At 50.0% G+C, this 70,744-nt stretch overlaps 2 protein-coding genes and 2 pseudogenes across 2 annotated transcripts; 1 reads left to right on the top strand and 3 right to left on the bottom strand.

The window, feature by feature from the left end:
- The window catches only part of LOC141997104 (mast cell protease 3-like), a 5,390-nt pseudogene extending 185 nt beyond the window's left edge, over positions 1–5,205 (bottom strand).
- A 35,915-nt stretch (positions 5,206–41,120) lies between these two features.
- On the top strand, positions 41,121–46,089 carry LOC141997103 (olfactory receptor 10D3-like). The gene is made up of 2 exons (XM_074969412.1): positions 41,121–42,022; positions 46,041–46,089. Exons 1-2 carry the CDS (start codon positions 41,121–41,123, stop codon positions 46,087–46,089), a joined length of 951 nt encoding a protein of 316 aa, XP_074825513.1.
- A 1,461-nt stretch (positions 46,090–47,550) lies between these two features.
- Positions 47,551–49,346, bottom strand: LOC141997102 (olfactory receptor 10G6-like; annotated as a pseudogene).
- Positions 49,347–61,594: 12,248 nt separating this feature from the next.
- Positions 61,595–68,244, bottom strand: LOC141997101 (granzyme H-like). The gene is made up of 5 exons (XM_074969411.1): positions 68,178–68,244; positions 64,174–64,321; positions 63,180–63,315; positions 62,122–62,394; positions 61,595–61,807 (listed from the first exon to the last, which is right to left on the bottom strand). The coding sequence occupies exons 1-5, from the start codon at positions 68,242–68,244 to the stop codon at positions 61,595–61,597; spliced, it is 837 nt and encodes a 278-aa protein (XP_074825512.1).
- Positions 68,245–70,744: the final 2,500 nt, after the last annotated feature.

Below are 70,744 nucleotides of genomic sequence, written 5' to 3'. Positions count from 1 at the left end.
AGCCGCCTGAGAAGCAAACACCAGGTATGGGTTTACAGGTGTCCAAGCAAAGGGCGGGCTGCATTCTGAATTCATAGTCCTGAAATCCAGCTCTGTACCCCTCTTTCTGGGGTCTCATGGTCAAGTCACTCTTAGGACTTGCATGGAGTTCCCACCCCAAGGTCCAGGGATCCAGCTGGACCATGTCCCTGATTTCTAGAATCTGGCCAGTTCCCGTGTCTGATTTCTAGCATCCATCACAAATTTCTTTAACCTGCTCAATTCCCATCCCTGATTCCAAATCCTGATTTCCAGCATCTGGCTGACTCCTGCCCTTTATTTCTAGGATCTCCTGCTGATTTCTCAGATCCACCCTTGGGTTCTCGATTCAGCAATTCCCTTTTTATTTCCTAGGATCCAGCTGATTCCCAACCCTGATTTCTAGGATCTGTCCCTCACTATTTAGATCCATCCCTGATTTCCACGATGTGGCTGATTCTTGTCCCTGATTTCTAGAACCTGTTGAACATGCAGCTCATTTCCACCCCTCATTTCTATGATCTTGCCAGTTCCTGTCCCAAAATAATTAGGATCCATTCCACATTTAAAAGACCAGCCTAGTTCTTGTCCCTGATTCCTAGCCTCCATCCCTGATTCCTAGGAGCTGGCCAATTTTGGTCCCCAATTTCTGTCCTACAGCCTTTAGTGCTAGGATCTAGTCAGTTCCAGTTCCTGGTTTCTGGCTGGTTCGCCGTGGATCCTGGTTCTCCCAATTCTGCCCAGCCCTGCCAGTGTCCAGTTCTAGCAGCCTCTTGTTCCGGGCGCCGCATGTCCATGTCCCACACTCACCGGGAATGATGCCTTCCTCTTCTGGGGATCCCCCACGCACAGCATCCTGGACAGGGCATGGTGCGGATATGGTTGAGGAAGACACACGCCCTTGCCCATGATCTTCAGTTCCACCTCCTGCAGAGTTGGGGGAGGGCTAGGCATTTTCCTTGGTAGTAGTCAGGCCCCAGCCCGCCACGCTGCACACCCCCCTTGTAATGGGGTGCATGACCAGCCCCTCTTCCCAGGCCTGCTTGCCCTCCTAAATCAGGCTCGGAGAGACTTGGGGGTTGTGCCACACCCGTGTCTTTATTCACCTAGCCTTGTTCCACCACCAGTGCCAAACTATATAGTCTTTACAGGGTCTCCTCTGTTTACAGGCAGAATCAGTCTTCAGCCAGGAGGCTTCCAGCTCCCTCCCTGACTGACCTCTCCCTTGCTGCCTGCCTCCCTCCTGGCTCCTTCCCAGCCTTTATAGCCCTTGGCTTGTCAGGCCGGCAGGTGCTGCCAATCCTCAGGCCGGCATCAGGACTTTTCCATCAGCCCCAAATCTGCTTCCCTTGATTGGAGCTGATGGGGGAGGGGCTAATTAGATGCTCTTGCACCAGCACCCTGCTACACCCCTCCTACACCTGTCACCGGGGCAGGGGGATGGTGCCCACAGTGTGGGTCAGATTGGCCTCGTCCCTCAGCTGTGATGGGGGGGAGAGAGAGAAGGGAAATCAAACTCCTGTTGGAGGATGGGTCCTGTCCTGGGGCATGGGGCCAGATGGGATCAGGTGGGGCATCCCCATGAAACATGTACAACTTTGTGAGTCCATGTGCCCACTGGAATGAGGTGATGGGACAGCGGTGGTACCTGCAGCAATGTGAAGTCACTGGGGGTGGGGGGGATGGGATGGGGTGGTATCTGAAGCAGTGTGAGGTCACTGGGGGTGCAGTGACAGGATGGGGATGGTACCTGCAGCTATATGAGGTCACTGGGGGTGAGGTGATATGATGGAACCTACATCATTGGGACCAGGGTGATGCAAAGCGGGAAGTACCTGCAGCAGCATGAGGTCCTTTTCATCTGTCTCATCATTGAATTCTGGGTGAAGGATTCGGTGATGTACCCAGACCTCCTGCCTCCCCAGTTCATCTATTTCAACACTGTGGGCCCCCAGCAGCACAGTGATGGTGCTGTGAAATACAAGGAGGATGCAGGTGCTGCAGACCAGCCAATACAATGGATTCAATCATGGGTCATTAGAGCCACCCACTTTAACGAGGTTAACAGTCGTGTTGCACCCAGGATCAATGTACAGAAGCCATTAAAATTCAAAATGATCTGGACAAGCTGGAGAAATGTAAGTAAGAAAGAAGTAAATAGGATGAAATTCAGTCAGGACAAATCCAAAGTACTCCCTTTAGGAAGGAACAATCAGTTACACACATAGAAAATGGGCAATGACTGCCTAGGAAGGAGCACTGCGGAAAGGGATCTGGGGGTCATAGTGGACCGCAAGCTAAATATGAGTCAACAGTGTAACGCTGTTGCAAAAAAAAGGAAACATCGTTCTGGGCTGTATTAGCAGGAGTGTTGTCAGCAAGACACAAGAAGTAATTCTTCTGCTCTACTCTGCGCTGATTAGGCCTCAACTGGAGTACTGTATCCAGTCCTGGGCGCGACATTTCAGGAAGGATGTGGACAAATTGGAGAAAGTCCAGAGAAGAGCAACAAAAATGATTAAAGGTCTAGAAAACGTGACCTATGAGGGAAAATTGAAAAAACTGGGTTTGTTTAGTCTGGAGAAGAGAAGACTGAGAGAGGACATGATAACAGTTTTCAAGTACCGAAAAGGTTGTTATAAGGAGGAGGGAGAAAAAATATTCTCCTTAACCTCTGAGGATAGGACAAGAAGCAATGGGTTTAAATTGCAGCAAGGGAGGTTCAGGTTGGACATTAGGAAAAACTTCCTAACTGTCGGGGTGGTTAAGCACTGGAATAAATTGCCTAGGGAGGTTGTGGAATCTCCGTCATTGGAGATTTTTAAGAGCAGGTTGGACAAACACCTGTCAGGGATGGTCTAGATAATATTTAGTCCTGCCATCAGTGTAGGGGACAGGACTAGATGACCTCTCAAGGTCCCTTCCAGTTCTATGATGCTATGATTATAAGCTTGTTTAGGTAATGAGGAAGCTGAATCACTAGAACAGTGGTTCCCAAACTGGGATTCGTGAAACATTAGAGGGGGGTCTCAGGAAAAAATTCCCTAATGGCGGACAGACCATCCCTAGGGACTCCGGGCAGCATGGGGTCGGCAGCCTGGAGCTCTGGGGACTTCCAAGAGCTATGCAGGTCAAAGCAAGCACATCCATCACACTGAGGAGATTTAAACTTCAAGACTCCTTATAAGAAATGGAAAGAAAGGTGGATATTTTTTGCTGTTTTTAAAATTAAATAGACTGCAAGTGTTGTTTTTAAAATTATTATGAAGAACAAGTTTAAGCTTTGTTGTAACGTGCGTTGTTTGCCTGGACTGCTCACGGCTCAAATATTTGCATAGGAGGAACTCTTTATTTGAGTTGGCTTCTTAAATACCTTCATGCTGTTTCACATCTGATACTCTTTGATGAAACATAGGAGCCTTGTCTTATAACAGGCTTAATCAAAGTGATACAAGCTACGAAACTGAGATCTTGGAAGAGTGTTGCCATTTTCATAATGTAATAAAACTAACACTGTAATGATAAATAATAATTAATAATAAATAGTGTGTAATAAGCCTGTCATAAAAAACAATTTCCAGGATCACTGTTTTTTATAATTTATGCTCAGGTAAGGGAGAAAATCCCTGGAAATATTAATTTTTTCGGAGGGGGGTTCGCAAGACTTGACATTTTAGTGAAAGGAGTTCACGGGTTGTTAAAGTTTGGGAACCACTGCACTAGAATCACCACCCATTACACAGGCCTGGCCTACACTTACAACTTAGCTGTGTTGGCTACAGGTGGGAAAACCCCACATCCCTATCCAACGTAGCGGTGCTGACAACCCCCCAGTGTTGAGGTAGCTCTGTGGATGGAAGAGGGCCACTGTCGAAATAGCTAACATCGTTTGGGGAGGTGGTGTTCTTACACCAGCAGAAAAACCCTGTTGTCAGAGTACGCTGCATCTGCTCTAGGACGCTGGGCTGATACAGGCTGTGTCATGTAGACGTAGACATAGCCACAGGCACATCAGAGGAGTAGAAGCTGAGCCGTATCACCCAAGGGGTTTCCCTGGGGACCAATTTAGCAAACACAGGGGCTGGGGCACTGACTGATGGATCTGTGTGTGTCTGAGGTAAGCAGCAGAAAGAGCAGAGAAGCAGCCAGAGAAGGCACCAGCCACAGCCAAAGAAGCATGGGTAGTGTGATCCTGTGCTTAGCCGGGGGAGAGAGCTTTTGGACTGAGTGCTGGCTGAAGGAGGCTTGGGACTGTGAGTAAGTGAGTCACTTGTTGCGTAACTCCAACTGCATTCAGAAAAACAGGACTTTGGACATTCTTTGTAAAAATAAGGATTTCATGGAAGAGTAGATCTATTGCCACCAGCAATTTCTCCTCCTAATGGAAACATCCTGCAAGACCCCACTGACTGCTTAGGCCAAGGGAGGTAACAATACCGTTCCTGGAGCAGCAGATCAGGGTCTCTATTGATGACACCTTCCGTACCCAGCACAACAGTGCCTGAAGCCATTTGTGGCCCAAAATGACAAGAGGCCAGCCCCAGGACAGGGACTGGCTGGTTCGGGGATGGCAGATGGTGCATTTCTTACCCCAGGTTGCAGTTACAAAGAGCCACTGTCACCACCACGTCCTCCCACATGAGGAGCCCTCTGCAGCCTCCTTTTCTATCTCCTCCTGTCTCTATCTTCACGAAGGCCATGTAGGGTCTGGAGTGACGCCCAGCTTCCCATCCCCCGATGATTTCGCCTGGCAGAGAGATGGGAATGGGTAAAACTCATCTTTGAGACATCACGAGGCTGGAGAGTTTGATCAAGGACCCCTGTCCCATCTCTCCCCTCAACCTCAACTCAGCCCTCTGCTGCTCCGATTGACCCTTCAACCCAGCCAGCCCAGGTTCCCTGCCCCCTCCTCCTTGACCCAGCTAAGGAGGAGATCACTGACGATCCCCTCCCACCCCACTGAGTTCACTGGAGCATCCCACTGAGGTCGGTGGCTGTGGAGCTCTGTTGAAACCCTGCCCCTAGGGCGACCAGAAAGCAAGTGTAAAAAACCGGGACGGGGATGGGGGGTAATAGGAGACTATATAAGAAAAAGGCCCCAAAATCGGGACTGTCCCAATAAAATAGGGACATCTGGTCACCCTACCTACCCCACATGTCCCAGGTCAGATCTGCCCCTGTGGCCATGGGGGTTTTCATCTTTCCAGACCCACCCTTCCCTTGCAACACCCGCCCCGTTAATCAAGCGCAGTCCCTCTGGCAGAGCCTCCCCAGCAGCCTAGAACTGGCCGGGGCGGGGGACGGGGGCGGGACAGGACAGATCTATGCCAAGCCCTAGAGGTGCCTGTCTCTGCCCAGCTAACAGAACAGCCCCGAAGTTGCTGGGCCCTGCACAGACGGCCAGAGGTGTCAGCTGCGTTCCCAGCGCTCCTGTGCTAGCTAGTGGTGCAGGAAGAGTTGGGAATCTGGGTGGACTCACAAGGGTGCTGCTGCAATCGCCTCCCGGCTCTGTGGTTGACCCCAGCCCTGGAGCACAGTCCTTGAGCTAAAGGGGCGAGGCTGTTAGCTGGCAGCAGTAGGAGGTTGTTACCCTGCATGTGGCTTCCAGGGGATGCCACACGCCCACGATGGGTGGCTGATATTCATGGGTAGGAAGCTTCCCTAACACAGACAGGATCCCCACGGGTCTATGAAAACAGCTTCCCCTGCTCTGCTTCCCACTCCACCGGGCCGGTGGGGTCTGGGAAGACGGTGAGGAGAAGCTGCCTCCTTTCACAGCCCCCCAGCCCAGGATTGCCGGGGAAGCAGCCCCGGTGGTGCCTGGGACTGCCTGACTGAGCTGCTGTGAGTTGTGGGGAAGCAGTGTGGTCTAGTAGCCAGAGCAAAGGCCTGCACCTCAGGACGCCAGGGTTCTGTTCCCAGCTCTGCTGCTGGGTGACCTTCGGCATGTCCCGGCCCCCCCTGTGCCTCAGTTTACCCTGCTCCTCCCCCTCCCTCCAGGAGCATCCTGAACAGGTGTTTTGTTGGGGGTGGGAGGCCCTGGGAGGGAGGGGGAGTAATTGCTCAACGGAGCTGCTGGTGGGCGAGAGATGCTGGGGAGAGGGGGAAGAGGAGGAGCTGGGCTGCTGGAGGGTGCTGAGCACCCACTAACTTTGCCCCATGGGTACTCCAGCCCTGGAGCTCCCATGGAGTCAATGCCTATGAGCCAATGCACGGATAGGAAAAAGCAGTTTAACATTTTGTTGAACTGATTCCTAACTACGAAATATTCAGATTTGCATGGAACTGCCATGGAATGAAATATTTCATTTCAATTTTCCCCATGCAAAAATAGAAAATTGTCTGTAAAATCAAAATTTTCTGTGAAAAAATTCAGTTTTGTATAAACTGCCTTTTCCACGGTTACATCATTCTGCCCAGCTCTAGATTTCACTCTCTGCCCACCCGTTTCCAGGCCGGTTCTGTACGGCGGAAAGGGCATTGTCTCCAATGGGTATCTGGACATGCGCCGCCCCAGCATATACACGAGAATCACCAAATGTATCCTCTGGATCAACGAAACTCTGCAGAAGCCGAGTTAAAGGAGATGATCCCCTTTAAAGGGCCAATTTGGCCATAGTGGGCTCTGTGCCTGTGTGGAACTCCTGAGATGGTTTCCATTAGAATACTTTTTCTACCGTTAGAGAAATCCTTTTGTGGCTAGAAATGCCCCTTTTATGTTTGAAATGTTGTACTATTTTATTGTCACCCCAAGAGGCTAGTCAACATTTGGTTGGGAGGAGAAATTGACTTTAGAGTCTGGTATTGACTTTGATGCGATCTGGCTTATTTACAAGGAGTATCCAAAGTCCTGTTTCCCTGAACACAGTCGGAATCAAACAGCTGCAGACAGCTCCTCTGTTCACCTTCCCAAGCCTGCCTCTAGTACCAAGACTCTGTGCCCCCAAATTCCCCTCTCTTAGCTGTCTCTCAGGACCACATTCCTGTACTTACAGGTTGTTTCCTCCTGGCTTTTTACTCTGCATCTGCCTCGCTTCTGTCCCCGGTCTCTCTGTTTGTGTTAAGTATCAGAGGGGTAGGCGTGTCAGTCTGGATCTGTAAAAGCGACAAAGAGTCTCGTGGCACCTTATAGACTAACAATACGTCTGTTAGTCTATAAGGTGCCACGGGACTCTTTGCCGCTTGTTTGCGTTGTGACTTTTCTGATCCAAATGCCCCATTACCCCAGAACAATGTGCGGTGACAACCTTTTCTCCTGAGTCATTCGAATTCCCCCCTGTGTACAGGGTTTTAATCAACCTAGGGGATTCTTCAGCAAGGGTTGAATTTTCTGTGTTGAATTCTACAGGCCCCCTACAAATGCTGATCATTTTTATACCTAGTCCATTCTTCAAGGGTTTTCCACCATCCAAATTCTGAGCTGCAGTGTGCCCTTGGCTGGCTTAAATCTTTCTTTCACCCAACCAGAGAGCAGGAAAGGGGCCATGTGGCTTAGGTGGCCAGCCTATCACCACAAAGCATGTCTATTCAAATTAAACAGCCCATGACAATAGCACGTGGAAACAATTATGTGAAAAAAATTGAAATGTTTTTTGTTTTGTGCATTTTGAGCCAGACCCAACTTTTATTAGTTTTCAGTATTTTCTTTTCTTTTTCCTTCTCCCACCCCACAAGTATTATTGTGATGCTGCTGGCAGGTTGGAAAAACCCAAAGGAAGGGAACCCAGAAAGCATCGCTGAGATACACTGGGAGAAAAGAAAGAATTGTGTATTTCCAAATATTTGGAAAATAGCAAAAACAGACGCTTGTTTGAAAAACAAGTTGAAGGGGAAAAAAGCCATTTTTTTTGGAATTAAAAATGTTTTCTTTGAACTATTTGCGCTGCCTTTTCCATCACTGGCGTGTAGATAGGACATTGAGTGGGTGAATGACCCTGGGTTGGGGGAGATTAATGAGGCATTGGGCAGGATGCAGGGAAGCTGGGTTGAGCTCTGCTCCTCTCATGGTGCTGCTCAGCTACCTACCCCTGAAGGTCCACCGGCTGGGCCAGCTCATGCTCTATTGAGACGGTTGCAAGGCCACCAGCTCTCCTGTGTCACTGTGGAGCGTAGATGTGTTTTGATAACGTCAGCCTGGAGAAGCTGTGTTCTCCACTGGCAACTGTTACAGGAAGCGTTCGAAGTATGCGCAGAGCAACAAAAGTATTTGGAAAGAGGGAGGTCATCTTATTTGTGTACGTATATTCCAGAACAGCCTTTGGAGTTGATCCTGCTGAAATGTATCTTGCAAGGCCTTTCAGTTCATCACCGAAATCACTCGCATCAATATTGCGTATGTCATCATGTGTCAGAACTGTCTCTAGTGCCCCGCATTGCTGGTGTAGGTCTTCTTCAGGCAGAGTGAGGAGTTTGGGAATATCATACAACATCCCAAATATACTGCTGTGTTCCTTGAGCTGCATGAAACGTTCTTCAACTGACTCTATTGCACAATCTATCACCTGGTTAAAGAATTCAACTTTGAATTGTTGTTTGGGGTCTTGTATGGGATTATCCCGTGCCTCGTAATCAAAATGTCTTCTTCTTCGGTGACTCTTGTATTCTTGAATGGGTGGGAAAATAGCTTCAGTGTGAAGTTCCTCTGCCAACCTCTGTGCACTCGTCAGAACGTTTTGAAATCCCTCATCTGATCGGTACGACTGTAGGTCTGACTTTGCTTTGTCCAGTTGCTCCATTGCTCCAGATATATCAAGGTCAACACCTTGGAGTCACTTGCTTACAACATTTATTTCAAACGGTATGTCAGGCCACAACACTAAGCCACACAGAAATTTGAAGTTATGTATGTTTCTGGTGATTCCATTTCCCTCTGCCACTGTTCTCCCATGAACAGTTCCTGTCAGAGCATTATTCTCCATAATGGCAACTATGGCATCATCTATCTTCCCAGTCTGGTGTTTGATAGGCTTTATCGCCTCCACTCGACTTTCCCATTGTGTGGCACTCAGTGGTTTCAGTGTCAGAGAGGATGTTCCCAGGCGTCGCTTCAAAATTTGCCATTGATGAGTTGAGGCAGAGAAAAATACATAGATGCTTTGAATTACATTAAAAAATTCAGCAGCCTCACTAGAAGCTGATACTGCATCAGTGACCACCAAGTTCAATGAATGAGAACTGCATGGGACAAAAGAAGGGTTTAACTCTCAAGGGTTTAACTCTCGGATCCGTGTCTGCACTCCTCTGTTCTTTCCTCTCATGCTGGCACCATTATCGTAGCCCTGACCTCTCACGTCAGCTATCGCAATTCCCGGATCTTCCAGCTTTCTAAGAAGCACATTTGTCATACCAGCTCCTGTAGTATCATCAATGTCAATAAATTCTAGAAAATGCTCTCGGACAGTCACCACTGCAGGGACATTGTCACTAGGTTCTGTTGTTGTTACAAAACGCACCATTAAAGTCATTTGTTCCGTCTGGCTGATGTCAGGTGTGCAGTCCAGAATAACAGAGTAATATCTTGCTGACTTCAGATCTGCCACAATCTTCTGTTTGACTTTTGTCACCAGTAACTGTATGATCTCAGTTTGAATTGTTTGTCCAAGGTAGCGGTGTGTGTACATTTCTTGGGTGTGTGAAACAGCATGGCCAGAGCGCAGCAGGAGAGTGTTTTTTTTTTGAAGCAGAAAAGAATTTTATTTGTGTAACACTTACAAGAATCACCAAAAAGGATAAAGCAAAACTATGCAACAAAACAAAAGCAAACACAAGGTATAACACAGCAGCCTTCAGGAGGGAGAAGTGTTCAGGCTAGCCTGGGCCCAGAGCGGGGGTGCTTCCTCGACACTCATGGTCTTCCACCCCCTCGAGTTACCTAGTGCCACGCCCAGTGTCACCAATTATTCCTCTCCTGAGAGTGCCTGACAAGATGGGCACGGCTGCGGGGTGGGCGGTTTGGGGGTGGGGGGGACGTACACCCACGTGTGATAGGACCCCTCCTAGGTTACAGTGATGATGGTTTCCACAGCAGCAACGGGTGGGGCTGGGGTCTCTCTCTCTTCCCCTCATCAAAGGGTCAGACAGAGGGAACCGGACGGGGTCACCGAGCAGAGAACCTCGGACAGCACCCACCGCTCCTCGAAGGCGTCAAGGGAGTCGGTGGACGCTGCCCAGAGGAACTCCGCCCGGATACGTGAATGTACTGAGGATCGGAAAACGGCCCTACAATCGCAGGACGCTTCATTAGCCAACCTCCTCTCTCTGGTTTTATAAATGGCTGTTTTAGCTAGGGCTAGGAGGAGGTTAACCAGGAGATCTCGCGATTTTGTGGGGTCACGGATGGGGAGTGTGTAGATAAAAAGGTGAGGGGAAAAGTGTAGCCAAAAGCATAATAAAATATTTGTGAGGAGCCGGAAAAGGGGCTGTAGCCTGGCACACTCCAAATATACGTGCGCCAGGGTTTCCCTCACATTGCAAAAAGGGCAAGTATCCGGGATGGGGGTGAACCATTTCAAAAACACGCCCGTGCTCACAGCTCAGTGAAGGAGCCGCCAACTAATGTCCCCGAAGGGCCTCGGGACCAAGGTGGAATACAGGCTGGCCCACTGGGGTTGCTCACCCTCTAAAGGTGGCAGGAGGTCCCGCCACTTTGTATCGGGGCGGGACACCAGGGTGTGAGCGTGAAGAGTGTGAAGCGTGAGTGTGTATAGATATTTCCATGGCGCTATTTGGAAGCTGACCGGCTGCAGTTCATGCAGCCGGCTCGCAGTGAAAGGGTGAGGGGTTTGTTGGGATCTACAGAGTAGGGGCCCAATTGAAAGGTCCGGCGGGCCTGGGGTAGAGGGTGGGCGGGGTGCGCCCTCGCTCAGGGCTCGGTTGAGATAAGCCCGAGCAGCGGGCATCAAGGCGGCCTTCACCTCCTGAAGTACGCGCCGGGGGGTACGAGGTCTGGAGAGCCCCATGCGCCGAGCGAGCGTCAGGGGATCCAGCCAGTCTCCCCAGTCGTAGTCCAGGAGGTCTCGGACTCTCGTGACTTCCGCCAGGACCAAACTCTGGTGCACCGAGTGGGACTCCGCCGCCTGCACACGGAGCTGGGGGTTGTGTAGCAGGGGCTCCGCGAGGAGATCTGCTCCCACGATGGCCGCCATGGACCTGGCCGTTGAAAACAGTTTCCAGGTCCGGAGGAGGTCCTGGTAGAAGACCGGCAGCCCAGAGAGGTCTCGTGGAAAACCTCTCGGACAAAGATAAAAGAGCTGCCAGTCGTATCGGAGCCCTTGGAAATGGCGCAGGAAGGCGTGTGCCAATATGCTCCACGTCGAACTACCTGCACTATAAAGGAGCCTCTGCAGGGCCTGGAGGTGGAAGACATGGACCTGAGTGTGCAGACACTTCAGGCCCTGCCCTCCTTCCTTCGGGGTAGATGAAGAACCCCAACAGGGGCCCAGTGCATTCCTGACCAAAAGAACTCTAGAATCGATGTCCGGAGGTCGGTCAGGAAACCCAGGGCCGGGACCAGGGTGTTGAGCCGGTACCAGAGCGTGGACAGGACTAGTTGGTTAAGCACCAGTGCTCTCCCTCGGAGGGAGAGACATCGGAGTAGCCTCGTCCATTTCCGGAGCCACTCTATCACCCCGCCTTCTAAATTTTGCCAGTTCTCCGGCGGAGAAGGGTGCTTGGCAGAAAGGTAAACGCCTAGGTAAAGCAGTGGGCCCGCGCTCCACTGGATGGTCTGAAGCGCAGGTGGGAGGGAGCTCACCTGCCGCCAGTCCCCCAGCGCCAAGCCAGAGCTCTTGACCCAGTTGACTCGGGCGGAGGAGGCTGCCGAATAGATGGCCTGGCAAGCCCCCACCCGCGCCAAGTCCCCCGGGTCCTGGACCACGAGGAGCACGTCATCGGCATACGCCAACAGGACCAGCCGCAGCTCCGGCTCCCCCAGCACCAACCCCGTCAACCTCCTGCGGAGGAGACAGAGGAAAGGCTCGATCGCCAGAGCGTACAGCTGACCCGAGAGGGGGCACCCCTCCCGTACTCCTTGCCCGAAGCTGACCGGTTCGGTCAGGGTCCAGTTGAGCCTAACCAGACACTCCACGGAAGCGTACAGCACCCGGAGGAAACTCACAAACTGAGGTCCGAATCCAAACGCCTGCAGAGTGCCCAGGAAGTACCCATGGTCCACTCTATCGAACGTCTTCTCCTGATTGAGAGACAGGAGGGCGAACGACAGACCATCTCTCCGCCCGAGTTCCAAAAGGTCTCGGACTAGAAATAGGTTGTCAAAAAGGCTGCGACCCGGGACAGTATAGGTCTGGTCTGGGTGGATCACGTCCGCCATCACGGACCCTAGCCGCAGCGAGATTGCTTTCGCTACGATTTTGTAGTCCGTGCTAAGGAGTGAGACGGGACGCCAGTTTCGTAAATCGCGGAGGTCCCCCTTCTTCGGCAACAAGGCGAGCACAGCTCGCCTGCACGACAGAGGGAGGACCCCGCCCTGCAAAGACTCAGCCCAGACAGTGGCTAGGTCTGGGCTGAGGACGTCCCAGAACATGCGGTAGAACTCCACGGTCAGCCCGTTCATGCCCGGAGATTTATTGGTGGGCATGCGACGGAGGGCTTCCGAGAACTCGGCCAGGGTGAGAGGCAGCTCTAGTCAGTCTCGGTCGCTCGCGCTGACCATAGGGAGCTCCTCCCAGAGCACCCTGCAAGCACCAGGATCGGTCGGATCCGGGGAGAAAAGGCTTGTGTAGAAGTCACGGGCCCTCCCACACATCTCCACTGGATCCATGAGGGGGGCGCCGTCTTCCGCTAGAAGGCAGGTGACGTGTTTCTTGGCCCCCCTTGTTTTCTCTAGGGCGTAGAAGAAACGGGAGCCGTAATCCATCTCCTGAAGGAGGCGGATGCGGGATCGAACAAAGGCACCTCGGGACCGATGGTCCTCGAGGGCCTGGAGCTCCTCCCGCTTCTCCCGGCACGCTCCGCAGAGGAACGGGTCCTCGGGGTTGGCGGCCAGATGCCCCTCCATCTCTAAGACCTCCCGTTCCAGCTGCTCTATCGCTGCATTTCTCCGTCGGCTGGTGCCCCGGGTGTAGTCACGGCATAAGAGCTTGGCGCGCACCTTCCCTAGATCCCACCATCGCCGCGCTGAGGGAAAGGCACGCCGCTGCTCTCGCCAGGCCAGCCAAAACTCTCGGAAGGACGTCACAAAGCCCTCATCCTCCAGCAGGCTGTTGTTAAAGTGCCAATAGCCCGCCCCGGCCTCTCTGCATGGAGGGAGGCTGTTGTGGTGGCTAGATGATGGTCAGCGAGTGGGGCCGGCCAAATGTTGGAGGAGTGGGCTTGTGACAGATGGAAACGGGATAAGTAAATACGGTCCAACCGAGAGTGGTGTGACCGATGGGCCTCCACCCGGACAAAGGTGAACGTGGAAATGTCATCTGGGTGATGGTCACGCCAGACGTCCACTAGGGAATGATGTTCAACTATTCCTCGAAGAATGTTCACGGCGGCCGGGCTCAGCTCGGCCCCTCAGCGGTCCTGTTCCTCCAGGGTGGTGTTAAAGTCCCCTCCCAGGACTAGGCACTCGTGAGAATCTAGGGTGCCGAGGAAGTCGGACACCCGCTGATAAAATTGCGGCCGCTTCGGGCTCGTTGTCGGGGCATAGATATTAACAAAGTTGACCACGAGCCCCTCCATATGGACTCGGAGATGCAGCAGGTGGCCCGGCACAGCCTCAGTGACCCTAGCACCTCGGGCCGTAGGTTGGGGGAGAACAGGGTCGCCACTCCAGCTTGCCGAATCGTGAAGTGGCTAAAGTATACCCCGTCCCCCCACTCCAGCCGCCAGCTGTCCTCGGCGGTCGGATCCATATGGGTCTCCTGCAGGAAAACTACAGAGTACCCCCCTTCCCGAAGGTAGGAGAGCACCTGGGACCTGCGGAGAGCCATCCTACAGCCCCTGGTGTTCAAAGTTGCGATAATGAGAGGCGTCATGCAGAGGGCTGGGGGGTGGGGGTTCCTTACTGGCAGGGGTATTCGCAGACCCCGGCAGGTCGCGCAGCAATCCGTGACCCATCCCGTAAGTGAGTAAATCATTACGGAAGCCGCGGGCCCGCCCGTAGGCCGCAGCACCGTGCCTTCCTTGCCCTCTACCCTCCTTTATAAGGGCCCTTGTGGCCTGGAGGAGTTGATCAAAGTCGCCCCATAGCTGGAGAGCCAGCTGTACCCTGTTGCGGGAGCCACAGATGTTTTCTAAAAACTTCCGCAATGCATTTCGCAGCTCATGCGGGGGTGGGATTGCGATTTCCGGGTTATTCCCTGGTGGGGCTCTTGATGCAGCCTCGTGGTCCGCTGAGGCGGACAGGCAGGGTGCGGACCACCGACGGGGCGTCTGACAGGCTAAAGTTATTAGGTCCATCTCACGCCTTGGGGTAGAAGGGGATGGCGGAGGGAAAATTGCAGCTCCTAATGGGTCGTGGCAGGAAAATGCAAAGGCTGCTCCCTGGGGGGAATCCGCAAAAAACGGGAAAGAAATAACCCCAGGGGTGGCAATAGCATTGCAGGAGGAGGTGGATTGGGCAGGGACAGGGGTGGGGGCAGGGGCAGAGGCAAGGCTCTGGGCTTCGGGAGGCAAGCAGCTGAGAGGTGGTGCCTCCTGAGCAGATTTGAGGGTTGAGGGGTGAGGGAGTGGGTTCCCAGTGATGCGAGGCGCAGGCTCTGTGGTGGATTTGGCAGCCATGGCATCAGGTGGTGGACCACCTTCTGTACGGTGCCCGCCCAGGAAGGCGGTTAGGGGGAGGGAGCATGGGGAAAGGGGGGCTGGGGTGAGGTTGCCCAGATCGAGGCCAGCTGGCAGTAGGTCATCCTCTCCCTGGGTGACCGGGGTCAAACCTAGGGCCTCGATCTCTTCATACATGGAGGAGAGGTCGTCTTCTGCCACCCCGGGGGGCCCTCCTCTGGCACCCACCTCAACGGATGCTTCGGGGAGCTCGAGCCTTCCGTTTGCCTCGCTTCCCCTGGACTAGATTCCAGCCCTCCATAGCATCGTCTGGGGGCTGGTTGGCAGGGGTTGTGTCGGGGGGCAGAGGCGATGGTTCAAGGGTTCGGGGGGGTAACCGTGAGGCAGCATGAGGGGCGGGGGGTTCTCCTTGGGGCAGGCCCTCTCCTATACCTGGTAATATCTTTGCTGCACCCTCCTCCATAGGCTCTGCCGGATTGTTAATAGCAAGGGTGGGACTCCCTTGCTCGTCTGAGCATTGTAGGGAAGGTGTCTCTTGGGCCCGGACAGGAGCAGCGGTGGATCGAGCAGGAGGAGAGGTGGTTTCCGGTGCTGGGCGGCCGGGGGCGTCGGCAGCGACGGAGCCGATGTCCTGCCGGGTCTCGGGGGTCTTGGATGACCCTCCCCGCTGGGCCAAAGGGCAGTATCTTCGGACATGCCCCGCTGAGCGGCAGAGGTAGCACCAGGCCTCTCCTGTGGAGTAAAAGACCCGATAGCGGGCTCTCTGGTAGGGGACTAGGAAGGACCCCTCGAGCGCCTCTCTGTCACGCGCCGGCGGCGGCGGTAGAAGCTGCACTTGCCGGCGGAACGAAAGGACGTGACGGAGGGTGGGGTCCTTGCAGCCCAACGGGAGAGGGCTAATGACAGAAACGAGTTTCCCCAGGGTGGAGAGAGCGGGTAACAGGGAGGCATTGGGTAGAAAGGGAGGGACGGAGGTGAGGACTAGGCGAACGCCCAGGTCCTCTAGCGGCTCCAGGGGGACAAACACCCCCTCCACCGCCAGGCCCTTCTCCACCGCCTCCTGGGCAGCAGCCTCCAATGCTAAGAAAAAGACAACCTTCCCGTACATTTTGGAGGCCGCCACAATAGCCGTGGGTCCTACCGCCCTCGCCAACGCCTGCACGTATATCTCCACATGAGGCGAGGCGGGCACCAGGAGGCAACGGACACCGTGTTTCCTGGTCATGGTGGGAAAGGGGCCCCGGCTGCTATTGATGGTAGGGGAGGCGGTGGGTGGGCGAGATGACGAGGCGGCAGGCGTGCGGGGGGCTGCCACCGCCCGGGCATATGTCCTGGGGGCTGGGGGATGGGCGCTCGCAGAGCTGGTGGAGGGAACAGCAGGGAGGGACGCAATGAATCATAGAATCATAGAATATCAGGGTTGGAAGGGACCTCAGGAGGTCATCTAGTCCAACCCCCTGCTCAAAGCAGGACCAATCCCCAATTAAATCATCCCAGCCAGGGCTTTGTCAAGCCTGACCTTAAAAACCTCTAAGGAAGGAGATTCTACCACCTCCCTAGGTAACACATTCCAGTGTTTCACCACCCTCCTAGTGAAAAAGTTTTTCCTAATATCCAACCTAAACCTCCCCCACTGCAACTTGAGACCATTACTCCTTGTCCTGTCCTCTTCTACCACTGAGAATAGTCTAGAACCATCCTCTTTGGAACCACCTCTCAGGTAGTTGAAAGCAGCTATCAAATCCCCCCTCATTCTTCTCTTCTGCAGACTAAATAATCCCAGTTCCCTCAGCCTCTCCTCATAAGTCATGTGTTCCAGACCCCTAATCATTTTTGTTGCCCTTCGCTGGACTCTCTCCAATTTATCCACATCCTTCTTGTAGTGTGGGGCCCAAAACTGGACACAGTACTCCAAATGAGGCCTCACCAATGTCGAATAGAGGGGAACGATCACGTCCCTCGATCTGCTCGCTATGCCCCTACTTATACATCCCAAAATGCCATTGGCCTTCTTGGCAACAAGGGCACACTACTGACTCATATCCAGCTTCTCGTCCACTGTAACCCCTAGGTCCTTTTCCGCAGAACTGCTGCCTAGCCATTCGGTCCCTAGTCTGTAGCTGTGCATTGGGTTCTTCCGTCCTAAGTGCAGGACCCTGCACTTATCCTTATTGAACCTCATCAGGTTTCTTTTGGCCCAATCCTCCAATTTGTCTAGGTCCCTCTGTATCCTATCTCTGCCCTCCAACGTATCTACCACTCCTCCCAGTTTAGTATCATCCGCAAATTTGCTGAGAGTGCAATCCACACCATCCTCCAGATCATTTATGAAGATATTGAACAAAACCGGCCCGAGGACCGACCCCTGGGGCACTCCACTTGACACTGGCTGCCAACTAGACATGGAGCCATTGATCACTACCCGTTGAGCCCGACAATCTAGCCAACTTTCTACCCACCTTATAGTACATTCATCCAGCCCATACTTCTTTAACTTGCTGACAAGAATACTGTGGGAGACCGTGTCAAAAGCTTTGCTAAAGTCAAGAAACAATACATCCACTGCTTTCCCTTCATCCACAGAATCAGTAATCTCATCATAGAAGGCGATTAGATTAGTCAGGCATGACCTTCCCTTGGTGAATCCATGCTGACTGTTCCTGATCACTTTACTCTCGTGTAAGTGCTTCAGGATTGATTCCTTGAGGACCTGCTCCATGATTTTTCCGGGGACTGAGGTGAGGCTGACTGGCCTGTAGTTCCCAGGATCCTCCTTCTTCCCTTTTTCAAAGATTGGCACTACATTAGCCTTTTTCCAGTCATCTGGGACTTCCCCCGTTCGCCACGAGTTTTCAAAGATAATGGCCAACGGCTCTGCAATCACATCCGCCAATTCCTTTAGCACTCTCGGATGCAACTCGTCCAGCCCCATGGACTTGTGCACGTCCAGCTTTTCTAAATAGTCCCTAACCACCTCTTTCTCCACAGAGGGCTGGCCTTCTACTCCCCATGTTGTGATGCCCAGTGCAGCAGTCTGGGAGCTGTCCTTGTTCGTGAAGACAGAGGCAAAAAAAGCATTGAGCACATTAGCTTTTTCCACATCCTCTGTCACTAGGTTGCCTCCCTCATTCAGTAAGGGGCCCACACTTTCCTTGGCTTTCTTCTTGTTGCCAACATACCTGAAGAAACCCTTCTTGTTACTCTTGACATGTCTTGCTAGCTGCAGCTCCAGGTGCGATTTGGCCCTCCTGATTTCATTCCTACATGCCCGAGCAATATTTTTATACTCTTCCCTGGTCATATGTCCAACCTTCCACTTCTTGTAAGCTTCTCTTTTATGTTTAAGATCCGCTAGGATTTCACCATTAAGCCAAGTTGGTCGCCTGCCATATTTACTATTCTTTCGACTCATTGGGATGGTTTGTCCCTGTAACCTCAACAGGGATTCCTTGAAATACAGCCAGCTCTCCTGGACTCCTTTCCCCTTCATGTTAGTCCCCCAGGGGATCCTACCCATCCGCTCCCTGAGGGAGTCGAAGTCTGCTTTCCTGAAGTCCAGGGTCCGTATCCTGCTGCTTACCTTTCTTCCCTGTGTCAGGATCCTGAACTCGACCATCTCATGGTCACTGCCACCCAGATTCCCATCCACTTTTGCTTCCCCCACTAATTCTTCCCTGTTTGTGAGCAGTAGGTCAAGAAAAGCTCCCCCCCTAGTTGGCTCGTCTAGCACTTGCGCCAGGAAATTGTCCCCTACGCTTTCCAAAAACTTCCTGGATTGTCTATGCACCGCTGTATTGCTCTCCCAGCAAATATCAGGAAAATTAAAGTCACCCATGAGAACCAGGGCGTGCGATCTAGTAGCTTCTGCGAGTTGCCGGAAGAAAGCCTCATCCACCTCATCCCCCTGATCCGGTGGTCTATAGCAGACTCCCACCACTACATCACTCTTATTACTCACACTTCTAAACTTAATCCAGAGACACTCAGGTTTTTCTGCATAGAATCATAGAATCATAGAATCATAGAATATCAGGGTTGGAAGGGACCCCAGAAGGTCATCTAGTCCAACCCCCTGCTCGAAGCAGGACCAATTCCCAGTTAAATCATCCCAGCCAGGGCTTTGTCAAGCCTGACCTTAAAAGCCTCTAAGGAAGGAGATTCTACCACCTCCCTAGGTAACGCATTCCAGTGTTTCACCACCCTCTTAGTGAAAAAGAGGAGTTTCGTACAGGAGCTCTGAGCAGTCATGCTGCTCCCTTACATACAGTGCTACTCCCCCACCTTTTCTGCCCTGCCTGTCCTTCCTGAACAGTTTATAACCATCCACGACAGTACTCCAGCAATGGTCGATGACGAGGCCACAGTGGTGGGGGCAGCCCTTGCCATGGAGGGCCTGGTGGTTTTAGTGGGGCCCTTTTCTTTCTTCAGACCCTGGCCTTTCCGGCCAACTGGGGGGGGGGTTCCTAGAATCTGGGGGGGCGGTGGGCGTAGCAGCGGCAGTAGTCGCCCCGGTGCCTCCTGCTGCCGATGCCCCAGCGGGGGCGGTGGCAGGTCTTTTGGCAGCAGTGGTGGGGGGGCTTGGGGTTGGGCAGGGGGGTAGGTGGGGAGGGGCAACTGAGGTTGTTAGAGGGGCCTCACCTCTCTCATTCCCCGCCATTGTGAGCAGGGAGAGATGGGGAGACACCAGAAGGAGGAGAGGGGAGGGGGAAGCATATTAACCACTCCTCCCTGCTGGGCTGCAGGCGGGGTGAGGGGGTGCCAAATGGGTCGGACTGGACGGGGGAGGAAACAGGAGTTGAGGTCCGGTAATAGGGGCAAACTGTGGGGTAAACAGTCCGGGGTGGGGGGGGGGACGTGGACCCACGCGCGTTTGTCCAAAGAGTCTCGTTTGGTCGGCTGTTGTGTCTGGTTCGGACGGCAAAATTCAAAGCAAACAGCTGAATCCAAAGGCAGATGGCAAGTTGCCAGCAGGGACGGACAGTGGGGGGGCCGTGACAGATGTAGTAGTGTTGGGGGAGGCACCAATGGATCGGGGGGCAGCTCCGTGCCACACCCCCTGTGCCCCTACAAATGCAATTAAGACACAGTCAAACTCCCCCCACACGAGAGTACAGTTCAAAAATTACTCAGTCTTACGGCCCCCTCCACAATGATTTGTGGCTTCCCTGAGTGGTTTCTTCTGTCGGCTGCCTTCTCCTCTGGCTTTGTAATGAGGCTTTCAGCAGGCCAAGAATGTCGGAGAGATAAGAAGATTCCTCTCACCATAAACATACAGCAAAATGGCTGGGTCTGGGGGCTTCCACTCCCCTCCTCCGGAGAGCGGGTCTGCAGTCCTCCCCCCCTCCTCCGGGGGTTTCAGCTAAAGCAAATAGCAGCATCCGAGAGCGGGCATGGGGGGCGGGGGCTGGCAGCCGACCAGCACTCGAACGGCAGCAAAAAAAAAAAAAACAGCAAAAAAAACCCCAAAATGAATAAAAAGTGTCTGGCTCGGTCGCGGGTGGGGGGGGAACTAAAGCAGGGGCAAAAAGCAAGGAAAGCCCAGGCCAGAGGGCAGCAGGAGAGTGTAGAAGGGAGCCTTATTCCCTGTAGAGGGAAGAAAGTTTGCTATAAATTAATTAAAGCACCTGAAGCCAATTAGAGCACCTGAAGCCAGTCACATGATAAAACCCCCCTGCTTCAATCAGACAAGAGGAGGAGTTGAAGCAGAGTGGATTGGCGTTGGAGCAGAGAGCAGTTCGGAGGGAAGCAGAGGAGAGTTTGGAGAAGTGCTGTGGTGGGCTAAGAAGACCAAGACCCTAGGTAAAGGGACACCTGGTTTGTGCCGAGGGAGGGTAGAAAGCCTCACAAGCTGAATGGCAGGAGAGGGAAGTAGCCCAGGGGAAGGAACTGCTAGTTCTAGTGGTTTACCGCTATCCCTAGGGCCCCTGGGCTGGGATCCGGAGTAGAGGGCGGGCCCGGGTCCCTCCCTCTCCATTCCCCTCCTCTAGGACACTAGTGGGGCAGTTAATACCCCAACTCAGGGGCAAGAAATGGTGCCCTGACCCCCCGCCCAGAAGAGAAAGAGCGAGACCCATCATAGTAGTGCCGGCAATTTGCCACAGGTGGTGACTCTTCTTAGATGCTCCTGGAGCACAGCATCAAACTCAGCCATCAGCGCCACAATTTTAAGGAAGTTTCCATTGTTTGGCACATACAGCTGATCTGAAGTGCCATGCTGTGCTAGGTGTTGGGTAGCAAGCATTCTCACAATGGCAATGAGCCTTTTCAGAACATTTCCAGTAAAGAGACTCTGATGCAATCTTCTCTTGATGCTGATCATCTCTGGTGGCCTTTAAGCTGAGTCTCATCTCAAGCTCTTTCCACCTATGGAATGCTCTCTGGTGATTTGCTGCCTTCTCATGGCATGCCAGACTTCTAGCCTGATTTCTCCAGTCCTTTGTTCCTGTAGAACCCAATATGGCTGGAACATTAGACTGGAAGAGTTTGCAACAAAAACAGTATGCAGCATTCAGGGTTTCTGAGTACGTAAGCCACGGCATCTCCACTTTGTCACCATTGGGGATTTCATGCCAGTAATGTGTTGGATGGAAACTTCTATTTTCATTGTCTTTGGGGAACATGAAGTTTTTCACTTGCTGTGGCCCATGCAGTACAAGGAAGTCCCTCGGGCTACTGCTCAAGTGGGTCCACAGTCCTGGATCATCTCGACTTAAGGAACTAAACTCAGCAGCAGCTGTTTCTTGGGCCTCCACCACACTCTTCTCTGATCTACAATTTTCTTCAGGAATGTGCATGGTTACATCCATTTGAGATGGAGCTATGGATGCTGCAGTAGCTGCCAGGTCACCTGCCCTCTGACTAACTGGAAGATGAGGCATCTCCTCACCACTCACATCCTCACTGGGGCCGGAAGGCTCACCGTGAACGTTTGTGTCTATGTATCTCCGGAGAGCTCCTTCCTGCTAAGATAGAAATGCTTCCTTTGCTTGCTTGCTTTTTCTGAATGCTGCCCCAGAGGGGCGTTTTCTTCTTTCACTCGTGACTGCTGTCCTGTGTCAGCTAACACTCAGTTGAAGGGGACAAATAAGCAGGCTGGTAGCAGGGCCTGAGTGAGGGAAGAGATCGGCGTCTTAAGGGCCTAACTGGCTCCTACTACTTCAGTTGACTGCCTGTTCTCCTCAGGTGGATTCAGGGAAGCAGCAGGAAACAGAAAGCTCCCTGAAAAGCTGGGGTTAATCAGTAAAGGCTCCTGTGGGTGCTAGAGAGGTACATAAGAGGCTCTTCGTCCTCTCTCTCCCTGCAGCTCCTGCTGCTTTCTGTTATTCCCTCTCATCTTTTCTCCTGCCTGCCTGTTATGTCTCTTGTGCTACCTCCTTCGTCCAGCACAGCACTCCCCCATCTCTGTGCGTCTAGAGCAGAGAGAATACAGATGCACCAGCAGTAGACACAATTTTCTACACTCTGGGTCCTAGTGGTGCCCCCCTACCCGCCCCCCCCCAGTCTGGCACGTGAGGCTGCCGCCTCAGTTCACCTCATGGTAAGGCCAGCCCTGGCTTGTGGTAAATGGGGGGTAGCACCCTTTTATGGACACCCACCAGTCAGTTAGCTATAAACATCCTTCTCAGTAGCTGTTCTCTACTTGCCTTACCTGTAAAGGGTTAAGAAGTCTCACTGAAATGCTTAGGTAAGAGGAAGTGAGTTGGCACCTGGCCAAAAGAGCCAATGGGAAGACTAGAAACTTTTAAAATTGGAAAAAACCTTCCCCTCTGGGGGCTGTTTATTGTTGTTCTCTCAGCTGGAGAGACCGAGAGAAGCAGGTATGCTGTAAGAAGCCTGGGCCAGGTATGAAGATCATCAGCACCCATACCGAGACTTACTCATTTGGGACTACAGATGTACTTACAAATGTAAGTAGAACAGGAAATGTTTAGTTAGATGCGATCAGGTTTATCTCTTTATTTTGGGCTTGTGGGTTCCTCTATGTTAAACACAGGTGCTTTTGTTTTCTTTTGTAACCTTTAAGCTGGGCCCCAAGAAAGCCATTCCTGGTGTTTAATCCTTTCAGTTGCTCTTTTAATATGTAGCAACAGCCTGATTTTGCAGATGTGTTCTCTTTCTCTGTTTTTAATACAAATTACTCTTTTTAAGAATGTGATTGGATTTCTGTGTCTTAAGGGGTCTGTGCACATGTTTTTCCGTTAGCTACTAAGAGGAACAAGGGGTTCCAGGTTCCTCTGGTAGAAACAGCTAATTTCTTTTCCTTTTCCATTTCTCTGCTCTTCCCCGGAGGAGAGGTGAAAGAGCTTGAGTGTACCCAACAGGAAGAAATTCCCAAGTGCGCCTTCCTGGGCTCTCAAAGATGTTCTGCACTTGGGTGGTGGCAGCCTACCCAAGGCCAGGGGGATCTGTAACCTTGGGAGCTGAATACAAGCCTGGAGTGGCCAGTGTGCTTTTTAAGGTCTTTGCAGGCCTCCACCTTCTGCACTCAAAGTACCAGGGTGGGGAATCAGCCTTGACAGACCTCAAAAGGCAAAAGGTTAATGATATAAAAATCACTGTTGGACAGCTATTCATGCTGACTGTTTTATTCTCCCTGGTAAGGATTGAGGGATGAGATGCCACCTCTCCATATCCTTGGAAACGTTTTTTAATATTGTTGTGGAAAACGAGTCACACCATCTGTTTGGTTCAAACAGTCTGAGGTCCTTTTATTTTTGAATACAAGCATGCAGGGAGAAGGAGACAGAGATGGTCACAAACAGGTGCCACCCTGGTCCTATAATCCCAGTCCTATACCGTTTTTACATTTCAGTCAAATGATACATTTCCTTAATTTTTTTTTATCACTCAAGCATTGTTAATAAAGCCTTATAAGGAGCCAAGGTAAACAGCTTTATAATTACAGGTTTCAGAGTAACAGCCGTGTTAGTCTGTATTCGCAAAAAGAAAAGGAGGACTTGTGGCACCTTAGAGACTAACCAATTTATTTGAGCATAAGCTTTCGTGAGCTACAGCTCACTTCATCGGAGTGATATCTGACTCATTAAACATGCCACTTCTGTTTAATTCCCATAATTAATAATAATGCTTTTACCACTGCTCCCACGAAGTGAGGTCCTTGATCACTATCCATGACCAAAGGGATACCCCAACTGCTCAGTATTTGGGTCCATATAACTTTAGCTGTAGTTTGAGCCGTGTTGTTTGTTGTGGGGATTGCTTCCACCCATCCTGAAAGATAATCTATGATCACCAAGCAAAAGGGTTTTCCTGTAGAAGTTTTTCTTACAGGTTCAATGTAATCCATTTGTAATCTTTGCCATGGGCCCTGAGTGTCAGGTTGGTGTCTCAGTATTTTCGTCTTTCTACTTGTAGGGTTAATTTGGGCACACACCAAGCATTGTTGACAAAATCTTTTAAACTGCACGTCCATTCCTGGCCACCACACTGCCTTGTTAACTTGTGCTAATGTTCTTTTAACCCCAAAATGTCCTTGTTCATGTACAAACCGGATTATTCATTCTCTATATTGTTCTGGACGTACCCATCTTTCTTGATCTCCCTGCTTTGCTATAATTACATTTGTTAGGATGTAGATATTCAGGCCTGTCTGTAAAGGCCTAGACTCTAAGAATGTAGGTGTATTCTTATCACTTAGCTAGTTATAGAAGTACAAAACAAGAATCAAAATCAGTCTGCCTGTTTATAGGCCTTCTCTCACTATGATAGTCTGAGGCCCTGTTCTTAAGCAAAGGCATATGGCTAAACAGCAGGGGAGCCATAAGCTGGGAAGCGAATGGTCACATCCTCACCAGTCACACTGAAATAAGGCAGTTGTGGGCTGTTAAAAAGGTGATCCAACCTATCACCTCCAGAGAAAGAGAAGAGCCTAGAAGATTTAAAGTTGATAGCATCCTGTCTGGCAAGAACTCACTTATCAATAGTTGTGATTGTGAAACCCTTGCTTCTTGTTATTTTGTCTTTATGGTCCCCACTTCTCTATTGCTTATCTGTAAGGTCTCTGTCTGGTTCTGTGATTGTTACTGTCAGCTGTATAGTTAATTCTGTTGGCTGTAAACCAATTAAGGTGATCGGATATAATTGTTTAAATAATCATGTTACAATATGTTAGGATTGGTTAGTGAAATTTCAGTAAAATGATTGGTTAAGGTACAGCTAAGCAGAACTCAAGTTTTACTATATAGACTGAGATCAATCAGGAAGTAAAGGGGGGGATTGGAATCATGTTTTGCTAAGGTAGGCAGATGAGAACAGGGACACAGGCAAGGCTCTGTGGCATCAGAGCTGGGAAGGGGGATGTGGGGTAAATGCTCTGCAGCGTCAGAGCTGGGAAGGGAACGCTGAGGAAGGAAACTAAAATCATTGTTTACTGAAAGTTAGCCCCAAGAGCTATCAAATTGTATGCACGTGCAGACTTCGGGAAGGACCAGGGAATTGGGAGGGTGAAGGAATAAGCCCTCTAACAACATCCTGTTCTTTTGTTATTTCCCATTTTCCTTCTACTCCTGTTATCCTTTGTCCCACTAGTTTCCATTCCTGTTCTTCATACTGTGTGAATGCTTTGTGTTGCTCCAGAAGGTTTTGATCAGTGGTATCAGTGTTTGTTTCCAGTTTTTCTGGGTTACTTCTTTTTCCTTCCGAGTTCGAGTTACCACTTTGACGTTACTGTGGACAGAAGGTGACGCAGCTGCTGCTTCTTTAGCCTTCTTATCCACTTTAGCAGTATCGTATCCTTCTAAAGCATTTTGTCTAGCATGAGCCTTGGCATGCTTGATTCCTGGAGAGCCAGTCCTTCTCTGGACAATATCAATAATGGTTTTCCAGTAATCCCAGTATGCAACTTCTTTGCCCTCTTGTTGTTCCCATATGGGTGCCCATATCTTCACTCCTTGCTCCGTCCATTAGAATCAGAACATATGGCCATGTCATAGTCGGGGGGAGGGAGGGTGTTGCTTCAGATGCCAGCTTGACTGCTGCCACTTTGCATCTTTGGGCTGACACCCTTTTACATGGGATCACTCGTTCCTGTTCTGGAAACAAACAAACAGCTGCTGCTCCACAAACAAGTTCACCCTCCTTGTACTAACTTGACCCATCTGTAAACCATGCCCCCTCGTGATCCAATAGTGCCTGTAGCAAATCCCCGGTTTCCTGCACAGGCCACTTGTGCTGTGTCTGTACGGGTATGGGACATTCATGGTGTTGCCCTTCTATTATTAGAGCAGATGGAAGTAGTGGGGGTTCCTTTACTTTATTCACCACAAGGCTGCGGTTCTGTCGAACTAGGGCCCACTTAGCTGAACGATGATCACTTACTCTAATATCAGAACTCTTTCTTTGCAGGCTCAGCTTCACAGGAATATGAGCTGTGATTACAATAACAGGAGCTTGTCCTGTCATGTATTCCGATTTCTGTAAAGCCCGTATAATAGCCAAGCATTCTCGTTCACATGGAGAAAATCTGGACTCATGGGGTGTTAATTTGCGGCTTCCGTAAGCAACAGAGTGTTACTTTCCATGTTTCCTGCAACAGTCCTGCACCCAGCGCTCCCAAGCTGTGTGATACCATTAAGTAAAAAGATTTAGTTGAATCTGGATATGCTAATGCTGGTGCAGTCATAACTGCTTCCTTTAACTTTTTGAAAACTTCATCGTGTTCTGGGCCCCAGTCCCATTGTCGTTTTTTCTTTATTAGGGATCACAGGGGTCTGCAAATGTCAACAAAATTTGGGATAAAATCCTGGACAAATCCCATAGCTCCGAACAATACCCTAACTGAATGTACATCCAGTGGCTTAGGGAGGGTGCTTAAAATTTCCACTCTTTGTTTCCTGGTAGTACAACCCTCCTGTCCCAAAACAGTGCCTAAATAGTCAACTTCTTGCTGTACCAGCTGTGACTTGCCCCATGATCATTTAAAATCTGCTTTCTCCATTATTCCCAAAACCAGCTTAGTTTGATGTTTACACTCCTCCTGGGAAACCACATAAGAAGTAACCCCCGGCTTATCCAAATCAGGGAGTTGGTCTCCCACCCTTGTCACGTGTACATGTGCTTTAGCCAGAGCACCGTGGTAGCCTTAGGGTGACCAGATAGCATATGTGAAAAATCGGGACAGGGCGAGGGGGTAATAGGCGCCGATATAAGAAAAATCCTTGAATATCAGGAGTGTCCCTATACAATCGGGACATCTGGTCACCCTTGAATATCAGGAGTGTCCCTATACAATCGGGACATCTGGTCACCCTAAGACACGTTGAAATGTGAGCTGAATGTTCTGGAATGTAAAACCAAACCGAGACTGACTCTCAGGGGTTAACGGAATAGCAAAGTAACAGTTATCAGTATCCAACACAGAGAACCATTGAGTGGCTGCAGATATGCCAGCTAGTACAGCTGGGAGATTAGCTACTATTGGTGCCATCAGGACTGTAGCCACATTGACTTTTCTGTAATCAATCGTGAGACGCCACCTTCCGTCCGGTTTTCGCACAGGTCAGATGGGAGAATTGTATGGACTTTGGCATTCCACCACCACTTGGTGGGATAACTCACATGACTGAAGTACTGTCATGGATGGATATAAACTGTTCAGGAAGGACAGGCAGGGCAGAAAAGGTGGGGGAATTGCACTGTATGTAAGAGAGCAGTATGACTGCTCAGAGCTCAAGTATGAAACTGCAGAAAAACCTGAGTGTCTCTGGATTAAGTTTAGAAGTGTGAGCAACAAGGGCGATGTCATGGTGGGAGTCTGCTATAGACCACAGACCAGGGGGATGAGGTGGACGAGGCTTTCTTCCGGCAACTCACAGAAGTTACTAGATTGCAGGCCCTGGTTCTCATGGGAGACTTCAATCACCCTGATATCTTCTGGGAGAGCAATACAGCAGTGCACAGACAATCCAGGAAGTTTTTGGAAAGTGTAGGGGACAATTTCCAGTGCAAGTGCTGGAGGAACCAACTAGGGGCAGAGCTCTTACTAGGGGCAGAGCTCAACTAGGGGGGAATGTCCGGGTTCCAGCAACGCGGACACAGGTAACTAACCGCTTTCATGTTCTCTCCACAGGTACCATTGCGGAGAGTGGACCAGATGATACGTCTGAGGGAAGGGAGCAGAAGGAGACTCCCCTGGCTGGAAGGCATGAGATGCACTGTCCTGAGGTTGGGGGTTCCACGACCACCACTCCCAAGAGAAGGAGGCGGGTGGTGGTGGTCGGGGACTCTCTCCTCCGGGGGACTGAGTCATCTATCTGCCGCCCTGACCGGGAAAACCGAGAAGTCTGCTGCTTGCCAAGGGCTAAGATTCGCGATGTGATGGAGAGACTGCCGAGACTCATCAAGCCCTCGGATCGCTACCCCTTCCTGCTTCTCCACGTGGGCACCAATGATACTGCCAAGAATGACCTTGAGCAGATCACTGCGGACTACGTGGCTCTGGGAAGAAGGATAAAGGAGTTTGAGGCGCAAGTGGTGTTCTCGTCCATCCTCCCCATGGAAGGAAAAGGCCAGGGTAGGGACCGTCGAATCGTGGAAGTCAACGAATGGCTACGCAGGTGGTGTCGGAGAGAAGGCTTTGGATTCTTTGACCATGGGATGGTGTTCCATGAAGGAGGAGTGCTGGGCAGAGACGGGCTCCACCTTACGAAGAGAGGGAAGAGCATCTTTGAGAGCAGACTGGCTAACCTAGTGAGGAGGGCTTTAAACTAGGTTCACCGGGGGAAGGAGACCAAAGCCCTGAGGTAAGTGGGAAAGCGGGATACCGGGAGGAAGCACAGGCAGGAACGTCTGTGAGGGGAGGGCTCCTGCCTCATACTGAGAATGAGGGGCGATCAGCAGGTTATCTCAAGTTCTTATATACAAATGCACAAAGCCTTGGAAACAAGCAGGGAGAACTGGAGGTCCTGGTGATGTCAAGGAATTATGACGTGATTGGAATAACAGAGACTTGGTGGGATAACTCACATGACTGGAGAACTGTCATGGATGGTTATAAACTGTTCAGGAAGGACAGGCAGGGCAGAAAAGGTGGGGGAGTAGCACTGTATGTAAGGGAGCAGTATGACTGCTCAGAGCTCCGGTACGAAACTGCAGAAAAACCTGAGTGTCTCCGGATTAAGTTTAGAAGTGTGAGCAACAACGGTGATGTCGTTGTGGGAGTCTGCTACAGATCACCGGACCAGGGGGAAGAGGTGGATGAGGCTTTCTTCCGGCAACTCACAGAAGCTACTAGATCGCACGCCCTGGTTCTCATGGGTGACTTTAATTTTCCTGACATCTGCTGGGAGAGCAATACAGCGGTGCACAGACAATCCAGGAAGTTTTTGGAAAGCGTAGGGGACAATTTCCTGGTGCAAGTGCTAGAGGAGCCAACTAGGGGGGGAGCTTTTCTTGACCTGCTGCTCACAAACCGGGAAGAATTAGTGGGGGAAGCAAAAGTGGATGGGACTCTGGGAGGCAGTGACCATGAGTTGGTTGAGTTCAGGATCCTGACACAGGGAAGAAAGGTAAGCAGCAGGATACGGACCCTGGACTTCAGGAAAGCAGACTTCGACTCCCTCAGGGAACGGATGGGTAGGATCCCCTGGGGGACTAACATGAAGGGGAAAGGAGTCCAGGAGAGCTGGCTGTATTTCAAGGAATCCCTGTTGAGATTACAGGGACAAAGCATCCCGATGTGTCGAAAGAATAGTAAATATGTCAGGCGACCAGCTTGGCTTAACGGTGAAATCCTAGCGGATCTTAAACATAAAAAAGAAGCTTACAAGAAGTGGAAGGTTGGACATATGACCAGGGAAGAGTATAAAAATATTGCTCGGGCATGTAGGAATGAAATCAGGAGGGCCAAATCGCACCTGGAGCTGCAGCTAGCAAGAGATGTCAAGAGTAACAAGAAGAGTTTCTTCAGGTATGTTGGCAACAAGAAGAAAGCCAAGGAAAGTGTGGGCCCCTTACTGAATGAGGGAGGCAACCTAGTGACAGAGGATGTGGAAAAAGCTAATGTACTCAATGCTTTTTTTGCCTCTGTCTTCACGAACAAGGTCAGCTCCCAGACTGCTGCGCTGGGCATCCCAGCATGGGGAGTAGATGGCCAGCCCTCTGTGGAGAAAGAGGTGGTTAGGGACTATTTAGAAAAGCTGGACGTGCACAAGTCCATGGGGCCGGACGAGTTGCATCCGAGAGTGCTAAAGGAATTGGCGGCTGTGATTACAGAGCCATTGGCCATTATCTTTGAAAACTCATGGTGATCGGGGGAAGTCCCGGACAACTGGGAAAAGGCGAATGTAGTGCCCATCTTTAAAAAAGGGAAGAAGGAGGATCCTGGGAACTACAGGCCAGTCAGCCTCACCTCAGTCCCTGGAAAAATCATGGAGCAGGTCCTCAAGGAATCAATTCTGAAGCATTTAGAGGAGAGGAAAGTGATCAGGAACAGTCAGCATGGATTCACCAAGGGCAAGTCATGCCTGACTAATCTAATTGCCTTCTATGATGAGATAACTGGCTCTGTGGATGAGGGGAAAGCGGTGAACATGTTGTTCCTTGACTTTAGCAAAGCTTTTGACACTGTCTCCCACAGTATTCTTGCCAGCAAGTTAAAGAAGTATGGGCTGGATGAATGCACTATAAGGTGGATAGAAAGTTGGCTAGATTGTCGGGCTCAACGGGTAGTGATCAATGGCTCCATGTCTAGCCAGCAGCCAGTATCAAGTGGAGTGCCCCAAGGGTCGGTCCTCGGGCCGGTTTTGTTCAATATCTTCATAAATGATCTGGAGGATGGCGTGGATTGCACCCTCAGCAAGTTTGCAGATGACACTAAACTGGGAGGAGAGGTAGATACGCTGGAGGGTAGGGCTAGGATACGGAGGGCCCTAGCCAAATTAGAGGATTGGGCCAAAAGAAATCTGACGAGGTTCAACAAGGACAAGTGCAGAGTCCTGCACTTAGGGCGGAAGAATCCAATGCACCGCTACAGACCAGGGACCGAATGGCTAGGCAGCAGTTCTGCAGAAAAGGACCTAGGGGTTACAGTGGACGAGAAGCTGAATATGAGTCAACAGTGTGCCCTTGTTGCCAAGAAGGCCAATGGCATTTTGGGATGTATATGTAGAGGCATTGCCAGCAGATCGAGGGACGTGATCATTCCCCTCTATTCGACATTGGTGAGGCCTCATCTGGAGTACTGTGTCCAGTTTTGGGCCCCACACTACAGGAAGGATGTGGAAAAATTGGAAAGAGTCCAGCGGAGGGCAACAAAAATGATGAGGGGACTGGAACACATGACTTATGAGGAGAGGCTGAGGGAACTGGGATTGTTTAGTCTACGGAAGAGAAGAATGAGGGGGGATTTGATAGCTGCTTTCGACTACCTGAAGGAGGGTTCCAAAGAGGATGGATCGAGACTGTTCTCAGTGGTAGCAGATGACAGAACAAGGAGTAATGGTCTCAAGTTGCAGTGGGGGAGGTTTAGGTTGGATATTAGGAAAAACTTTTTCACTACGAGGGTGGTGAAACACTGGAAAGCGTTACTTAGGAAGGTGGTGGAATCTCCTTCCTTAGAGGTTTCTAAGGTCAGGCTTGACAAAGCCCTGGCTGGGATGATTTAGTGGCGGATTGGTCCTGCTTTGAACAGGAGGTTGGACTAGATGACCTCCTGAGGTCCCTTCCAACCCTGATATTCTATGATTTTATGATTCTATGATTCACTCCTTGTTCTTTTAAATCCTGTAGCAATTCCTCTATGGGTGGGAGAGCTTCTGCAGGATAAGAATATTGAGGAACTGGTTTTACAAATGTTCCTGCTAGGGAGAGTCCATTCTGGCTTATTGTGCTAGAATGTTGTTGGCAGGTTCTCTAGCTGATATGGAGGAAAGGCAGGTAACAGATTTGTTATATGATGGTTTAAGGGAACCTATTAAGATGTTTATAGGTTCTCGAGAGGAGCTGGATCAGGCCAAACTGATTAAAATGGCCCAAAAGGCAGTAAAGGTGGAAAGCAGAAGTGGTTCCACCTAGAAGGCAGTCAGCGAAGTCTCTTACAGTAATCAAACAGGTTACAGTGGTCCCAATCACACCGGTATGAGTGAAAGAACCCAACAGAGAACATGGAGGATCAAGCAGAGGATCAGGGTGAGCACACATGGGTTTTACTCCAGGAGAAGGGAGTGGATATGGCTCACTTGGAAGAACAACCTTTAGAGGTTTTATTGAATGCTGTGAGTGATTTGGCAGGGAGCAAGTCCTTGCCTGTGCCACAACCTAGGTCTAAGGCTGTTGAGATTGTGGAAACAGGTGTGGGCCCTTATGGCGTGTTGTCTCAGGAGTTGGCTCAGATGGACGTGGCAGGCTTCTCATCAGGGTAGCCCCACATCTCAGTAGGGGTGCCCCATCCTTAGCAACCCCTGCCCCCAAGATTGGATGTTAGTGTCTAAATTGCAGCCCCACATAACTGGAAGACCCTACGTGGAGTTGGGGTTACGGGGGGGGGGCAGGAGGAAACACAGAATGGCTGCTGGCATTAATTGATACAGGGGCAGAGGCAACTTTGATTAAGTCGGTGCTGGAGGACGTACAGAAAGGACAGACTATTCCTTTATTTGGATCTAAGGGTGAAGGAGTGAAAGGGATTTTATTAAAGAGTTTGTCGTGGGTGATAGGACACCGTAAGTTTTGGACAGATACCGTGGTCTGTGATAGCATGACTGAAAATCCTATCTCAGGTGCAGATGTGGTACAGCAGGAGAAACGGGCAATTGATCTGGTAGGAGGTTGGCTGTGGAAGAGGGAGACAGAGATTGTGAGCGAGCAGGTGATTTCAGGAGGATTAAGCAAAGGAGCTTGCAAAGCGATATCACGTGTGGTGTTACCAGATAATGAATGGACACAAGAATTCCCTAAGGTATGGGCCAACAAGAAAATTTGTAAAACCCTGTCAAATGCTTTCTCTGCATCGAGAGATAAAGCGACGGAGGGCACATCTGACATCTCAGGATTGCTGGATCAAATGAGCGATTTTTCTAATATTCGCAAAAAGAAAAGGAGTACTGTAGCTGTGAGCTGTAGCTCACGAAAGCTTATGCTCAAATAAATTGGTTAGTCTCTAAGGTGCCACAAGTCCTCCTTTTCTTTTTGTGAATACAGACTAACACGGCTGCTACTCTGAAACTTTTCTAATATTATCAGCAGCCAATTTTCCGTTAATGAAACCAACCTAATCTGTGTGTACAATTGATGGGATGATGGTGTTCAGTCATGTCGCTAAAATGTTTGCAATTATTTTACAATGTGTGTCAAATAGAGATGGGGGGGCGGAAGTCGCCACAGTTGCAACCACCTTTGTTCATCTTCTATATTAAAGTAAATAAAGCAGATCTCATATCATGAGACATCATTCTTTTTTGCAATCTTTCAGTGAAGACCTTTCAATGAGTAAGTAGTAATCTCAAAGTGGGGGGCACAAAAATAGAAATGTTAAGACGTGAAGTCTTCAGGTGGCTCTTTGTGAGCAGAAAATCACTTTGATAGGGGTACAAGAAAATACTGTCAGCTCAAAACAATTATACTTTGTGTGAAAATGAATATGGCTAATATGATTTTATGGCACATAAAGGGTAAGGAAAGAAGACACATGGGTATGGAAAGAAGACACATTCCCATGAAATATGTAGAGTTTATCGCAAATGGACAAAACAACTGTCAATAAGACAGGCTGTTTAATTAAAAACACATACAGGTTCCAACAAGAAGCCACAAAAGCTTGTGTTTACTTCTCAGGTGGCTGCCTGCTTCAGAAGTAAAAATCAACCCAGCACCAAGACAGATCGGTGAATATAAGACATGGAGCTTCACCACTAACACTCTCATCCAAAAGTTCTGTTTGGTGGTGATGTCAAGTAAACGTTATTAGGAAACAAAAGCCCAGACGGTAGTGATTTGTAAATGGAAAAAGAGTAATTGTATTGAAACTAAGCAATTGTATCAAAGATTGAAATGCCCTAGATTAAAGAACAAATCCAACAAATATTTTATGGTTACATTTATTGAAACTATTTTTTAAAATATTTAGTTTATAAATAGTCCAAGTATTAAATTTCACCAGTTTGCTGTCTATTTAGAATGTTTACAAACCATTGAAAGATGCTAGGGCCAAAAAATGGAAACTTTTGAAATGCACGAGCCTGCCAAGGTGGGGCAGCAGTGACCCTGAAGGCAAGTGGTGGAATCAGCACGGGATCAGCGATGTCTGGGACTGGTGGGTTGTTCTGACAGCAGCTGACAGAGAGACGCTGTGGGAACATGACCAAACATTTCAACAGAAGCTAGCAGCAGAAGTACTTGATCCTTTACATGAGCAAGGTTTTCAGCCAAAATTAGCATCAACGTATCATATTAGGAAAAGCAACTAAGAAAAAATTATTTAAAATGAGCTTTTAACTATTATATGGAGGACCCCCTATCCACCCGGTAACCTCCTTGAGCACCAATTCCCTTCTGGGTTTTGATGCACAGGTCTGGGTTCTTCTGGATCCTGCCTCCCACTCAGCAGGATGTAAATTCTTTATTTTCTTCCCATATGAATTTATTGGCAGTGCCTCCACCCCCTCACTCCTTCCTGGCAGGATCATCAGGGTAGCTTGGGAGAAAAATTCTAAGCACAAGGAAACCTCCACTTACATGCCAGATAGTTGGACACTCCCAAGAAATAGCACAAACACACACAATATATTCAACATTGTTATATTTATCTCCTGTTTTATATAATAACATAACAGGGTAAAACACTTTGGATGGATGTCAGTGGAGTTTTCCCAGGGCGAGGGAGGAGGGCACTGGTGTTATCCTAGGGTTAGCATTCGGGAAAAGGTCAAAGGAATTCTGCTCAGATTGAGGCAGGGCAGTTAAGTGATGCTAGGGTTCAGGTGATGCGTGCAATCAATAAAGTTACCCAGGTCTGGGGTGAGGCAGGAAGTGAATACATTCATGCCAGGGTTTATGAGGGCGAGGCAGAAAGTTAGGTGAATGACGTCATCTCCTTGGGGTTCAGTTCCTCACCTGAAACACTGTGGTAAAAAGTTTCAGAGGGGTAGCCGTGTTAGTCTGTATCAGCAAAAAACAATGAGGAATCCTGTGGCACCTTAAAGGCTAACACATTTATTTGGGCTATAACTCACTTTGTCAGATGCATGGAGTGGAGATTACAGTAGGCAGGTATAAATATACTAACACATGAAAAGATGGGAGTTACCTTACCAAGTGGAGGACCAGTGCTAAGGAGGCCAATTCAATCAGGAAGGAAAGGTAACTCCCATCTTTTCATGTGTTAGTATGTTTATAGTTCTCTGAAAACATCAACTCAGTGTGCAGGGGCAGTCAAAAAAGCGAACAGAATGCTGGGAATAACTAAGAAAGGGATAGATAATAGGACAGAAAATATCATGTTGCCTCTCTATAAATCCATGGGACGCCCACATCTTGAATCCTGTGTGCAGATGTGGTCGCCCCATCTCAAAAAGGATATATTGGAATTGGAAAAGGTTCAGAAAAGAGCAAGAAAAATGATTAGGGGTATGCAAGGGCTTCTGTATGAGGAGAGATTAATAAAACTGGGACTTTTCGTCTTGGAAAAGAGACAGCTAAGGGGAGATATGATTGAGGTCTTTAAAATCATGACTGGTGTAGAGAAAGTAGATAAGGAACTGTTGTTTACTACTTCTCATAACAAAAGAACTAGGGGGTCACCAAATGAAATTAATAGGCAGCAGGTTTAAAACCAATAAAAGGAAGTATATCTTCACACAACGCACAGTCAACCTGTGGAACTCCTTGCCACAGGATGTTGTGAAGGCCAAGACCATAACAAGGTTCAAAAAGAACTAGATGCATTCATGGAGGATAGGTCCATCAACAGCTATTAGCCAGGATGGGCAGGGATGGTGTCCCTAGCCTCTGTTTGCCAGAAGCTGGGAATGGGCAATAAGGGATGGATCACTTGATGATTACCTATTCTTTTCATTCCCTCTGGGGCACCTGGCACTGGCCACTATCGGAAGACAGGATACTGGGCTAGATGGACCCTTGGTCTGACCCAGAAGGGCCATTGTTATGTTCTTATACCTGCCTACTGTAATTTCCACTCGATGCATCTGAGGAAGTGGATTATAGCTCACGAATATGTCCAAATAAATGTCCAAATAAATTTGTTGGTCTTTAAGGATTCCTTGTTGTTTTTACTGTGGTAAAAATTATTCCTTTCTCCCATCCATTTCTCTTGTAAGTTCTTTGGGGCAGGGGCTGTCTCTGGCCATGTGTGGGTGCAGCCCCTACTGCAACTCGGCTTCCACACAACAGAAACAATAGTGCATTGTTCAGAATTATCCCTGACACATATGATATGGGTTTTAACCTTGTCCCTTGAAATGAAGAAATAATACAACAAAAGAAGTGAAAGGAACCTGGGGGAGATGCTGTGAGCCTGGCCCCTGGCCCTTCTCCCTTTAGAGCAGCACATGCGAGCCCAACACCACGGCCCCAGAAACAGCCCTGACTCGAAGCAAAGAGCGCCCCCTACTGAGTTTCCTGCACTACCCCCTGCGCTGCAGCGCCCCCATTGCACTGTCGGGGTTTGTCCTGAATTTTCTCTGTTGTTTCTTTGTCTTTCTCCAGGGAACCAATTTCCACAGAGCCACAAATCCAGACTATGCTTCCTGAGAAATGAAAACCTGGAATGGAAGTTCAGTGCAGAAATTGTGCCCATTGATTTCAAAAACCACAGTAGCTTCTGATGGACAGTAGGAAAGCTCTCTTTACCTCCAAGCCATGGGCCCTGGGTGGCCGTAGAGGGAGAAGCAGGGCGAGCAGATGGCTATAGTATTTTGTAACTGAGAACTGTATCAACTCAACCAGGGTGATCAGACAGCAAGGTGAAAAATCAGTTCAGGGGGTGGGTTGTGAAGTAGGAAGAGAGCCTGAGGCATACGCCGTTGTATCAGAGGCCTGGTCTGAGGCCTGGGCTAAAGTAGTATTGATATAAAGTACAGACTAGCCGTGAGGAAGAGGCAGGACCGGCTCCTAGAATCAGGCAAGAAGAGGGCTGATATCGCAGTAATACAGGTTCCTAAGAAGTGCTAGGCACAGAGCACTCACGCAAACCCATCCTGATATCACGAGGTGCCAGAGCATCCCGTTATCAAGGATGGTACAAAAGCATTCCCCAAGGATAACAGGAACACACTGACCCCTCTTAAAAGATAAGGTCTGGATGACAGTACATAATAGAGACATTTTGATCGTACCAATATATACCAGGTGAGGGTGATAACTAGCCAAATCAAGGAGGCGGGGGCAGTAGCTAACTATGTCATAGGGGCAGTATGGAATTTGTTTGTTTCTGGGTATAAAGATGTATCTCAGAGGGAGTGTCTTTGTCAGTCCTTAGGGAGGAACGGAAAGTCCCACCGTTCACTGAGTTGGTACATTGTTACGGGCATACATGTATTAGGGGTCTGATAGGGTCTGCGGGATACTGGTACCGTGCTTCGTCGAAAATAAACCTGGCTGAGTGCCCTCGTCCCTTAACAGATCTTGTGGACATTGGGTGGTTCGCTCGAGATCTGCTGTGCCAAGTGTCTACACGGGGCTGGGGTGGCACACACAGGGAACACACACATGCAGCCAGACATCTCACTGCATGGAGTAATAGGTGCGTGTATAAGAAAAAGCTCCATATATTGTGACTATCCCTATAAAAGCAGGACATCCGGTCACCCTAACTCAACACACCTACATTTAAAGAGCCCGTGGGAATTATTTGCAAAGCATTATCTTGTGGGTAAGACAAAGGCCTGGGACACAGGAGATCTGGGTTCCAGTACAGTCTCTGTAGAAGTGTCCCTGTTTGCCCTTCAGTAACTCACTAAATCGCTTTGTGCCTCAGTTTCCCCATCTCTTCTACATGGCTAGTTAAATCCTTTGTCACTCTCAGCTATTAAATGTCTATCACATTCAGACGGGGGCTGTCTCTTACTCTGTGTCTCTGCGGGGTATGGCAAGAAGCGGCCTACATCTCAGTTCCAGACTGTAGGTCCTACCATTATACCGATGATAAAAATAGTGATAATACAAACTAAAATACCCAAAGGCAGTTCCCGCTCTGGTGGTTGTGGCAACGACACACTGAACTCAGCTCATGCAAGCCAAGAGTAACGTCTGAGCCTGGTCTCCAGAGCAGTGAGAAGGCTCAGCCTGGGCGCTCGTTAGAAATATCAACATTTTAATTAATCTCAGTGGCCATTGCACCTCATGGGATGTTATGCCTGGGCTGGGGTAACACCTCTACAGAGATTAATTATCATGTCTGCTTCTGCACATGCGTTCTGGCTCCCAAGTACAGTGCCCCCCAGAGGAAGAGCGGGAAATGAGAGAGATTAGAGGAATCACAAGGGACCTTATTATAACTGCGGTGCTAGGACACCAGCAAATGGATGGATGAGATCATTGCTGGAAACCCCCTTAATCTAGCCCTGTCTCTCTCACATCCCTCTCTGAGCAGGGGTCTGTGGATATGTCCACATTAAAGTACTTCACACCTTATTAGGTAACCACTCCTGACCCCTTAGCGCAGATGCACAGTAGGGGTCCGAGACGAGGCGTGGGTCTATTATTCCACTTTCTTGGCTAGTAAAGAAGCAGCTTTGGTTCAGTTAAATCAGCCCCAATACTCTAAAGGCCCCGATTCCTGAACCCTGCTTGCACAAAGAGGAGGGTAAGAGAACAGGCCTGAAGCTGAAGCTTAAAGAGATGCAGAGTGAGGTTCATCCCAATGGAAGGAGAAGGGTGTTATGGCCAGTGCTCAGGCTGGAATCCAGAAAATCTGGACCAGATTCCTGGCTCTTCCACAACCTCCCTTTGCCACCTTGGACAATTCAATCTGACTGAGAGTTTCAGCAGCCAGTAGGAATTGGGTGTCCAATGCCCAGTGAACTAGAATGAGTTGTGGGAGCCTGGCTCCTTTGAAAATCCCACCCTGAAATTCACTGTGCCTCGGTTTCCCCTTGTAACATGTGGCTGATAACTCTCACTGTGTTTGGTTTAGTTAGCTAGTGAGCTCTGACAGGCAGGATCTGTCTTGCCCTGTGTCTGAGCGGCATCCAGAACAACAGTGCCAGGATCTAGCTGGAGTTGCTGGGAACTACTGTACTGCCCAAAATGACTCAGTGCTCTTCTTGGAGTCTCTAGTATCTTGTAAAAAGCAATGTGAAGTCGTGCGCAGGCTGTCCTCCATCTGCACAGGGGTGAATTTCACCCTCACACATAACCACACCACTGCATGAATACATCCCTGTGCATACAGAGACACAGAGATGAGGGCAGGGGAACAGGACATACAAACCCAGGAGAAAGCTGTGCTGGATACAGAACCCTCCAGCTGAACCTCTGGCCCAGTTTACTCCTATTTCACGCCACGGGGCGGGGAGGGGGAGGAATTCCCTGGCTTGTGTCACAGAGCCAGAGAGCCTAGATGAGCATGAATGTCCCATCCCCCCTTCAATGGCTGGGCCAGATTCTCAGCTGGTAGAAATCTACACAGCTCCCTTGATTCCAGTCGTGTAACTCCTGATTTACACCAGGTGCGTGGCTAGGTGCTAGGGGAAAGACCCCCAGACAATCCAGTGGAATTGCTCAGGAGTCAGGTCAGGGGGAGCAAGACTTGAATCCGGACCCTGGTGGAGGTGGGGATCTGGCCGATTCAGTTCCAGGGCGCTACACTGACTGATGCTGCCTGAGGGCCTGGTCCCAGAGCTCCATGAGCATTAGCTGAAATGATGCCAAGTCTCCATTCATTGGAGACTCTTCCAAGATCTCAGACCAGGAGCCTCTTAGGAATTGAGGGCCCTGGTCCTGAAGGGCCTGAAGGAGATTTAAAGACCAGGGAGAGCCGTAAGGAGGCTGGAAGCTGTGAGAAAGCAGTGGGGTCTGCAACAGCGTGGGGTGATATGCTGCAGATTAGGTCTCCGGTTTGGATACCAAGCACCCAGGCTGTGCACCTCTCCTGGGCGATGGGCCGTTTGGGATAAGAAAGCTGGATGGTGCTAGACAAGATTCACGGCCTGGGGACAGAAAGGGAGAATTCCCATCAGCTGGAGCGGCCTCTCCCAATGCAGCGAATGTAAGGCTCCTGCTTTGGTAAAGTTCTTCTCTCTTTGTCCCTCAGTTTGTGTCTGTCTCTGAACCTGTCAGTCTCTGCCTTGCGCCGAGAAAGGTGTCAGACAAATATTTTCTTTAGAGAGAAGTTGATCCAGTCACCCATCCATCCTTCCCTGTGCAGTACCTGCCTGCCTGTCTCTGTATCGTTAACTTCCTCTCTCCATCTGTCAGAACCTGAACCCACCAGTATCTCCACTTCCTGTGCCTCTCCTGCCTGGGAAACTCCCTGGCAAAATGCAAACAGACACTTCGCCATTGTCCTTCAAATCTCACCTTAAAAAGCCCCCTGTCACATCCACAGAGTTCAGCCTGCTGTTCACAGCAGAGCGATGACAAGCTGTGTCTAGGGGCCCTGGAACAATGGGGAGTGAGGATGCTGAGTGCCGTTCAACCAAACTGTGAACCCTGGATATGATGGAAACTATGTCAAGCCCCCAGTTCCACCACCTCTGGCTGTGGCTCTTCCCCTTCTCCTTCTTTCCTTTTCCTTCTCTCTCTAACCCCCATAAATACCCCCAAACAACTCACAGCACGAACAAAGCTGAGGTCATTCATCACCACATTCATTGGTTTGTATGTTCCATCCGCCCCCTCTTTCTTAACACAAACCCGTCGCAGCTCATGCATTTATAACAACAAAACCCGACCAAAACACAGCGCTGCACTGCACACACGGCCATTCCTCTGCAGAGAGGGTGAGAGAGAAAGAGAGAGAGAGAGAGAACAAACCACTAGTGAGAAATGTGAGCCACAAATGGAAGGCTCTGAGGTACTCTGGTGAGAATGGGGGGTAAGGGCCTAGATAGAACAGAACTGAAGAAATTGGAGTAGGTAAGGAGAGAAGAGAAGAAGAACATAGAATAGAATAGAATAGAATAGAATAGAATAGAATAGAATAGACGTCCCCCTTGTCTGTTCTTCTCTGGACAGTAAGATCTTCAAGGCAGATATTTTCTCTCTCTGTGATCAGCGCCAGCCCAGTGAGGACATGATCCCAACTGGCAACCCAGTGACAGAAATATACACCACTCTGAATGACAGTGAGTAACGGGGGCAGTGGAAGGAAGGGTGACCATTGCAGCTATAGGACGATAGGTCTTTTTGTTTCAGTAACTCACTGGCATTATTTCTCTCCCCTATCCAGGAATAAATCTCACATGGGGCTGGTCAACCACACTGTGGTGACTCATTTCATCCTCTTAGGGATCCCCAATGCCGATGGCCTCCAGACCATCCTCTTCATCACATTCTTAGCCTTCTACCTCTGCACTCTACTGGGCAACCTGACCATCTTCTCAGCCATCCTCGCTGACCCCCGCTTGCACACCCCCATGTATTTCTTCCTCTGCAATCTCTCCTTGCTAGACATTGGAATCTCTTCCAACAGCATCCCTAAATATCTGACCATCCTCTGGGGTCAGAGCAGAGTCATCTCGCTGGGCGGGTGCATGTCCCAGGTCTTCTTTGGGCACTTCCTGGGCAGCACCGAGTGCCTGCTCTACACTGTCATGGCCTATGACAGGTATGTGGCCATCTGCCACCCGCTGCGGTACCTGCTCATCATGAACCGGAGGGTGTGCGCCCTCCTGGCCGCTGGCACCTGGATCACTAGCTCCTTCCACGCCACCATCCTTACCAGCCTGACGTTCACGCTGCCCTACTGTGGGTCCAATGTGGTGGACTATTTCTTCTGTGACATCTTCCCGGTGATCAAGCTGGCCTGTGCAGACACGTACATCATCGAGACCGTGACCTTGACAAACATTGGTCTGGTGCCCATGACTTGCTTCCTCCTCATCCTCGCATCCTACATAAGGATCATCTACTCCGTCTTGAATATGAACTCGGCCGAAGGGTGGCGCAAAGCGGCCTCCACTTGCGCCTCGCATCTGGTAGTGGTGACGCTCTTCTTTAGTCCCTGTGCCCTGATCTACACTCAGCCCCAGCAGAGCAAAGTGCTGATGACTGCTGTGCAGATCTTCGACAACGTGGTCACGCCCATGCTGAACCCAGCCATTTACACGCTGAGGAACAAAGAGGTGAAAGCGGCTCTGAAAAAACTGAGAGGGGGGTCTAATGCCTGAACATTGATGTGCAGCAGCTGCAGGAATTGCACGTGAGTCTGCATGGAAATACATCTACAAATACATCTGCATGCTTGCATTGTGGCTTCTGTGAGCCTCGGTGTGTCTCCCCATCCCCACACAGCCCCTTCTATCTATCTGGAGTTCTACAAATCGCAGAAACGCTCCTGAAAATCCCTTCCTCTCGTTTAACATACTGTAAGGCTGACATTTTCAAAGCTGCCTAAGGGACCATCATACTCAGTCTGCATCAAAATTAAAAGTAATTGAGTGCCAAATTTTGTAGAAGACTCTGAAAATCTCATCTTATTACACAGATCTGCAGAAGCAAGTGCAGCATCTTCTGCAAACCAAAGGGGAAGGAAAAAAAAATCCCTTCATCTTCTGGCATGAACCACAGCTCACCAAGCACCTGCCCTAGGTAGCGGCCTAAAATTCCTGGGAGAACCATTGGATTTTTCACCATGCCCTAAAGATCTACGTATTTGTGGTACAATTTGCAAAAACCACCTAAGTGATTTAGGAACCTACCTCCCACTTTCAAAATTGATGGAGGCATTTAGGAGTCTTATTCTCCCTGAAAGGCTGTGGGAAGTACATGTCTGAGGACCAGATTTTCAAAAGCATTTTTTAGATACCGAATAAGGTTTCTAAGAGCACCTTGAGTGAGTCCGGCACCAGACTCCCAGTTATTTTCCATAGGAGTTAAACACTTAGCCTATTTAGAAGCTCTTTGTGCCTAGTGGAATTTATTTAACCCCTTTATAAAGCTAGACCTTATGGCAGATTTTTAAAGATAATTAGGCACCTAGTGGGATTTTCAAAAGATTTTCTCATAGAAATCAATGAGAGTTAGATGTCCAGTGCCAGATTTTTAAAGGTGTGACAGATACGGGAATTTCCTGAATAAACCTTATTGAATTAAGTATAATCCCTTTGGGGGTCTGTTGTATTACAAATACAATTGTGCACATGTTATTGTGGACTGAATGTAACTTTTCTAGGAGACTGATGAAAGGAATCTTGGGGAAATGTGAGGAACTTCAAAGAACTGTTTGGGACAGTACATGTAAAGGGGGCCACGGGGTACTTTGGAGATCTTTCAAAGCTATGCCGCGTGTAGAAAAAAACCCATTCTCTATGGATTATCTGCCCCTGGAAACTCCAGATCAAAGACCCCCTTCCTGCATAAAGAATGAACTAAACTTGTCATGCTGGAGCTAGTTCTGAGCTGAGGCTGTTATGAGCTGGTGACCATGGAAGAGACCTGGTTGTGCGGTTTGAAGGACTAATCCCCTGACAGAGCCCATGTTGGAGTTGAGGTGATCTCTGCTAAGCTTATTACTCTTCATGCAGGTTCTTTTATGTGTTTTAGTGTTTTCTCTGTATGGTTTTTACCTTAATAATAAAATATGCTTGCTTAGGAAGCACTGTGTGGTAATTTATAATTGAGACCATTACGCTGTGCACCACCCAAAGGAAAGAAGCAAAGCAGGGCTGCTTATGCAGGCTGGCTTTGACGGAATAATGCAGTGAAGGGAACTCTTTATCCTGGAAAAGCCCCAGTCAGGAGGGAGAGAGACATGGGTCTCCACCCAAGGAAGCCTACAGGTAGGGAGCTGGAAGCCTGAGAGAGATGCCTCTGATGGACCACTATGGAGAAATACCAGTGCAGTTGCTTTTAAATTGTGACAATAATCTGGGCCTAAACACCAAGGCTCATTTGAAAATCCCACTATGTGCCTTTCTGCACCTGTAGGTGGCGATATACCTATGAAAATCTGGCCAATGTCCCCATGGAATTTCAGTGAGAACTGGGCACCTGAATGGCTTTTGAAAATGGGACCTACTTTCCTAAGTCAATTAGGTGTTTTTTTTTAAACATTCATCCCTACTTAGATAGAGCTAGAAAGATAAATAAGTAAAAAAAAAGGAATAAAAATGCTAATAGAAGATTTAACTAATGTGAGGACTCTACACTCATCACACACAATGTGTTTTGGGTTTGTGCTGCTTATGTATTGTGTCTTCTGCATGCGGTTGTGCTTGAAGTTTGAGTAATATGCGGTGGGAATAAACCTAACCCGGGAATAAAACTTTTTTTCCCCTGCCCTCAGCTGTTGTTTGATTGGAACTTGTCTCTAAGTTTTCTGTGCTTTTTCTAGGTGTTCCAATGAAAAATAAATCTGGAAACCAGTGTCTGGAGAGGTTTAGGTTGGACATTAGGAAAGGCTTTTTCACTAGGAGGGTGGCAAAGCACAGGAATAGGTTAAAGTGGTGGAATCTCCTTCCTTAGAGGTTTTTAAGGTCAGGTTTGACAAAGCCTTGGCTGGGATGATTTAGTTGGGGTTTGGTCCTGCTTTGAGCAGGGGGTTGGACTAGATACCTCCTGATATTCTATGAGTCTATGATTCTATGCCTGGGCCCATTTATAAGACTGGCAGAGAACAAGTGAAATTTAAGAGAACAGTAAAAATATGAAATGAAAAATAGTTGGATTTTAAGGCTGGAATTTCCAAAGGAAGACAAAAGTCTATGGCAGTTAGACACTTAGATCCTGGGAGGTCCCTTTGAAATTCCCAACCTAAAGTAAAAGTGTGATAGGAAGTTCACCAGAGTGCGCAGATGGTCTGCTCACTGGTTACATACCACTTAAGCCCTAAACCGTTTTTTATACTTACACGCTTAGCCTGACAAACTCATGGCCACAAGATATTGAGGCCAAGAGCTTTTTAGATTTCAAAAAAGGGTCAGACAGGTGTACAGATGATGAGAACATCTTGAGTTATATAAAAGTCAGTCACTGTCATCTTTATTAAGGACTAGTAATAAATGATCCTTTGAAGCTTTTCTTTGGTGGAAAATTGGGTTTTCAACAGACCTGCACAGGGGAAAACATCACCCACTAGATAGGAACGTGAACCTCTACAACTGAGAAATTGATTACGTCGACACACAGTGAACTGAGCACCAAGGAAAGTAATTCTACTGGGCCAGAAAGTTATAGAAATCTCACTACATATAGATATGGCCATATGACCAGCCCCTTACTGGTATAAACTGGCATGTCCCCACTGACTTCAATTCACACGAGTTGGAGATCTGAACCATTGACTCCAACTGAGCTAAGGCACTGTGCAGTCCTTGTCCTAAAGCGCTTATGTCCTAACCAGCCTAAAGGGAGTGGCACTAGTCCCGTTTTACAGATGGGAAACCATGGCATGCACAGTGAAAGTGACACAGGCTGTCTGGAGTCCCACTGGCACCGATTTTCAAAAGTGTAAGGGGGTGCTCAACCCCTGGCTCTGCCCTAGGCCGCACCTCACTCCACCCCTTCCCCCTAAACCCTACTCCTCCCTGCCTCTTCTTCCCTGCTCCACCCCCGCCCCACCTCTTCCTGCCCTATTTCACCCCCACCCCCGAACATGCCAGGTCCTTGCTCCTCCCCTCTCCCCCTCAGAGCCTCACAAATGCTGAAAAACAGCTGATTGCAGCGGCCAGGAGGCACAGGGTGGGAGGGAGAGGCGCTGATCAGCGGGGCCCAGCAGCGGGTGGGGGCAACTAATATAGGGGCTGCCGATGGATGCTCATTACCCACCAATTTTTCCCTGTAGGTGCTTCAGCCCAGAGCACCCATGGAGTCCGTGCCTATGTGGAGTCCCACTCCAGTGCCTTCACCACAGACCCTTCCTTCGCTGGGAATCATTGCAGATTATTTTTCATAACACCGACATGCCTACAGGCCCCCGGCAAGGATTCCATGTGTGCTGCACAGAGATAGAGGCCCTGAAGAGAGGACGTTCTAATCGGAGACAAGACAAATCAAGTGCATGTGGTATACCAGGGGTGGGGTAGGGGTGAGTTTTACAAAGAAAAGATCATGTGGTGACATATGCCGTCATGTTATTTTTATGAGCGGAAGAGCTTGGACAGTTCCAAGGGCTGGACTAATGGGATGGATGGTCCAATGGTCTGATGTTGTTTGGCCTTTGCTGTGTTCCTAAAGCAAGTCAACATCTTGGATTCATCTCTTCTTAGATGAGCTTGAAACGTGGCCAGAATGGGTTTTCTCTGGCTCCTCACAACCCTCGGTGTTAGGTGTTAGGATATAGATATTCAGGCCTGTCTGTAAAGGCCTATGCTCTAAGAATTTAGGTGTATTCTTATCACTTGGCTAGCTATAGAGGTACAAAAGAAAGAATCAAAATCACTGTCTGCCAGTGCAAGGTCCTTCTCTTACTGTGACAGTCTGAGGCCCTGTGCTTAGGCTAAGGCCTTTGGCTAAGCAGCAGAGGCAGCCATAAGCTGGGAAGCGAAGGGTCACATCCTCACATCCCAAACTAGTCACACTGAAAGAAGGTGCTATTCGGCTGTTAGGAATACAATCTTGTCCTGATAGTGCCTATCACCTCCAGAGAAAGGGAAGTGCCTAGAAAATGTAAACGAAAACTTAGTTTGATAGCATCCTGTCTGGCAAGAACTCACTTATCAATAGCTGGGATGTGAAATCCTCACTTCTGTATTGTTTTGTCATTATAGTTCCCACTTTGCTACTGTTTGTCTGTATAATCTCTGTCTGGTTCTGTGATTGTTTCTGTCTGCTGTATAATTAATTTTGCTGGGTGTAAACTAATTAAGGTGGTGGGATATAATTGGTTACATAATCATGTTACAATATGTTAGGATTGGTTAGTTAAATTTCAGGAAAATGATTGGTTAAGGTATAGCTAAGCAGAACTCAAGTTTTACTATATAATCTGTAGTCAATGAGGAAGTGAGTGGGTGTGGGTGGGAGGGGGTGGATGTGGGTGGGGGAAATGGGAACAGGGAATGTGGGTAAGGAAATTGGAATCATGTTTTGCTAAAGGGGGAGATGGGAACAGGGAATGGGAGTAAGGAAGTTGGAATCATGTTTGGCTAAGGGCAGGAATGGGAACAGGGACACAGATGTAAGGCTCTGTGGTGTCAGAGCTGGGAAGGAGGATACTAAGGAAGGAAACTGGAATCATGCTTGCTGGAAGTTCACCTCAATAAACATCGAATTGTTTGCACCTTTGGACTTCAGGTATTGTTGCTCTCTGTTCATGCGAGAAGGACCAGGGAAGTAAGTGGGTGAAGGAATAAGCCCCCTAACATTAGGCAGTAAGAAAATGACCCGCATGAGGAAACTGATGCCAAGTGATTTGCCCAAGGTCATGCAGGAGCCTGCAGCAGAGCTGTAAACAAAAAACCCAGGAGTCCTGACTCCCAGCCCTCCCTGCTCTTACCACCAGACACCACTCCTCTCCAAGAAGCAGAAATACAATCCAGGAGTGCCAGTGTGAGTGTCTCTACCCACCAGAGAATTGGAACAAACTCCAATAGCTCCGAGGAACCAGGAGTTCAATCGGTAGAACCCACTCCCCTCCCAGAGCCAGCGAGAGAACCCCGAGTCCTGATGCTAATCTCCAGATCCCTCTCTCCCTGTCCAATTCCCAGACAGCTCCTGCTGGACACAGGACAATCATGGCTCAGGCCCCAGCAGTTTGCTGTCCCTCAGTCTCATCAGGGCATCCTAGGATACAGGATCCTCATCATAGGATACAGAGGGACCTAGACAAATTGGAGGATTGGGCCAAAAGAAATCTGATGGGGTTCAACAAGGACAAGTGCAGAGTCCTGCACTTAGGACGGAAGAATCCAAGGCACCACTACAGACTAGGGACCAAATGGCTCGGCAGCAGTTCTGCAGAAAAGGACCTAGGGGTTCCAGTGGACGAGAAGTTGGATATGAGTCAACAGTGTGCCCTTGTTGCCAAGAAGGCCAATGGCATTTTGGGATGTATAAGTAGGGGGATTGCCAGCAGATCAAGGGACGTGATCGTTCCCCTCTATTCGACATTGGTGAGGCCTCATGTGGAGTACTGTGTCCAGTTTTGGGCCCCACACTACAAGAAGGATGTGGAAAAATTGGAAAGAGTCCAGCGGAGGGCAACAAAAATGATGAGGGGACTGGAACACATGACTTATGAGGAGAGGCTGAGGGAACTGGGGATGTTTAGTCTGCGGAAGAGAAGAATGAGGGGGGATTTGATAGCTGCTTTCAACTACCTGAAAGGGGGTTCCAAAGAGGATGGCTCTAGACTGTTCTCAGTGGTAGCAGATGACAGAACAAGGAATAATGGTCTGAAGTTGCAGTGGGGGAGATTTAGGTTGGATATTAGGAAAAACTTTTTCACTAGGAGGGTGGTGAAACACTGCAATGCGTTACCTCGGGAGGTGGTGGAATCTCCCTCCTTTGAGGTTTTTAAGGTCAGGCTTGACAAAGCCCTGGCTGGGATGATTTAGTCGGGGATCGGTCCTGCTTTGAGCAGGGGGTTGGACTAGATGATCTCCTGAGGTCCCTTCCAACCCTGATATTCTATGATTCTATGATCCTTCATCTCCTTGTTCCTCAGCATGTCGATGAAGGGGTTCAGGAGCGGGGTCACCGTGGTGTAGAATACAGCCACCACCCTGTCCACAGTGTGCTGGGAACCTGGCCTCAGGTAGATGAAGACCACAGGCACATAGTAGGTCACCACCATGGTGACGTGAGCCTCGCAGGTGGAGAAGGCCCAGCGCCTGCCCTCGGCAGAGTGGATACTCAGGATGGCCGAGATAATGTAGACATAGGATGTCAGGATCAGCAGGAAGCAGGTGAAGGTCAGGAAGCCAATATCCAAAAATGTCATCAGCTGGTTGAGCGCCATGTCCCCGCAGGCCAGTTTCAGCACAGCCAGGATATGACAGAAGATGTATCCCACTCGGTTCCCCTGGCCATAGGGCAGCTGGAAGGTGAGTGCGGTCTCTATCAGTGAGTGCAGGGAACCCCCTAGCCAGGTCCCCGCTGCCAGGCACGGGCAGCCTCTGAGGTTCATAATGACACTGTAGTGCAGTGGCTTGCAGATGGCCAGGAAGCAGTCATAGGCCATGACCGTATAGAGGAAGCACTTGGTGCAGCCAAGGAAGTGGAAGAACGGGCCACGCAGTCCTGGAAGGATATGGTCCTGCTGCCTGGCAGGAAGCCGGCCACCACCTTGGGCACCACCACTGAGGAGACCGTCATGTCCAGGAAGGACAAGTGGCACAGAAACCAGTACATGGGCTTGTACAGCCAGGGCTCCCGGGCCACTGCCAGCAGGACGAGCAGGTTCCCACACAGCGTCAACAGGTAGAGGAAGAGGAAAAAGGGGAACAAGAGAACCCGCAGCTCTGGGGGGGTACATGACCCCCCACCAGGATGAAAGGTGTCGGCTGGGATCTGTTCCCACACTCCATTCACTCGGACTGTGTCCCTGCCAGTGTACGCGGGGTGTTAATGGTTAACCAAGGAGGAACAATGGGTGATCTTTGCAGGGTGTTAGAGCTAAAACTCACTGCTATGCAGAAGCCAGATCTGAACCCCTGTACACCAATCTAGGGGACCCCAATCCCTTCCCATCTCTGGGGATACAATCCAGGTGTTCTGACATCTAGCCTGCCCTGCTCTAATCCAGTAGATCGCACACCCCATCCCTACACCGGCCGAATCTCAGCCCCCACTGAACCCCATTTGCCTCCCCGAGCCAGCTTTGAACCCAGGTAAAGTAACCAGATGTCCCAATTTTATAGGGACAGTCCTGATATTTGAGGCTTTTTCTTATATAGGCTCCTATTACCCCTCACCTCCGTCTCCATTTTTCACACTTGCTATCCGGTCAGCCTAAACCCAGGAGTCCTGGCTCCCAGCTCCAATGCTTCAGCCCACTAGACCCTGCTCTTCTCCCACATCCAGGAACAGAACCCCAGAGTTAAACAGAGACACATTCAAATTAGAAACAAAGTTCATATTGATACGTGTGAAGGTGATTAGCCGTGGGAATGGACTCTGAAGTGAAGTAAGGCACGCTCTGACTTTTGCGATCTTCGAGTCAAGATGGCCTTTGTTGAAATAGGCGTTAGTGAGGCATGAGTTACTGGACTTGACATTCTGTGGTATCCAGGAGGTCAGATTAGATGCTGCTGCTGGTCTCCTCTGGCATTAATCTATCAGTCTATGAATCCGCACATCCGGCTGCAGCGCCTGGCCATGCGTCCAAGCTGGGCTGCTATGGCCAGCATGCTAAGCCATTCTCACCTGCTCCATGCCGTGCCCTGAGATCTCCCTTGGCCTTCACCCCTCTACATCTCCCACACCCAACCCTTCACACAGAATGTAGCCTTGTCCCCCACGTGAAGCCAACCTCAGACTGGAAGGGCTTAAGGGGAAACTTGCTTGTGGAGATTAGCCCAGAGTTGCCCACTTCAGGGTCCTTGCCCCTGCCTCTGACACAGCTGGTACCAGGCACTGTGGGACACCTGGTTGGCATGAGGCACTGTGGGATGCCAATCCTAACAGGTAGTTGCTCTATTTCTATTCCTTTCTCTGCTCTGTTTAGTTTCTTCTTCAGCTTGGACATGTCCTTTCTCTCTGCAGCTTCTTATAACCTCGCACCCTCTCTGTTCTCTCTCCACTTCCCCCCCCCCCCCCCCGGTCACACAGAGCTAGGTCAGTGTTAAACTGTTGACACTGGCTGTGTTTTAAAGCACATAATGATGCCCTCCCATTGGCAAACTCCAATGGGCCTTATTAGAATCGTTGTTTGGGGCAAAGTGAAGGAGCTAGCTCGTGTATTTCATCAGAGAGGAAAGTCTGTGGCCATGCTAGAACGGGTGGCTCGTGCAGGTTGCATCTGGTGATCACTATGGGCATTACACCGAAGGTCCTGTGTTTCTTTAATGTAATGCAGCAATTCTCACAGAAAACTGCTCTCCCTGATATTCCAGGCCTGGCCTCCCGCTCTGAGCCAGTCCTGAGCCCGGGGCTCTGTGAGACGGTGCTGTATTGCAGAGAGTGGAGTGGGTTACTCATTAGGATGTGTGCTCTGCTTGGAGTCAGTGCCGAGGCCAGTGTCCCAGCAAGCTCCTAGCGGGGCATTGTATTGCTGGAAGGACAGTGGGGGGCTCAGTAGATGGCCCTGTCCTCTCTGAGTCATTGCTGACCCCCATGTCCCAGCATGGCAGCAAGGGGCGCTCTGCTGCAGAGAGTGGTCTTGTGGGGCTCAGCAGGGAGTGTTTGGAAACCTCATGGCACTTTTTGGTCAAAGAAGATATTTTACCCTTCACTTTCTGGCTAAATGCTAACTTTGTTAATTCCATTCCAGTTACAGAGGCAGCTCTAATGAGCAGGTCATACCCCCAGCTGGAGTAACTTGCCAAGGCACCATGGGAGTTATTGCCCCTCTGTCTTCTTACACTGAGAAAATTCACTTTGACTCTTGGTTGTAACATGTAGTCCCCTCGGTGCATGGCTCTCGGACTATACGAGAGCAGGTCTGCTTTCAAAGCAGGCCTGGGCAGCAGATGGTTTTCCCATTCCATGGAAGTTTTTGGCATTTTGAAATTGTTCCTGTTATAAATCAGGATGAAAAGTCAAAATGTTTGTGAGTTAAAAATCTGAAAAAAAATAATTTGGGTGAATCAAAAAATTTAAAAAAAACACAAAATTTCTGAAATAAAAAAAATAAAATAAAAAAACGTTGTTTTTAGATAATTTAACAATGTTTTATTTCTATGTTATTTCTATGTTAACCTTCTATGATAACTTTTTTCCCTTTTAAACGTTTTAGTGTATATTTACTACATTTCAAAACGAAGTTAAAACCCCTCAAACTATCGTTGAAACTTTTCTAGCCAAAAATGTTTTGAGTTGGGTGTTCCACTGAATGCAAAACTGCTTTGCGAGCAGTTTTCATTTTGCTGTATTGGCATTTTCCAACAAAAAAGTCAGGAACATTTCCCCAGAAAATTTCCATCCAGATCTCCTATTTCAAAGGTCCTTCTTCCTGGCATCTGGCTGAGCTAAGGCCACCTAGGGCTGGAGTCTGGAGACTTTGAGGGCATGCCTCTCGCTGGTTCCTCTATGACCCCCCCACACCCCCTGAATTCACTTACACCAGTGAATCTATCCTCATGGCTGTGAGGTAGGGAAGGGTTATTGTCCCCATTTCACAGGGTGAGCACCAGAGACATTAAGTTTGACCTGGGCTCCTGGGATCGAGGCTACCCACCTCCTGAGTGCCTCCTAGAAGCTAGCTGTGGTACTGCAATCTTTTTCCGCTCATGACCGCCTCACACCCCCACCCTCCTAGGTTGCCAACCCCCTTCCAGGTCTTCAGTGGCTCAGCCCTCTGGCCAAGTCACACAGTATAAAAACGGACCTGCTCCAGAGTAGCAAAGAGTCCATCAAACTGTGTGCCTTCACCTGGGACTTCAACCCGGTCACTGGGCCTTTTAAATGCCACCCTTGGTTCAGACTTCTAAAGGAGACTTTGTCAGTGGCCGGTGGAGGAACCCACCACTCTGCATTCCAGCCCAGGGACCCTGATCCCAGCTGCCATATCCTGCTCCCTTTAATTAGCTGCTGTTGCTTCTCCCAGATGGACAAATCCCCTCTGGTTCATGGTGCTGGCATACTGAAGAGGGTCACATGTAGCCATGTATTGGTCGTAGGCCATGACCATCAGCAGGAAGCACTCAGCACCTCCAAAGAAGTGGAAAGAATACAGCTGTGCCATGCAAAGCCAAAGGAGATGGAGTGGGAGCCCGCCAGGAACTCAGCCAGCATCCTGGGGAGCGTGACACTGGAATGACATATGTCCAGGAGGGACAGCTCTCTGAGGAACTAGTACACAGGGGAGAGTAGCTGAGGGCTGAGACTGATGGTCAACAAGCTGACAAGATTCCCCAGCAGAGTCAACAGGTAGATGGCTAGAAAGAGCAGGAAAAAGTCAATCTTCCATTCCTGTGCCTCAGAAAATCCCAGGAAGGTGAATTTCAGCACATGGGTGACATTCTGCCTTTGCACTTGTCCCTAACGTGGTTCCTATTGCTATGGACTTTTGTCTGAAGGCAGAAAAGAAAATGATATAATTTAGTGAGGAAGAAGCACATGGTGAATTGTCTGACAATTTACAAGTAAATCTTGGTTGAGTGACAGATGGGGAGAGACAGACAGACAAATAGAGAGACAGAAAGAGACAGAGAGAGAGAGAGAAACATATTCCTCACTCTTAGAAAGAAGAGCACTGTGGATTCATAGATATTGCTGGCCAGAGTTCAATTTAGTACAGCATTCTGCCTCCAATGATAGCCAGTACTAGATGGATGACAAACTTAATATGAGCCAACAATGTAATCGACATAAGAATGGACATGCTGGATCAGATCAATGGTCCATCTAGCCCAGTATCCTGTCTTCTGACAGTGGCAAGTGCCAAGTGCTACCAAGGGAATGAAAAGAAAAGGGCAATTTATCGAGTGCTCCATCTGCTGTCATCCGGTCCTAGTATCTGGAAGTCAGAGGCTTAGCGTTGCATCCCAGGCAATCTTGGCTAATAGCCATTGATGGACTTATCCTCCAGGAACTTATCTAGTTCTTTTTTGCCTTCACAACATCCCCTAGCAATGAGTTCCAGAGGTTAACTGAGTGTTGTGTGAAGAAGTACTTCCTTAGTTTGGTTTTAAACCTGCTGCCTATTAATTTCATTTGGTGCCTCATAGTTCTTGTATTATGTGAAGGAGTAAATAACATTTCATTATTTACTTTCTCTACACCAGTCATGATTTTATAGACCTCATCATATCCCATTTCTTTTCTAAGCTGAACAGTCCCAGTCTTCAATCTTTTGTCATATGGAATCTGTTCCATACCCTTAATAATTTTTGTTGCCCTTCTCTGTACCTTTTCCAATTTTAATATATCTTTTTAGAGATGGGCTGACTAGAACTGCATGCAGTACTCAAAGTGTGGGTGTAGCATTTACATATTGTGATAGACCCAGGCCAGTTGGATACAGCAGAGTAGCCCTATTGGGATCCAGGAAGTGGGCGGGCGAAGCCACTATTAAAGGATTCCCCCCCCCCCCCCAAGAGGGGGATCCACAGGACCTGGACACCAAATAAACACGGGGGACAACTAATGAAATAACAGGGACAGGAGTGTGGTCAAAGGGTCAAACAAAGGGCACTGGACGGGGACACCGAGCAGAGAACCCCGGACAGCGCCCACTACTCCTCAAAGGCGTCAAGGGAGTCAGTGGACGCCGCTCAGAGGAACTCTGCCCGGAGGCGTGAAGGGACAGAGGATTGGAAATAGGCCCCAAGTCACAGGAGACTCCATCAGCCAACCTCCTCACTCTGGTTTTATAGATGGCCATTTTAGCTAGGGTCAGGAGGAGGTTGACCAGGAGATCCCATGACTTTGTGGCGCCACAGATAAGGAGTGCATAGATAAGGAGGTGAGGAGAAAAGTGCAACCAAAATCTTAACAAAAGGTTCATGAGGAACCGGACTAGAGGCTGCAGCCTGCCGCACTCCAGGTATATGTGCGCCAGGGTTTCCCTCACGCCGTAAAAGGGGCAGGTGTCTGGGATAGGGGTGAACCACGCCAAGTACACAGTCTTCAAATACGTTAATGGCTGTTATAAAGGGGATGGTAACAAATTGCTCCCCATGTCAGCTGAAGGTAGTAGAAGATGTAATGGGTTTAATCTGGAGTAAAGGAGATTTAGGTTAGATATTAGGAAAATCTTCCAGACTCTGAGGATAGTTAATGTCTTGAACAGGCTTCCAAGGGAGATTGTGGAATCCCCATCACTGGAGGCTTTTAAGAAAAGGTTAGACAAACACCTGTCAGGGATGGTCTAGGCATATTTTGTCCTGTCTCACAGTGGGCATGTTGGACTAGATGACCTATCGAGATCTCTTCTAGCCCTACTTTTCTGTGATGCTATGATTCTGTGCTTCAGGGGATCATGTAAGACATTCTGCAGTGGTTAGTTATGGTATTGCCCATGTACAGGTGAAGTATTTACTTAACCCACATTGTGGAGTGGTTGGGTTTGTTTCCCAGAGCTGGAGATTTCAAGTATCCTGCTGTGCTCATATTCCAGGTGAAACAGTTGAAGCGAAGAGTAAACCTTTAAAGGAGGAAGTGTTTTTGATCTTTCTTCTTTCACCCCTGAGAAAAGCTTCCCAGAGAAAGTGGAAGCAGAAGCATCAGCCTACTGAGCAATCATTGGATTTTACATCATTTCAGTGAAATGACAGCTGGCAAGGATGGGCTGCTTCTTAAATACTTTAATGTCTGAACAGTTTCTTTTGACCTACGTAGCTGTAACAGTATGGAGGTGGTTGACCACGGTTCCATTGTTAAGGTGGAGCTGAGGCTTGGACTTAAAGTAAGGGTTCAATACCTTTGTTACATTCAAAGGAATTGGAGAAGGTTCAGAGAAGAGCCATAAAAATTACTTGAGGGCTGGAAAAATTTGCTCCACAGAGGTTTAAGGGGGTCAATCTATGTAGCTTATCAGAAAGAAGATAGAGAGGTGACTTGATGACAGTGTATAAGAACCTTCGTGGGGAGAAAAGACCAGGTACTAATCACCTCTTTCATCTAGCAGAGAAAGGCAAAACAAGAACTAACGACTGGACACTGATGTTGGACGAGCTCAAATTAGAAACAAGCCATGTGTTTTTTTAACAGGAAAGGTGATCAGTTATTAACACAAGCAACCAAGGGAAATGGTGGATTCTCCATCTCTTTAAGTCTTCAGATCAAGGTGGGATGCCTTTCTGGAAGATACGCTTTAGTGAAAGACAAGTTATTGGACTCTCTACAGGAGAAACCTTATGAAATTCTCTGGCCTCTGTTACTAGAAGATCTAATCTTGGCCTTAAAATCCAGGAATCCATGAAAAAAATCACAGCATAGTAAAATATTACAGCTCTTACTCTCTGGGCACAGGATGACCTTTCTCATGATTTACAAACAAATCAGTTAATTTGTTGATGGGTTAAAATGGGTCCTTTTAATATTAACACCTGGTGTCAGATCACTTCTTTGAGGTGAAGGATCTTAACAATAAAATAGCCCCAAGGTGTCGAACTTCCCAGATAGTTAAAATTCACTGAAATCTTGTGCGTTGGCTACAGTTGGAGACTTTAATTAGGGTCCATCCCCCCAATTTTTTTTCATACATGAAAATTTCTCCTCAGAAGGGTCTGATGAACAACATGCTCCTACAAGAGGTACATGTAGATCTGCCCTCTTCCTACATGGCTGCCATCTCCCGCTGTTCTCAATGAGACTCAGGAAATAACACGCCCAGTTTGATGGCCATGTATCTCCCATTGTTCTCACTATGACTGAATCATAGACTAATAGACACATAGGACTGGAAGGAACCTTGAGAGGTCACCAAGTCCAGTCTACTGCACTAATGGCAGGACCAAGTACCATCTAAACCAGAGGTGGGCAGACTACAGCCCAGGGGCCACATCTGGCCCTCCAGGCATTTTAATCTGGCCCTCGAGCTCCCGCCGGGAAGCGGGGTCTGGGGCTTGTCCCGCTCCGGTGCTCCAGTTGGGGAGCAGGTTCGGGGTCTTGCCCCACTCCGCACGGCTCCCAGAAGCAGCATCACAACTCCACTCTGGCTCCTACACGTAGGGGCACTCAGGGGGCTCTGCACGCTGCCCCACCCCAAGCGCCACCTTTGCAGCTCCCATTGGCTGGGAACTGCAGCCAATGGGAGCTGCAGGGGCAGTGCCTGCACACAGGGCAGCGTGGAGAGCCGCCTGGCCGCACCTCTGCATAGGAGCCGGAAGAGGGACATGCCACTGTTTCTGGGAGCTGTTTGAGGTAAGCGCCGCTGGGAGCCTGTCCCCAACCCCCTCCCTTTCCCAACCCCCCCGCCCCAGCCCTGATCCCCCTCCCTCCCTCCAAACCCCTCAGTCCCAGCCCGGAGCACCCTCCTGCACCCCCAACTCCTCATCCCAGCCCCACCCCAGAGCCTGCACCTCCAGCCGGAGCCCTCACACCCACCTGCACCCCAACCACTAATTTCATGAGCATTCATGGCCTGCCATACAATTTCCATACCCAGATGTGGCCCTCAGGCCAAAAAGTTTGCCCACCCCTGATCTAAACCATCCCTGACAGATGTCTGTCTAACTTGCTCTTAAAAATCTCCAATGATGGAGATTCCACAACCTCCTTAGGCAAATTATTCCAATGCTTAACCACCCTGACAACCCTGCTTAGGGTTGCATTCCCATTTCCCATGGCAAGTGAGTCCTTCATGCCACAGAACAGCCACTCACTCCTTGATGGTGGCCTGAACTGACAACATCAGGGGAAGGGCAAAAACCTCTGCAGGGGGCAGTTCCATTATTGACTTTCCAGAGTGTTTTTTTTCCTATCCCAGGTCACTTAGAGTTTGAATTTGACCCCAAAGTGGGAAGTTTTATCCCCTTCTGATCTGTGGAGCACCCCGGTTGAAATCCACACCTGGGCAGTGAGACTAGCATGAGGACTAGACACCTAATTCCTCAGATGGGGGCTCTAGAAGGACTTCCTGTTGTCAAGTGTGGGCTGCAGGGGGTTAGAAGATGAGGAGGGGACACTGGGAGCAGGTCTCCTGGGTTGTAGGGTTGTTACCCCAGCCCCGGGAAGGGAATGGGGTCCAGTGGGTAAGATTGGGGGTGGGGCTTCTGGATTATTTTCACAGCTCTGGGTGGTGAGTGAGATGTAAGGGGTGAGGAGGGGATGTGAGTCAGGTCTCCTGGGTTATATTTCCAGCTCTGGGAGGGAAGTGGAGTCCAGAGGGTTACAGCAAGGGGGGTTGTTTGCCAGAACTCGTAAGTTCAGGTCCCAGCTCTTGGAGTTGAGCAGGGTCAAGTGGGGTAGAGCAGAGGGGAAGAGGCTGGGAGTCAGGGCTTCTGGGCTCGATTCTTCCCCTGGCACAGGAGTGAATCTTGTCCCAAATGTTGCTGCAAAGATAATCCATCCATTGCTTTTCTGCTCATTAACTATTAACACCCCGGGTTCACCTTCAGAGACAGAGACCGAGCAAATGGAGTGTGGGAATTGATCCCAGCTGAACCCATTTCATCCTGGTGGGGCTCCCATACCCCGCAGAGCTGCGGGTTCCCTTGTTCCTCTTTTTCCTCCTGATCTACCTGTTGATGCTGTGTGGGAACCTGCTCATCTTGTTGAAGTGATGAAGTGAGCTGTAGCTCACGAAAGCTTATGCTCAAATAAATTGGTTAGTCTCTAAGGTGCCACAAGTCCTCCTTTTCTTTTTGCGGATACAGACTAACACGGCTGTTACTCTGAAACCAGTCATCTTGTTGGCAGTGGCCCAGGAGCCCCGGCTGCACAACCCCAGGTACTGGTTTCTCTGCCATTTGTCCTTCCTGGACATGATGGCCTCCTCGGTGGTGGTGCCCAAGGTCGTGGCCAGCTTTCTGCCAGGCGGTGGGGCCATCTCCTGCCAGGGTTGCGTGGCCCAGCTCTTCTTCCACTTTCTTGGCTGCACCAAGTGCTTCCATGGCACAGGAACCACAGTGTGTGCATGTTTCAGAGTAACAGCCATGTTAGTCTGTATTCGCAAAAAGAAAAGGAGGACTAGTGGCACCGTTGAGACTAACCAATTTATTTGAGCATAAGCTTTCATGAGCTACAGCTCACTTCATCGGATGCATACCGTGGAAAATACAGAAGACGTTTTTATACACACAAACCATGAAAAAATGGGTGTTTATCACTACAAAAGGTTTTCTTTCCCCCCACCCCACTCTCCTGTTGTTAATAGCTTATCTAAAGTGATCACTCTCCTTACAATGTGTATGATAATCAAGGTGGGCCATTTCCAGCACAAATACAGGTTTTATCCCCCCCCCACCCCCCAACCACACCCCACTCTCCCGTTGGTAATAGCTTATCTAAAGTGATCACTCTCCTTACAATGTGCATGATGACCCTGAAGTTTCTGAGGGTCTCAGTAAGAAGCCACATCAATCCCCCACAGGCCCGTGCGTGTGTCATGTGGGCTTTCTAAGGGTTGCAACTTCTCCATTTCTGGCTCCCCCTGCCTCTGCCTATAGAGGGGGAGGCATCACCCCAGTTTCACCTGATTCAGCCCCACCGTGCAGGAGCTAATCTGTGACAAGCAGACCCAAATGCCAGGCCTCACGTGATTCTGAGCGAGACACATCTGGGCCAAGCCAAGCCACTGCCACTAGCTCTGGAGCTCCCAAGGCAGGCTCCTGGAGCCAGGCCTGCCACTGGGCATCTTTCCTGGGTGCGTGTGATGCCGCACACCAGCTGTCCTGGACCAGTGCTGCAACCTCAACAAACACCTCCCATCACTCTTCAGGGTGCGCCAGGAGCTGACATCAACCCGGCTTCCCATCTGGAACCAATTTGGGCCACCCGTGTGCAGGACAGAGGAATTCAGACCGGAGCAGATGCAGAGAGGGGCAGTGAGGGCACTCAGGGGACCAGAGAGAAGGTCTGACGAGAGGAGAGTGAAAGAGCTGGGCTGGATTAGCCTAAAACGCAGGCTGAGGTGGAGTCTGATTACTCTCTATGTTGGTGGTGTGGGGGTGGAGGGTTTGTGGAACATCAGTCTATCTTCTATGGGGAGAGGGGGCTGTAGAGTTTGGATGGCCTCCACCTCAGGAGAAGGGGGACCAATCTCCATGGGGAGGTTGGTTAGAGGAGCCAAGGGGGTGGGGGGGGCTAAACTAATAGGAAAAGGGGAGGGTAAAAAGGGGGAAGAAATGAGCTCTCAGCAAAAATCAAGAACAAAATTAATCCAGGAACCCCAATTAAATGAAGAGAAGAAATTCATGGCTTGCCTCTGCACCAGTGCAAGGAGTCTGGGGAACAAACACAAGGTCCTGGAATTGCTCCTCTAGGAGCAGCAGTTTGGTGTAGCAGGTGTGACTGGAACCTGGTGGGATGATTCCCGTGACTGGACGGTTAAAATCCATGATTACCAGCTCGTCAGGAAGGATCAAGTGGACAAAAGGGGAGGGGGCGTGCACTCAATGTCAAAAATGGCACCACCTGTTTCCAAGTCACTGATAACTGGGAAGAAAATGATCCTGGATACTTATGGATCAATGTCCTACCAGATAAAACACATGAGAGGTTAGTTGGTGTCAGCTATAGACCATCACATCACACTTGGGAAGAGGATGCCTGGCCCTTGAGCACCTTTCTATAATGAGTAGGGAAAAAATCCATGTGATGTTGTTACCCGGGGTTCTTTCAACCCAAAGCTCTTGGTAACTTTTACTCTGTGCGAGGTGGTGTCAGGAAATAAATCAGGGGAGACACGGCCGTCCAACCGATAGATGGCTGGCACATACAGGACCACACAAGAGTGCTTTCACTTAAAGCTAAACAGGTTAGTAAAACACCCCCAACCCTCGATAATTACCGAAGCTGAGTGTGGCTCTCGAGTGGCACAGCCCCGGTGGGGAACACAAGATTCATCCAGAGGGAGAGTCCAGTCCAACTACCTCAAACTTTTCCCCCTTATTTATAGATTAGTAATACAATGACATGTCCCTTAAAGAAAACTTGTTAAACAAGCAGTGTCAATGGTCAAGCAAGAGGTCCCTTCTGATTATTGATTAACCAGGTGTGGGTTTTTCCAGAGTTTGCAGCCTTGAGGCCCCAGTAGACATTCCTGGGGCTCTTCTAAAATGCATGTTTCTGCAGCTTCAACATAATTCTTATCAGGAAGGACGCGGGGTCAAGCTGCCCCTTCTGTGTCACCCAAACCCCCTCCCCTCCTGCCTTGCTCAAGCTGAGGCTGCTGCATGGCCACTTTAAGGCCTGCTGACTTGGCTGCTTTTAGCAATAAGCAGTAGTGGTTTCAGGCACTTTACTGGTTTGCCAAAATCTCCCCATACAATGTGTCCTAAGTCCCAGCTTAGCACATTAACCACGAGCCCAGCCTTCCCCTATAGGGGTGAATTTCTGCCTGGCCCTGGCCGATGCACCAGCTGCTCTGGATTTCACAGCTTGGGTTGATGGCTCAGTACCCGAAACACTTTTTTTTTTTTCGTAACTTCATTTTTATTCATTGCTGGCAATGTAGCAGGGAGCGAAATGCAGCAGGCCGCGCGGCAGGGAAGGTGGGAAGGAGGCGATCAGCGCCGGGAACGGATCTGCAATCCGTTCAGTGCAGCCTTCTCTGCGTTCCCTTCCCACTGGCCTTCCCGGCACTGGGAACAGGAGTGTTTGGAACGGGCGGTGGCCAGCCCGATGAACTAACCCATGGGATAGGTCCAGTGAGGCCAGGGCAGGCTGCAGTTTTCACAGGAGTTAGCAGGTCAGGTAACAATGAAGATCCCACAATAAATGGTCACTCAACCAGCTGACATGGGGGAGAGCTACAAACCGCCAGGTCTGACCCAGGATTTGGTTTATGTCTGTTACCCTAGAGGAAATAAACCAGCTGTTTCCCTAGCCTAAGGGTCGGGGTTTGGATTGTCAAGGGAGCCAAAGGGATGTGGTCTTGAACCTGGCTCCTTATTTCCCCTAGGCTCACTGCCTTGATGCTTATGGGTTGGGCACTGCCTGAGTGGAGCCATGGCTGAGGGGGGCTATCCTGGGGAGAGGGGAGCTCAGCCAATCTGCAAAGCAGGACCTACATCTGGGCATCACCAAAGGACAGAAGCGATGCAGCTCCAGCCCCCGCTGCTATTCCCGGCTTGGCTCTGGGCTGCAGCCTTTTCATCGTTGCCCATATCCAGGGGATGAAGGTGGAGACTTTCGTGTACACCCCGGGAGGGGTGGGAGGCCCCCAAGAGACGATGCCCTGGGCTGTATTCCTGCACACCAGGGGGCCTCCAGAATCGCCCTGTGAAATAGAACAAGTCACAGGTGGAGAACAGCTGAGTGAGTCATTCCCGCTGACGCACAGCTCAGTGACATCCCCCTATGTCCACCCATTCCCTGATTGGCTCCCCCAGAATCCAGATGGTCTGAGCCCCCCTGCCCCCACCCCTAGAACTGTTCTCTGCCTCCCCCTGGGAGAAGACCCGATATTTTCCCCTTCATTTATACAGCGCAGTGGGGCCTGATCGCTGACCGCTGCTCGTAGGCCTGATTCAACACCAGCAGCCTCATTAATAATGATTTATCGAGGATGCTTGAAGCCAGGAGGACATTCACCTTCCAAGAGTCTTTGCCCATCTTTGGATCCCCCACACACATCATGGTGGAAGCATTATAGTAGCGGTATGGCCCGTAAGGATTCGTAGGACATGCAGCATCCTTCATCACCAACACGTCCACCTCCTGGAGCCTGGCCGGGGTCGATGTACAATCTGTGCAAGTGCCGCCCCAGCCAGCGACGCTGCAGGTGGCCCTGGCCTCAACTCTCTCGCTGGTGCGGGGCAGGGAGATGGTACGCACCGATCTGTTCAGCTTCGCTCTCTTTGCCAGCTGAGACACAAGAACGATGAAGATCAATGTGAGGGTCACACTCAGGGACACAGAGACACACCCCAACCCCCAGAAACAGGCAAACCCATGACTGCGAGGTCACTGGGGATGGGATGGGGAGGTACCTGCAGCTGTGTGAGGTCACTGGGGGCAGGGGGATGGGATGGGGGCGGTACCTGCAGCTGTGTGAGGTCACTGGGGGCAGGGTGATGAGATGGGGGCGGTACCTGCAGCTGTGTGAGGTCACTGGGGGCAGGGGGATGGGATGGGGGAGGTACCTGCAGCTGTGTGAGGTCACTGGGGGCAGAGGGATGGGATGGGGGCGGTACCTGCAGCTGTGTGAGGTCACTGGGGGCGGGGTGATGAGATGGGGGCGGTACCTGCAGCTGTGTGAGGTCACTGGGGGCAGGGGGATGGGATGGGGGAGGTACCTGCAGCTGTGTGAGGTCACTGGGGGCGGGGTGATGAGATGGGGGCGGTACCTGCAGCTGTGTGAGGTTACTGGGGGCAGGGGGATGGGATGGGGGAGGTACCTGCAGCTGTGTGAGGTCACTGGGGGCAGGGGGATGGGATGGGGGAGGTACCTGCAGCTGTGTGAGGTCACTGGGGGCAGGGTGATGGGATGGGGAGTACCTGCAGCTGTGTGAGGTCACTGGGGGCGGGGTGATGAGATGGGGGCAGTTCCTGAAGCAATGTGAGATCATTGGGGGCAAGGTGCTGGGATGGGGGTGATGCCTGCAGCACTGTGAGATGTCTTGTGGGGGTGGGATGGGATGGGGCTGTACCTGCAGCAGCATGATGTCATTGTTATAGGACTTCTTGTTATAATCCTTGTGGGGGTACTGGCGTTTCACAGGGATCACTTGTTGGCTCCCTTCCCGTTTGGTAATGTCATGGGCTCCCAGGGTGACAGTGATCTTGCTGCAAAAGCCAAGAGCAACATGTGGGTTGTAGGGGCTAGAACATGGGATGGGATGGGATGGGATGGGCATATGTGGGTCTGACACAGGTATACGGCTACTTGTGGGGACAGGGCAGCCTGGGGTCTAAAGAAGTGATTTCAGACTCAGTTCCCAGCCAGTAAAACTGTAAAATTCCCATTGACACATTGCTTCTCTGATCCAGACCCAGGACTGGAGACTTACTCTTTTGGGGGTCTGGGGAATGGGAGACAAGGCCTTTTCCCTCTAGCAGAGCTCTCTCTGATCCATCTTGGGAGAGAGACTGGCTTGCTCCGGTGGGGTTGGGCATGGCACAAGGGCCTTTCCCCATGTCGGGCACTGGCTCCAGCACAAAGCATCTGCCCAGAGGTGTTGGGGTCCCAGCATGTGTCTTCACCAGCCCTTGTGCTGTCCCACAAGCGGCTTCACTCCCATTGTCCTCCCGGCCCCTGGGTCTCAGCTTCCCTTACCCCTGTGACCCCTCCCAGCTAGATCCAGACAGGGGTCCATGCCCAGCCCCCCAGCCCAGAGACCTGCAGAGCTTTCCTGGGGCTGTGAGAACCTCCCTGCCCTGATCTGGGCAATGGGCCAGACCCCAGCTGCTCACACTGGCTGTAGCTCCATTGAATTACCCAGCGTTGGTTCTGGACCATGGTTTGCAGAGGCCCCCAGAGACAGGCCGACGCCCCCTGAGCAGATCGGACCCTTGGGCTTTGCTTTCCCAGCCTGTCGCACTAACTGCTCCTTCCCTGCAACTATGATGGCGCCAGAGCTCCCGGCTCCCCCATCACCTGCTAACCCCAACCTGCCCCGACAACCCCAGCACAGAGGCGCTTACTCTCCCTGGCAGTGAGCGGCCGTCAGCACGAAGTTCTCCGACACCAGGAACCCTCCACAGAAAATAGTCTTGTCTCCGCGTCGTATTGACAGATAGGCCATGTAGGGTCTGGAGTGGGGCTTGGCTTCCCAGCCCCCGATGATCTCACCTGTGGGGGAGACCAGGTTCATACAAAGAGCCCCATTTTCTCCCAGGGCCAGGCTGGGACCGAACTCCCCATCCTGAAGGGCAGTCCCCACAGCCTCAACCCATCCCCTGTGATGCTTTTCTGGGGGGGATCCCTGTGCCTGGAACCCTGCCCCCTGCTCCACTCTGCCCCAGAGTGGACACCCCATAGTGCTGGGGGTAAATCTACAGCTTTGACCTCTCTGGGTGGCGAATCAGTGTCAAACACATCGGGAGTGGGGCAGTAATTGCTCTGCCTTGAGTTAACGGATTTGGGAGGCAAAGTCAACCAGAAACCCACTGACATGTCCCCTGCTGATGTTTCACCTTCTCCACCAAGCCACAGTGACAAGACAGGGCTGCTCCCAAGCTGGCCCTCCAAATTCTTTTTCAACAGAAAACTGGGTTTTCTAGATCATGAAAAGTTTCTTAGACCACACCTCCTCTCCTCAACATTTTGGCATTTTTCTTCGAAATCTGATTCTTTCCCCCAGTTTTGGGCACTTTTCAGCTGAATATTTATAACTATTTTGCCAGAGCAGGGATAGTTAATTATTTTTTGTCAAGGTCCACATTTCTTGGTCAAGGTATAATCAAGGATGGACGCCACAGAACATAATAATAAAAAGCCAACAATAATGGTAATAATAATAAGTAAATAAAAAGATTTTGGGGTCCATTCAAAAGTGTCTGGACCAGATTTGGTCCAGATTTGGTCCATGGTCCGCCTATTGAATAACTATGTGAGAGAGTAAGGAGGAATGGCAAGGTTTGCAACAGTAACTTGCTGTCTCCCATCTGTTTATCCCACTTCCTTCCCGACCCCGACCCATTACTGCTGTCGTTTCTCCAAATGTTTTGTCAGATCCAAGATCTGACAGCTGGCCAGCAAATTTGAACTAAACACTGATGCCCTAAAGCATTGGGAGGAGGAACAAGGCCAATTATTTTCTGCTAAGCAAATGGAAACAAATTTTAGCCCATGCTCTGAACTGCTCCTTGGACCGACATTTAAGATTAATTCCACAGGAATATGGAGGATGTATTGTGCCTCTCTTCAATCATTCAAAACAGATGCCGATAAGTCAGACAAATATTGATGCTGTAATTCGGCAGGTGCTGACTTAACCCATGTGCTCTGGGAAGGCACCTAGATGCTTTGGGTGGAACTGAATTGGAGAGGGCTTTTTTTTTTCATTCAAATAAAATTAAACATCTATTTTTCAACCTAATGGGTGTTAACTGGAAGCGGAACTGAAAGACTCTGGCTAAGCAGAGCACTAACAGTGGTGGAAAGACTAGTTCCACAAACACAGAAATCCAAAAAGGGACCAACAATCAAAGATTGGACCATAGACATCCTAAGCTTGGCCACCATGTAAAGAGTGGCAGACTGTGTGTAGTGTGGTGGAGTGGCTGAGGGGTGTGACAGGAAGTATAAGAGGGGCCTCTAGCCCTTTGAGCCTGAGCCAGGGAAGGAGACAGATGTCCAGGGCCTGCTGCCGAGTCAAGGATCACCCTGACTCCAGAGGAAGCTGAGAGTGGAGGGGACTGAGCAGGATTGCTGGCAGGTTAGTACCTCGATGAGACAGAGGACCCGTGGACTACGGAACCCCGTGCTCAGACTGTGGTCAGAAGTAGCTGAGGGAAAACAGATGCTGGTCCAGTTTGTCTGTCAGAACCCGAGTCACCATGTTATGGTAGGATCCCCGCTGACTCATCTGCCCTTGCTAGAGCCCTGGGCTGTGACCCAGTGGAGTAGGGTGGGCCCGGGTCCTTTCTACTCCTGTTGCCTGGGGTGGCAAGCTCCTCACCTTAGGAGGAATGGCCTGTTTGTTGCTATGCCATGCCTGAGGTTCAGCGCCACCTAGCCTACGTGGCAACTCAGCCCTACCCCACTAAAGGGTCTTCGGGTCCGTACATTTGATTCGCTAACTCCCCAATACTGGGCGGTGCCCCAGTGATATAGTGAGCCAGAAGGGGAGGGATAATCGCTAACCCTCTACACTGTTACAGAGATACCAAGAAAAGCTGTTAGAGATATGAGATGCTTTCCTGGAAGTATCCAAATGATCCGATCAAATGCATGCCCCCCCCACCTCGTCCTCTTCTTTACCCACTTCCGTCCCCTACCCATAATTCTATCCCCCTCCGCTGACTTTTGCTTCTAGTCATTTTTTTCCTTTAATAATTTTCCTTTAGTGGGATTTTTAGAAGCAAATTATGTTTGTAAATTGTGGAATACAGTGAGGGATTAATATTCTAACCATTCATATTACAGATAACATCTCAAGCCTAGCTAAGGTGAGTAGCAAATATTTAATATCTTATGAGAAGTTTTTGTTTCATGAGGAGTTTATGTACGTTTTGTTGTTTGTTTTCGCACTTTCTCTCTCTGTCTTTTTAAAAAATTAATAAAAAGTTCATAGAAAAAGACCTAACTTTGGGAGCTTTCAAAGAAAAGTCAAAATTTCCCATGGAAAAATAAAAGCCTCTTTGGACCAGTTCAGAACAAGTCTCAACACACATGGGTCTCTGGGCATGAAATAAACTCTAGACAATCGATGTAAAGACATCAGGGTGGAGGGGCCAGAAGGGCAAGGGAAGAGCTAGTGAAGCTGAAGGACAATGTTGTAACAAGGACAAATGGGATAAACTGGGCAGGAATAGACTGAGGTGGAAATGAGAAAGTCTCTGACCATCAGAGGGATGCAGGATTTAGGAACTGCGAGACTGCACCGTTTGCTTTAACCCCGGGCAACCCCCCATATGCAGGCACTCGTATGGGTTGACCCACCGTTGGTCCTGTGGGGCTAGCTGGCCCCTGGGAAATTTCCAATGCTATCAGCCAAGTTTAAATCACAGGGAAAGCTAAACCAGTTGAACTACAGATGTGGTTTAAAATCAGTTGAGTTAAACCAATGCAAGTCTGTGTGTAGCTCACACCTGACCGCTTTCAGAGATGACTTAGGAACGTTAATTTGGCATCCATATCAACCAGGCTGTCTGAGAGTCTGTTGCTGTTATCTGCATATGGTGTAACCAACCGAGATCAGGGCCCCATTGTGCCAGGCGCTGCACAGACCCCAACCGAGATCAGTGCCCCATTGTGCCAGGTGCTGCACAGACCCCAACCGAGATCAGTGCCCCATTGTGCCAGGCACTGCACAGACCCCAACCGAGATCAGTGTCTCTATTGTGCCAGGCGCTGCACAGACCCCAACCGAGATCAGTGTCTCTGTTGTGCCAGGCGCTGCACAGACCCCAACCGAGATCAGTGTCTCTATTGTGCCAAGCGCTGCACAGACCCCAACCGAGATCAGTGCCCCATTGTGCCAGGCGCTGCACAGACCCCCACCGAGATCAGTGTCTCTATTGTGCCAGGCGCTGCACTGAGTCTGGCCGAGATCAGGGCCCCATTGTGCCAGATACAGCACAGCCCCTTCCCTAAACAATTTCAATTCAATGTGACAACACAGACAAAGGAGCTAGAACCCAGGAGTCCTGATTCCCAACCCCGCACGCTGCTCTAACCTCTGGACCACACTCCCAAGCTAGGGATAGAACCCAGGAGTCTGGGCTCCCAGCCCCTACTTAAGACCCCCCTGTGTCTCTCTCCTGCTCTCAGTCTCTCTCTGTGTCTCAGGGGGTTTATCTCGGTACCAGCTCTGCCACCCGGGTTCCATCGCCCCCACCTCCAAACCCTTCTCTAGCCAGGTCCTGGGAGCCAACGGTCGCCCTGGCAGAAGCATCTGACTCTAGGGAGGAGCCAGGATTTGCAAACAGTCCAGAGAGCTGCCGGCTCCACTCCCCATGATCCCTCATCTCCCCGTACTCACCAGCCCCAGCCCCGGGGGGCAGGAGAAAGGCCGCCGGCAGCAGGATCAGGATCAGCATCGTCACCATCCTGGGAAAGTGACAGTGCTCGAGCCTCTGTCCTGGGGCATTTATAGAGCCAGCAGCAAACCACAGGTCACGTACGCACCCCCCTCGCGGGGAGCTGGGACCATACAGGCACCCTCAGAAACCTCAGCATCACGCCACTGACACGTGGGGGACAGGAGGGAGGGAGCTGGGGCTGGAAAACAACCTCCCTCTGGGGGAAGGAGCCCAGAGAAAAGTCACTCGGCGTCAGGGCATCTTTGCCCCCTCTCCCAGAGCATCTGGGATCAGGGCCCCCTGGGGCCTGCCTGGAGCCCAGCACACCTGGCACCGAGCTCATCTGGATCTCTCCAACTCCTCCCTCCAACAACTCATCTGGTGGGGAGTGCAGCCGATGCTGAGTCACCCGCTGGCTTGGCTCAGCTCCCCGCTTCCTCCCCAGCGTGTCTTTCAGAGCAGCAAGCTGAAGACAGGGCCCGGCTGTGGGTTTCTGGAGCCCAGCCACAGAGCCCACAGCTGACATTCTCCCAGAGGCTGGGGAGCACGTGTCCTGCAAGGTGGTGGACCTGGGGCAGCACAGCTACCATGGGGATGGGCAATGGGGAAGGCCCTGAACAGCCGGCACAGGAGCCGTGTCCCTGTGAGCCTGCCCCATGGCAGGCATGGTTGAGTAAAGAGCAAACACTCCACACAACAAGGCTGACCACCAGGAAATGTGACCTTGGCTGTCCAGACGTTTGAATCTCTCATGTGCCTACAGGTCTCTGCCCCAGAAAACAGCTTAAAAATCACCCTGAGACCCCGGCCCCATTTCTCCATCAATCTCCGAGCCCCCCTGAAATGGCTCTGTATTTTTTTGTTAAGCTCCAGCGCCAGGAGTCACAGGAACACCTGCAAATCTCACCTTCTTGTGTGTTCAAATTGGATGTTTCAAGTCTATGACCCTGTGGAGAAAAGCTTGAAGACAAGACCCCTAAATGTAAAAAGCCCCCTGGCCTTCTCCTCACCTGTCCCACTCCCTTATGGTGCCCCTATACCCCCATAAACAGCACCTACAAAGTGTGGGAACCTCCCTTTCTCTCCCAGGGGGCCTCCTCCAATCCCCCACGAGTGGCATCTTCATGGCCAGTTTAAGGAGGGGGGAAGTGCTTCTATCTGGACCCAGGAGGTTTGCAGCCCCAACTGGGTAGGGACAGGGTATGGGTCCCAGGGCCTGTACACTCAGTCATATGGCAGGGAGAAAGGACGGGCCCCCAACATCTGTGGATGCATGGCATATTGGGCCCTGCACAGCTGGGGCTGTGTCCAGTCTGGTCCACACCCAGGGATCAATTGACTCGGTCTCTGAAACTTGCTGCTATGGTGATGTACCCCCAGTGGCCATTGCCTGGAAGATAAAACCCTCCCATCTGTAGCAGACTATCAGCCCTGAGGCCTGACTGTCAAGCCAAGTGTCTGAGCAGGGACTTCTCCCCATCCCCCAGGCAGTGAAAGGTGTGTCTCCACACACAGCTGTGTCACGAACAGAAACAGTTCTCAGAGTCAGACATTAGGGAGCATAAGCAGACCTGGCTGAGGGTGAGAATCCAGGACTGGGATGGGGCGGGGGTGCTGCAGGTCAGGATTGAGACTCACCGGCAGAGATGACCCATGCCCATGGAAAGGGGGCAGAGTGAGGGCAGCCGGCTTCAGCGGTGTTTCTGAGCATCCTCAGGCCATGTGAGCACACTCAGTACAAGCCATGCAGCAGATCTGGGGGTGGGGGGAATCTGACCCTGCATTCCTCCCCTTCCCCCAGCCTCTGGCCCACACCGGCAAGACTATTAGAAGTCTACATCTTTGTCTGCAAATCTGTCATTTCTTTACTCCCCATTTGCCGAGTCATTTCCTTTTACTTCTGATTCTCAGGAGCTTTTCAAGACCAACTTTGTTTTCTTGGTTTGATGTTTCATATCTGCCTGGCCAGTCTCCAGATAATGGGCAATGGAGGAAAAGGAAGCTCAGAGGATTTAACCTCAGAAGACAATTCACAGGCTAGAACCATAGAGATATCAGGGTGGAAGGGAACTCGAGAGGTCACCTGATTCAGCCCCCTGTTGTGAAGCAGGACCACATCAACTTAGACCATCCCTGACAGGTGTTTGTCCAACATGGTCTTAAAACCCTCCATTGATGGGGATTGCACAACCTCTCTTGTGATCTGATTCTAGACATTAATTCCATTTAAGGTTAGAAAGTTTTTCCTAACAACTAACCTCAATCTCCCTTGCTGCAGATTAACCCATCACTTCTTGTCCTGCCTTCAGTAGATATGGAGAACCACTGACCCATGTCCACTTTATAACAGCCCTTCACATAGAATCATAGAATATCAGGGTTGGAAGGGACCTCAGGAGATCATCTAGGCCAACCCCCTGCTCAAAGCAGGACCAATCCCTAATATTTGCCCCAGATCCCTAAATGGCCCCCTCAAGGATTGAACTCACAACCCTGAGTTTAGCAGGCCAATGCTCAAACCACTGAA

This window comes from Natator depressus, chromosome 13 (genome assembly GCF_965152275.1).
Source record: "Natator depressus isolate rNatDep1 chromosome 13, rNatDep2.hap1, whole genome shotgun sequence".
In the NCBI taxonomy this organism is placed as follows: Eukaryota; Metazoa; Chordata; order Testudines; family Cheloniidae; genus Natator; species Natator depressus.
Note: the sequence above shows the minus strand (reverse complement) of the source record. Positions and strands in the feature narration are given on the sequence as shown.

Bases quoted from the DNA above. Each gene is read 5' to 3' on its own strand.
- LOC141997103 (XM_074969412.1), top strand. From the start codon at position 41,121: ATGGGGCTGGTCAACCACACTGTGGTGACTCATTTCATCCTCTTAGGG. The intron at 42,023-46,040 runs ACTGAGAGGGGG...TTTGGCCTTTGC, and splicing joins GTGAAAGCGGCTCTGAAAAA to TGTGTTCCTAAAGCAAGTCA.
- LOC141997101 (XM_074969411.1), bottom strand. From the start codon at position 68,244: ATGGTGACGATGCTGATCCTGATCCTGCTGCCGGCGGCCTTTCTCCTG. The intron at 64,322-68,177 runs GTGAGTACGGGG...TCTCCCCCACAG, and splicing joins GCCCCCCGGGGCTGGGGCTG to GTGAGATCATCGGGGGCTGG. The intron at 61,808-62,121 runs GTGAATGTCCTC...TCTATTTCACAG, and splicing joins TGGGCAAAGACTCTTGGAAG to GGCGATTCTGGAGGCCCCCT.